Source organism: Acomys russatus, chromosome 25, assembly GCF_903995435.1.
Source record: "Acomys russatus chromosome 25, mAcoRus1.1, whole genome shotgun sequence".
In the NCBI taxonomy this organism is placed as follows: Eukaryota; Metazoa; Chordata; class Mammalia; order Rodentia; family Muridae; genus Acomys; species Acomys russatus.
Genome location: NC_067161.1, coordinates 39,342,286 through 39,414,070, shown reverse-complemented (window position 1 = coordinate 39,414,070; position 71,785 = coordinate 39,342,286). Strand labels below are relative to the sequence as shown.

The window sequence follows — 71,785 nt, the reverse complement described above, 5'->3', positions numbered from 1 at the left end:
TCTTTCTACCAGCTACCTGTAGGCTTCATCTCTGCTCTTCAGTTTAGAATATTTGAAGTAATTTACTTTCTTGTATCTTTGCTTTCTCTTGGTAAGCCTCTACTTAGGTGGAATTTTATATGGAATAGCTAGTCCTAATTTTAAGAACAGTTGTTCTCCAGTTTCCTAGTTTTTGCATCTCATATTTATAGGCTGTATCTGTGCTTGTTCTGTTGCGAGTGTGTTACACCAGGCTGTAGTTTGGGTTAATAATTATAAATCCACCTTGTAGATGAAATCAGACTATAAACGTGGTATTATTTCCACTTCCTTCCTAAGAGAACTGCCCTTTCCCCATTTATCAAATATTTCTGTGGCTAAAGATAGAAAGTAGAAGCCAAATTCATGGCAAGTCAAAATTCTACAATTATTGTTGACCTATCGAAATCATGTATGTCACAATCAGGAAAACAGTGTTTTTAAAATGATGTACTCTTCCTTTGTAATGCTCCCTAGCTGAAGTTCCAGTCACTGCCTCAAAGCTGTTTCTCATAGCCAACCTCATTTCTGAAGGATAACTACATGTCTAGAACCAGCCACTGCCACTCAGTTCTTATATTTAACTATTTCATCTTCCAGTATCTTCTGCAAATTCCTTCTGCAAAAACTTGAAATTTTCATCATACAACTCTTTAACTGGCTTGGTCAGAGTGACGCCAAGATATTCTATCAGGGTGTTGTTTCCCTGATTTCTTTCTCAGCCCGTTTATTGTTTATATATAAGTGGGGAGGACTACTGAATTTTTGACTTAGTGCTGTATCCGGCCACTTCACTGACTGTGTTTCTCAGATGTCAGAGTTCCCGGGTAGAATTTTTGGGGTTATTTATGTATATTACCATATCAACAGCAAATAGCAATACTTTGACGCCTTCCTTTTCCAATTGTATCCTTTTGATCTCCTTCAGTAGTCTTTTTTTTTTTTTTTTTTTTTTTTTTTTGGTTTTTTGAGACAGGGTTTCTCTGTGTAGCCTTGGCCATCCTGGACTCACTTTGTAGACCAGGCTGGCCTCGAACTCACAGCGATCCGCCTGCCTCTGCCTCCCGAGTGCTGGGATTAAAGGCGTGCGCCACCACGCCCGGCTCTTCAGTAGTCTTACTTCTTTAACTAGAACTTCAAGTACTGTATTGAATAGATATGGAAAGAGTACACAGCATTGTCTTGTCCCCGATTTTAGTGGAATTGCTTCTAGTTTTTCTCCATTTAGTTTGACATAAGCTATAGGCTTGCAATAAATTGCCTTTATTATGTCAAAGTATGTCTCTTTAATCTCTAGTCTTTCCAATACTTTTTTTCATGAAGGCGTGTGTGTAGTTCTCGACTTGATTCAGTCAATATGCTAAGGGTACCCATTATTTCATTTAATTTTGGGGTAGGGGGAGGGCAAGATGGCACAGGCTTCAGGGTTACTTGCAAGTGGGGGAAGTGTTTACAACGTAAAGTCTGAACACAAGCTTCAGAGTCTACTTCTATGAAAGATAACATGTCACAAAAGCTACAGGAAAGTTATATGAACACACACACACATGGATAAAAAGAGAATTCTCTACAGTGAACAAGGTCCTGGACATCCAGTAACTGACTCATGTTGGACCAGATTGTTACTTATGATGGCGATGTGCAGGCTATTGTGAATACTGACTATGATTTCCCATTTTAACAAAACTGAGCAGTAAATCAGGCTGTGGTTGCGCTTTCTGTCAGCATCCCTGGCTCCCTTGGTTACACTCTTCTTTAAAGTCCCAGAGGGAAACTATTAGCCAAATCTGTATCCAGGGATGAGCAGAGTCCAGTCAGGGATGACGTCACTTGCCTCCTGCTCCTTGTGCACTTAACCAGCTTGTCCCTTGTCCCATGTGGCCCAGGCTGCATCTGCATCTGATGGTAAATAGGACCTGACAGGAGAGTCTGCGGGGCACAGGGTGGTCAGAAGATGGTCGGTGCTTTCTCTATGGGGCCTGTTTTGTCCTTTATTGTGTGATTTTCATGTGGAGAAAAGAAATTGGTATCATCATCATCATCATCCTTCTCCTCTTCCTTCTTCTTCTTCGTTCGTTTGTTCGGGTTGGGTTTTGAGACAGGGTACTCTGTGTAGCCCTGGCTGTTCTGGAACTCATTTTGTAGACTCAGAGATTTACTGGACTCTACCTCCTGAGTGTTAAAGGTAACAACATGTGCCACCCTACCTCTCTTCTCCCTAAAGCTTCCTTTTAGTATTTTCTTATTGAGATTTTTTTTCCTAACTAATGAATGAAGCAATATGTGTTCCAACCTTCACTGATATATTTTTGGTGGTTTTGAAACAAGGTCTCTTACCTATTAGTCTTCTACACACACACACACACACACACACACACACACACACACACACACACACACACACACCGGACTTGCTTTGATTTCATTGGTGAAAGCAGTGCCTGCCTCAGTTTCACCAGTTCCAGGATTGTGGTAGGCATCTGCCACCGTATTCACTCTTCCTTGTATATTTTTAAGTGTTCATAGGACAATGCAAAATTATGTCTTATCATATGAAGCAAAAAGTGGGTATTCTAAATTCAAACATTCAAAAATATATGTTGCAGGAGATGTGGTGTTTCTCATAGAACCCAGGCAGGTCCCCCTCTGCCTACACACAAGTTAAGCACTGATACTGTCAGTTTTTGTGTGATGTGAGGCAGATGCCCTGAGACCCTGAGCTTCTCCTCTGTGAAAGAAGAATACATGGTGACGCCTATGGAAGGACCACGGTGGCTCAGGGATGCTGCTGGCTTGGGATGATGCTCTGTCCTTTCTCTACCTTCACTGTTAGTGATACAAAGTGTTAACAATGCACCAAGCTGCTCCCATGAAATCTGATAGCACAGCATGGGTAAGGGCGAGCTGGCTGCTAGTCCCATGCCTTGTGCAGACACCACGTTCCTGGTCTCACTGCTGCCCGGGGACATTCATGCTGTAGGCCCTCATTTAATAGAGTGCATTGCCCTTTCCAGCACCCCTCCTGCCCCTCACCTGCCTCCAGGCTTCCACTCCCCCAACCAACAGTATTCAGAGCATCTTATAGACTGTGGCTCCCTCTCCAGTCTTTATTCTCTGTGTGCTCCCCGAACTGGGTCAGTAGACAAATATAAGGCCAACTTTGAAGAACTTACACTTTTAAATACATGTAAGTTTTCTTTCATGAATAAGTCTTTTAAAATGTAAATGTATCCCATTTCTTCCTCTCAATCTATTTCCTGTCCATATCTCTGCCCATCTGCTCCTGTAGGTCTCAGATTTGTCTTGCTTTTACAGGAAAGTATCATGAAAACTGCCGTGCTCTCTGCCCCATCAGCAGCCCTATAAGGACTTCAGGTTCAGATTTCTTTTTGCAAGTTTCTTTTTAGAATCTTGACATAGATATGAAATGTGGCTGACACTTGAGATCACTGTCTCAACAGCCTCTCCATTGTAATTCTTGCTAACATCTCAGAAACAGGAGATTTCAAATCCTTCCTATTGCTCAGGTCTTTCAAATTGTAATATCCACTAGTTCAGAAATTTTTTAAGAAGTCGTTTCTCTTTAAAAGTATGTGTAGAAAAGACATTCCCTGAGCCTCATCAGAAAGGTCGGATACATTCTGTCTATTGCTATTTCTTACTATGTTGTTCCTACGTAAACCTCCGCACGTAATTCACATTTATGAACTAGTTTCTCAGCATATACAGACATGACCCTTGTTTAATGCAATCAAGGTTAATGTGTCCCTGGTTTCCTGTCAGCATCTATCGCAGAGGCAGGCTGTGAGCATGGAGTGAACATCTCAGGGCTGTGTTCTCTCTGCTTCTCAGACTCCATGAAGAAGTGGCTGGCAGGCCACGGAGACGCTGCTGCCACAGCCTGGCCTGGCAGCCGGCAGAGACTGTTGACTCCTCTGCTCCCTGCTTAGCATGAGAGCTAAGTGTGGACCCTGTGAAAAGAGGAACTTGGAGAAGTGACATGGGAATAGGGTGAGGCATCCCACTAACTCTGTCCAACCCGCGTTAGATGAGTAAACACATTATATGTATTTTTCTATCTACATTTTCACATGAACATGTTCATATGAATGTATATTTAAAGAGCATCTATCTATCAAGACAAACACGTATAGGACACTTCAAAGTCACTGGACTGTGTGCATTGCTCAACTAAGATCTTTTACCATCTTATTTTAAAAACCAGATTCTTCAATGAATCTCAAACTGGAGCATTCATCTCATGCTGTGTTAATATTAGAAGCAGGCTCTACAATGGTCGTGGAGAGTAACTTGTGTGTCCATCAGTTCTCTAAATAATGTGTTTGCTTGTTTTCTTGTTTGCATTTCACTTTCTTTGGGTTTTGTAGGTTTGTTTTGGTCAGTAATTCACTATTTCTGTTAGTAGCAAAAAAAAATTATCTTGCAAATTGGAAGAACTTGTTATTAGAGGACACGATTTGTCATCAGAAAAGGTTACAAACATGGAGTGTAGAGCTCTAATCTGAGGTGTTGTGGCTCTACACACAGATGTGACTTCTTACTTTTTAAAAATTTGTTAAATTATAGGTATTTTATTATTCTCAGATCTACAGACCCAGAGAGCATTCTCAGCACAGTAGGCTTGTACACATATCAGTAAACGTTCACTAACCCCAAAGCTTCTTGGTTGCCTAGGAAACACCCATGGACATCAACCCCTAAATGAGCAACTACACTGGCCTGTCAGATTTCACCCTGGTGGGATTCTTCAGTCAAGCCAAACACCCTGCCCTGCTTGCTGTGGTCATATTTGTGGTTTTCCTGATGGCCTTGTCAGGAAACACCCTCCTGGTCCTTCTGATAGTCTCTGACACACACCTCCACACTCCCATGTACTTTTTCATCAGCCAGCTGTCCCTCATGGACATGATGTACATTTCTGTCACTGTGCCCAAGATGCTCATGGACCAGGTCCTAGGGAGCCACACGATCTCAGCTGCTGCCTGTGGGATGCAGATGTTCCTCTACCTGACACTAGGAGGTTCAGAATTTTTCCTTCTGTCTGCCATGTCTTATGACCGCTATGTGGCCATCTGTCACCCACTCCGTTATCCGGTCCTCATGAACCGTAGAGTGTGTCTCCTCCTGACATCTGTCTGCTGGTTCCTGGGATCCTTGGATGGCTTCATGCTGACCCCTGTCACCATGACCTTCCCATTCTGTGGGTCCCGGGAGATCCACCACTTCTTCTGTGAGGTCCCCGCTGTGACAAAGCTGTCCTGTTCAGACACCTGGCTCTCTGAGACCCTCATGTACCTGTGCTGTGTGCTCATGATTTTCATCCCTGTGACGGTCATCTCCAGCTCCTATTCGTCCATCCTCCTCACTGTCCTCAGGATGAACTCGGCAGAGGGCAGGAAGAAGGCCTTTGCCACCTGCTCCTCCCACATGACTGTGGTCATCCTGTTCTATGGCGCTGCTGTCTACACCTACATGCTCCCTGCCTCCTTCCACACCCCTGAGAAGGACATGGTGGTGTCTGTGTTTTACACAATACTCACCCCTTTGTTGAACCCACTAATCTATAGCCTTAGGAATAAAAATGTAAAAGATGCTATGAAGAAATTGTTGGGTGGGAAATTCTCTTTCAAGAAGCAATAAAAATAATTTGGAAGGGAAGGTTTCTTTTCTTTATCTCTACATATCTGTTGTTCCAGGTCTCTTGCTGTTGTCTTATTTCATGTTTTATTTCATATTCATCCAATTTTGAAGAATTCGTTATCTGTTCTGAAAATTTCTCCATTAATATACTTCTTGTCCATTCAAACTCTACATATATTCTGTCAACATTACATTTTATGAAGTTGATAATGGCTATTCAATTTTGTGTGTCAATAGTCTTATTGTTCAAAATGAGTGTCATATTGAGTAATAAATGACCATGAGGTGTTCAACTGATAAAAGATAGAGTGAGTTGAAAGAAAAGTGGTTATCAAAGTTAATAAGAGGTGAAGTGAGATAAATATTGAAATAATCCTGTGTATTTCTTGATAATTTATGTAAATTTGAAATCAGATAAAAGTAAAGACCTAGATCCAGATCTTCCTCTCTTCAGCTCCTGTCTTATAATATAGTAAAGATAAGGGTTACAGTGTATTTAAATCTGGATAGTACAAGTGGCACAGAGGGCTTCAAATTGTCTGTGTGGCTCTATTTGCATATAAATGTATCCCCCCCAAAACAAACACTGCTCTCATTTCACAAGAAATAAGGCATAGTTCATTTTAAGCCAAAAGCAAGTGACCATGGACCAGGAACTCATGTTTCCCCCAATGACATGTTCAAGTTTCATGGAAAGTTACAAAGTACAATCAAGTCGCATGTCATAACTCCAGGTATTTTTCAAATACACTTGTGGAACCATCAGTATGCATGTTATAGCAAAGTGACAAAAACTCTGCCATGGTTCTCAGATGCTGTCTGGTGACATGAAACACTTTCAGTGTGGGGTAAACTAGCATTCTCATAAGCCAATACAATCTAAATGGTTTCACCTGATGGTCACTGGGATGCTGGCTCAGAAACCAAAGTGGGCAATGAACAGCTTCTAAGGATGCTATAGACAGGCTGGGGTGAGTCTGCCTTGAGTCTGTAATGTTCTCATGCTCCATGTTCACAGAGGGTCTATCAGTGCTCCATGTTCACAGGGGGTCTATCAGTGCTCCATGTTCACAGAGGGTCTATCAGTGCTCCATGTTCACAGGGTAGTCAGAGTGGACAGCTCCTAAGGACACTATAGACAGGCTGGGGTAAGTCGGCCTTGAGTCTGTAATGCTCTCATGCTCCATGTTCAAAGAGGGTCTATCAGGGCTCCATGTTCACAGGGCTCTATCAGGGCTCTATGTTCACCATGTTCATCAGTGGCCAGCTGCAGACTTTTTACCATGTGTAGGTCTTTGTCTCTGAGACTTCAGTGCAGGGACTCCCACTGACCATCTCTCAGGCTCAGTGCATGAGGAGGCCAGCTGCTGTTTGAGGACCTGTGGTGAGGGAGCTCACTCTGAGGAGTGAGGAGAACCAGGACAGCAATCTTTAGGAGAAGGAACTAGTGCAGCCATCCTGATCTGGGTCTGATTTGTTTCCACTCTCTGTATGTCACACAGCATTTACATGTAACGTGTTACAGGAATGCTATCCCAGAAGTTGAGTTGACAAGAATGTGGTGAAGCCAAAGGAATTAAAAGGAACAAATGGGAGAGACAAGTTTCTTAATTGACCCCAACTAGAATCATCTTTCAACCAGTTACCTGTATGCCATGTTCTCCTGGCATCCTCAATCACTTTGGGTCCCATGATTCCTCCTCCTTCTCTTTCATAGGGTTCCTTGAGCTCTGAGGTGAGAGACACAATGCACACCTCTAATTTGGTCTCCCTCTCTCTCTCTATGCCTAATGTTTGGCTGTGGGTCTCTGCCTCTGCTCCCAACCTCTGTGATGCTGACTGGACTAGGCACCAATCGATGAATATAGCAGTACATTGTTAGGAATCATTTCATTGATTTGGGGGGGGGCATCATGTTTGGTTCTACCCAAGGTCTCTGGGTTATCCAGCTTCTGCTTCCTGGTAGTCCAGGCAGTGGCAGTGTCGGGCATAGACTCCCTTTTGTGGCATGGGCCTCTAATTAAACCAGTCAATGGTTGGCCACTCTCACAAGTTCTAGAAGTCCTCACTAGAGATGCCTTCATAGGTTCTAGTAAGTTTCCACTGTAGTGGGGTTCCACATTGACCCCCAAATGCCCTTCAACCTCAGCTGTCTCTCCCCCATACTCTTTTTCTTCACACCCCAAGTGATCCTTCCTCTTCCCACCGAAAATCTGTTCTATTTCCCCTTCGCAGGGAGAGCCATGCATCCCCCTAGAACCTCCCTTGTTACTTAACCTTGCCGAGCCTGTGGATCACAGCATGATTATCATTTATGTAACAACTACTGTGCACTTATAAGTGAGTACATATCTTGTTTATCTTCCAGGTCTGGATTACCTCACTCAGGATGATTTTTTTTCTAGTTTCCTCCATTTGCCTGCAAATTTCATGATGCCATTTTTTTCCTAACAGCCAAGTAATTCTCCATTGTGTAAATGTACCATTTTTTAAAATCTACTCATCATGACATCCTCTCATATGGCATAAGTAAAACCTGGTATCACCGTTTGGTTATACAGTTCAGACTGACTTATAAAGACAGATGCCTTTCATCTGCTCAGATAAAGAGCAAAGAATCATTTTCAACAAAGGCAGATGCCTTTCACCTGGTCAAAAAAAAATCATTTTCAGTTTAATTGTGCACACTGCACATTCCATACATATGTTTATACAAATGTGTATATTACCTGTGAAAGTTTATGCGTTTGCAGGACAAAAGGACCAGACGCCAATGAATTTTAAAACAGCCCTGACAGGATTCATCCCAAAGGATGCTAAGATGCTGACATGTTTGTTCTAGCATCCTGCTTGATCCAACTTCAGACTGCCTCATTCGAAGCTTGTTTCCAGAACAGCCTTTCAAACTGTTGAACCAATCAGGACTTCATTTAAGCCTGATTTTTTACAGCATTTAGAACCTGGAAAACAAATGTTACAATTAGTTTTCTTACAACCTGACCATTTTCCAATTTTCTTGGGCCACCAAAAAGAAAGTGCCATCCCCAAACAGCAGGAAACAATTTTAAGAGAACACGATGCCTTCTTTTCTGAGAGATGGGGTGGGTGGTTTTTGGCTGTGTGATAAGGTGATGTTTATAAATGTTTGTCATTGTTAAAAGGGGTTTGATTACAAAGTGTTACAGTTTTAGTCAGGGAAAAAATGAGGCAAAAGACATTAAACTCAGGGATTTCTCTTTCTTCTTTTCTCCTTTTCTTATGTAGAGTGAGAAGAGTTGAAAAGAAAGAAATGGGGGAAGAAAAATGTAAATAATAAAAGAATAATAGGAAAAAGGATAGATTGTTGAATCTACTCTTAAACTATAGAGCTATTACTAATATCAAATATTTTACATTGATATGTATTATTGTATACAAATACAGGTTTAAGGTTTAAATTGTTATATATTGATGCAAATTTAAGGTTTACTTGGATTACTGTATATTGATAAAATTTTAAAGGTATTTGATACACAACATGTATATATATTTTAATTCTTTTATAAGGTATTATGCCTATACAACTCATTTTAAAATGCAAGGTAAAGTTCTAGTCTTTTTTAAAAAGATATTACCAAGTGGATAATTAGGAAATACAAATTAACAATCAGACAATCAAACTCATGGTCGTGTCAGATACCAGTCTAGTTTATTACAGAAATATTTCCTAGGTTAAACAGATAGTAAATAGCTAGAAATGAACAATATTTGCCTATTCAGATGTACTATAAATAAATAGATGTTCTTCAAAAACCTCAGAGACCTACAGAATATGACATTTTAAAATGTTTTTTATTATTTTAGGGATTATTTTGACAATGAGACATGTCAGCTCCTACCTCAAAGAAGATGATGAGCATCAAAGAATCTCCTTATGGAGTTTGCTTCAATGTGTCAGACTGCCATTGAGCAAGAAACTGCCCCTGATTCAACTGCTGATAGTATGCTATCCAAAATGGGCTAACTAGACACAGGGAAATCAACTGCCAAGCTTTACAAGAACAAAGTAGGCAACCCTTCATATTTCCTGCTTCACCAAAAAGTGTGTCAGATATTCTGGGCCAGAAGGCTGAAGACAATGCTCCAACAGTTGCTAAGAAACTTGGGTGACTCTCCAGGTAACCAGCTGCCTCTGTTATTTCTATTTTGGAAGCTGCTTGTTCTGCACTTTCTACAGACTCAGGTAATATTTATTCCTTCTCACGTCTCTGATGGGGTTGAAGATGAGAAAGTTATAGTCTCACAACTAACCTTAAGCTGTTTAGTATAAAAAATGTTTTAAAAAAAGATATTTTTAGGTCTAAGTAGAATTTTTAGGTTGTTAAATACAAGCGTTGATAGAAAATTGTTTGGGTATAGTACTCTGAATTCACCATGAGCACTTTCTCCTAAGTTGCCAAATACAAACGGACTGGACATTATAGATGAAATTATTATGTGATGGTTTTCTTAATTGTTTTAAACTTGTCCTTATTGCATGTAGTTTATTATTTGAAGAGAAGGAGCCTTTCTATTTAGACAGAAAGGGAGAACTGTTGGGGGTTGGTCTGGTGCTATGTATACAAGTGATCATTTCTGGGCCCCAAGATCTGGCTACAGTCCAGATGAGAACATTCTCATGCACACTGAAGAATTGTTGTATAAACTTTGCTCCCCAATTATCTCTGATTGATTAATAAAGTTACTGACAGGCAATTAGTAAGCAGAATAGAAGCAGGTGGAAGTTCCATTCCTGGGCTTGGGCTCTGATGTTGGGACCATGAGGCTTGGAGTGGGGTGGGGGGAGGGGGAAGGAGGGAGAAAAAAATGGAGAAAGAGGATGTGGCCTGATGGAGCTTATCCAGCCCAGACAGGACAATTTGGGGAATGCAGATGGGAGATAGCCAGATTATTCTAGAAAATTAGTTTAAATCATATCTACCCAGTTATTATGTATAAGGCTTGTTTAAATAAACCAATAGGTCTCTGTCTCAATTATTGGGGAACAGCCAGGTCATAGAAAAGCCCTTTAGAATTTAATAAATATTCAACAACAGTGTTGGATTGCTTTTTGTTTTTTGGTCTTGGTTTTGGTTTTTAGGTTTTTCTAGACAGGGTTTCTCGGTGTATCCTTGGCTGTCCTGGACTTATTTTGTAGACCAGGGTGACCTCGAACTCAGTGATCCACCTGCCTCTGTCTCCCAAGTGCTGGAATTAAAGGCGTGTGCCACCACACCCAGCAGCAGTGTTGGATTTTTGTCAAAGATTTTTATGGGTTCTAATGATGTCATCATGTGGGGTTTTTTTTCCCTTTCAGTTTGTTCATATAATGGATCACATTGATGAATTTTCTAATGTTGAATCATCTTCATCTCTAAGATGAAGCCTACTTGTTCATGGTGGATGATCTTTTTGATGTGTTCTGAGATTCAGTTTTGCCAGCATTTTATTGAGCATTTTTGCATTTATGTTTATAAGGGAAATTGGTCAGTAGTTTTCTTTCTTTGTTGAATTTTTGTACTGTTTGGTTATCAAGGTGATTGTGGCCTTGTTAAATAAATTTGGAATGTTTCTGCTGTTTCTACTTTGATGGATAATTTTAAAAGTATTGCTGTTAGCTCTTTGAAAGACTAGTAAAATTCTGTAGTAAAATCATTTGACCCTGGGCTGATTTTGGTTGAGAGACTTTCAATGACTTCTTCTATTCCTTAGGTTTATAGATATATTGATGACCTGTTTTTGACTTAACTTTGGTAAGTGGTATCAATTAAGATTTTCCAATAATGTAGAGTACCTAATGATTCTTGAGATTTCCTCAGGGCCTGTTGTTATGTCCCCCTTTTCATTTCTAATATTGTTAGTTTGGATATTTCACTCCATCTTTTCATTAGTTTGAAAACTTTTTCATATAATTTGTATATTTTGTTGATTTGTCAAAGAACCAACTCTTTGTTTCATTGGTTGTATGGTTCTCTTTGTTTCTGTTTTATTTGTTAATTTCAGCCCTGAGTTTGATTATTTCTTGCTGTCTACTTCTCTTGGGTGTATACAGTTCTTCTTCTTCTTCTTCTTCTTCTTCTTCTTCTTCTTCTTCTTCTTCTTCTTCTTCTTCTTCTTCTTCTGCGTAGAGGTGTGGTGTTAAGTTTCTAGTATAGGATCTCCCAATTTTTCTATAGGTAAGCATTTAGTGATATTATCTTTTCTCTTAGCTTTCAGTGTGCTCCACAACTTTCTTGTGTGTTCATTTTCATTGACTTCTGGAAATTCTTTAATTTTGTCCTTTATTTCTGTCTTGACCCAGTTTGCTTTCAGTTGGGAATTGTTAAGTTTCTATGAGTTTGTAGGTTTCTATTATTGCTATTGTTGTTAAAAATCAGCTTTAATCCATAGTGGTCTGATAGGAAGTAGAATTTTTTTTTCCATTTTCTTGTATCCATTTAATACTTTGTGACTGAGTATGTGGTCAGTTTTGGAGAAAATTCTGTGAGGTGTTGAGAAGAACTTATATTCTTTTGAGTTTGGGTAAACTTTTCTGTAGATATCTGTTACATTTTATTTATAATGGCTATTAGCTCCAGTATGTCTCGGTTTAGTTTTTCTGGATGACCTGTCCATTGTAAGACTGGGATACTGAAGTCTCCTACCATCAATGTATGATGGTCAATGTATGAATTAAGCTTTAATAATGTTTCTCTTTCAAAGGTGGGTGTCCTTGCATTTGGAGCACAGATGTTAAGAACTGAAAGATTATCTTGGTGGATTTTTCCCTTGATGAATATGAAGTGTCCTTCCCACTGGTATTGAGAGATATCCATGACCAATGATTGTTAATTCCTGTTTGGTGGTGGTGGTGGTGTGTGTGTGTGTGTGTGTGTGTGTGTGTGTGTGTGTGTGTGTGTGTGTTCCCCTTGTTTTGTTTTTCTGCTGTGAGAATGTTTATTTCTTGTGCTTTCACGGGTGTAAGTAACTTTCTTGTGTTGGAGTTTTCCTATAGTACCTTCTGTAGGGCTGGATTTGTGGGTAGATATTGTTTAAATTTGACTTTACCATGGAATATCTTGTTTTCTCCATCTATGGTGATTGAAAGTTTTGCTGGGCAAAGAAGTCTGGGCTGACATCTCTGGTCTCTTAGAGTCCACAGGACATCTGTCCAGGCCCTTCTGGATCCTTGATTAAGTAAATCTAATAGGTCTGCCTTTATATGCTACTTGCTCTTTTTCCCTTGAAGCTTTTAATATTATTTCATCTTCCTAATATTTAGTGATTTGATTATTATCTTTTCTTTTCTGGTCCAATCTACTTGGTATTCTATAAGCTTCTTGTACTTTTATAGACATCTCCTTATTTAAGTTAATACAATTTTCTTCTATAATCTTTATGAAAATATTTTTTGCTCTTTGAACTGGAATTCATCTCCTTCTATTCCTATTATACTTAGGTTTGGTCTTTCTTAGATGTTTTGTGTCAAGATTTAACATTTTCTTTGACTGATGAATCTATTTCTTTTCTCTTATCCTCACCACCAGAGATTCAATCCTCCATCTCTTGTATCCTGTTGGTGATACTTGTGTCTGTAGTTCCCTTTTCCTAACCTAGAGTTTCCATTTCCACATTTCCTTCTGCTTGTGTTTTCCTTATTGCTTCTATTTCCATTTTCAGGCCTTTGTTTATTCAACTTTTGTTTTCTTGGCCTTCTTGGATTTCTTTAAGGGATGTATTTATTTGCTCTTCATGGGCCTCTAATCATCTTCACATAAGGTCTTTTTCTTGAGCTTCAGCTGTGTTGGAATATTCAGGGCTTGCAATAGTTGGATAGCTGAGCTCTTGTGGTATATACTGCCTTAGCTGTTGTTGGTTGTGTTCTTCTGGCATCTAAGTATCTGAGTTTAGGGTGATTATAGGTTTGGGTGCAGCTTGTCTTTGTTGGATGGGTATTTTGTTCCTTGGCTTTCTTTTCCTCTCTGGACTTCTGGCCAGTGCGGCCTGTGGTTGAGTAGGGTGTCTTCACCCAGGTTGGGGGCTGAACTTCTGGTGGTCATGGTGGAGTCTGGAGGAGCAGAGACAAAAGGCCGGTGTACACTTTGCTCTTTAGAGTTTAGACTATCCTGTGAAAAGCCCAGGTTACCAGGACTGTGTTTTAGGTTCTTTTCCCTTATCACAAGCTTGTTATTTCTCCTCTGTCACTCTAGGACCCCGGGCCATCCTCGTTCAGACAGGATCACTGCCACAGGACACGCTGACGGATCGATCATCATTTCAGAGTCTTTTGCTTCTTTCCCCTGCACCGCTGTTTCCTTCCCACCTCCCCTGAGACAGTGCAAATCCAAATGCCAAGTTACAAACAAACAGCACAGAATGCTGGACAGTGAGGTTCTCACCAGAGGCTTCTAGGTCTACGACTAATTGAAGTCAGGGGACGGACTCCCACAAGACTTCCCAAAGGTTCCCCAGTTCCCCTGGCACACAGAAGAGTTAGCAGCTCTTGATCTGGCCAGAACCCAGCAGTGAGCCATCACATTGCTCTTAACCTGAACCAGGTGTGGAGCAGAAATGTAGCTATAAGGTCAAAGGTCAGGCTTCTCAAGACCAGAACTGATTGATATAATGCAAAGTGTTATGGGACAGAGCAAGAAAGGTGATGTGGGCTACCTAAGGCTCACACTGCAGCGCAAAACAGGAGAGTAAAGATGGGGAGGAAAAACACTGTCTCCATGGAGGAAGTTAACTCTGGCCAGTGACATGTACTAGATTCATAGAGCCAGGGTAGAAACGCTGCAAAGCAAGAACAGGCAAGTTTGGATCTGAGAAAAGACAGAATGTTCTTCACGTTGAAGTCAGCATCATGTGAAACGCACTTCTTCAACAAGAGGCAGAGGTAGGAGGTAAAACAACAAAAATAAGGCCCCAATGCTATACATCAGTGAGTGACTTGACTATAGAGGTCAAAGCCCATCCTGACCCAGTGAGGATCCTGGGTCCTTCTGTCACACCAGCCAACAGCTAAGGAACGGCAGTGCTGCCTCCCTGCCTTGTTCAGTGACTCCAGGTTTTACACAGACCTGGTGGGGTAGCATGCAAAAAAGGACCATGCCGGCTTGTAAGTGTTCATTGCTGTGAATATTGTCAGTGGGGAAAGACAGCATCGCCCTCCAGAGGTCCCCCTTTGGGAACTGTTGCACTTTGGGCTGGGAGAAGCATTACTTGAATACTGCTCTTCCCCTTGTGAGGCAGGGGGATGGGGTGCAGAGTGCTGTGCACAGGGCTGCAAGTTAGTGTACAGAAGCAATCTACATACAGAAAGATGGCAACCCCCTCTTACTAGGGCACAGGATCACTGTGCTTCTGACCTTACTCCCAGCTCAGACTCACTCCCTCCCTTAGAAGAAAGTATATGCTGTCTGAACAAACTGCTCGTCTCCTCTACTACTACTGTCCATGCACCCCTGTCTGATTTCATGGTCCAAGATGCAAGAGGGAGCCCAGTGTTCCCTAAAGTCCCTGACAGCACTTGGATGTTTCCTTAGATGGCCTAAGAAAGCAATTTGTGTGCTGCGTGGGGAACAGGGAGAGCTTTTACAGGTGCAGTGTGTCCACACACTTCGTGTAGCATCCGCTTTTGTCGTTTACAGAAAAGCATTGTGCAGACTCTCTTTGATTATTGATCACTCAGACAAGATTTATTCTACAGGGAAAGCTGACTATGTTGTGTGGTTGACAAGAAATGTGACTTACAAGAAAGAAGGAAGGGGATGGGGGGGGGCCTTTCACACCAGGAGGTCCCAGGGGTCATGCTTCCTTCTTCTTCTTCTTTTTCTTCTTCTTCTTCTTCTTCTTCTTCTTCTTCTTCTTCTTCTTCTTCTTCTTCTTCTTCTTCTTCTTCTTCTTCTTCCTTTCTAGGTGAACCCAGGTCATCAGTGTTAACCTCCTGAAGACTAAGCCGTGAGTGCTGGTGGAACACTTTTTGCAACTGCTTTGCTAATCCACTCTTTGTGTATCCTTTAGTCGCAGTCACTTACCTGGTCACATAATACATCACTGAACTACACTTTGCTGTGCTAAAAGTAAGTATAGAACCCTTCCTTCCACAGTCACTGACTTAGTATGTTATTTATTGCCTGACAGTTAGCTTCAGGTCAGCTAACAGCTGCCTGCCGTTAATACTTCTTGAACCTTTCAGACCTGAACAGGCTGTTTCGTTAGTGGGTTGTTGTTTTTTTTTTAACTAGCCACAGTGACCTGCAACTTGGCATTTTCCATCATAGCTCCTGATGCCCACCTCCCTCCCAGTTGCCTATTTCTGTGTCTGACCCCAACAGCTCTCTTGTGGAAACCTGCCCCAGAGGACAGAGCAGAGGCACTGACCAAGAGACCAAAATTATTTCAGCCAAATGCTTTCTCTGTGATGCTTTTTACTTTACCATTGCAGATTTTCAGTTGTCGTAAGAAATTTTGAATGAAAATATGGACCCAAAGAATAAAACTACAGCTGATTTCATCCTGCTGGGACTCTTTCCCAGCTGCAGGTACCCAAACCTTCTCATCTTCCTTATCCTCCTCATCTATGCTCTGGCCTCTACTGGAAATTCTCTCCTGATCTTCCTCATCTGGCTGGACCCCCATCTCCACACCCCCATGTACTTCCTGCTCAGTCAGCTGTCTCTCATTGACCTGGCTTACATCTCCTGCACAGTGCCCAAAGCAGCCACCAACTACTTTACCGGAAGGCAGAGCATCTCCTTCTTTGCCTGTGCCACTCAAATGTTTTCCTTCCTCACCCTTGGCCTTGCTGAGTGCATCTTACTGACACTGATGGCCTATGACCGCTATGTGGCTGTCTGTAATCCTCTGAGGTACACCATTCTTATGAGCCCCAAGGTCTGTCTGAAGATGGCCACCTCCACCTGGATCGGAGCAGTTGTTGCCGCCCTCGTTCATACCGTCTACCCCATGAACTTTCCCATCTGTGGCTCCAGGGAGATCAGTCATTACTTCTGCGAGATGCCCGCCATACTGAGAATGTCTTGTGTGGATACATCGGTCTACGAGATGGTGAAGTTTGTGTCGACCATTATCTTTCTCCTGGCCCCATTCGCTCTGATCCTGACCTCCTACACCCTCATCTTCCTCACCGTCCTCAGGATGAACTCTCCCAAGGGGAGGAATAAAGCTCTGGCCACCTGCTCCTCCCACCTGACTGTGGTGAGTCTCTATTTTGGTCAGGCCATCTTCATCTACATGACGCCCACTTCTTCCCACACGCCTGACCAAGACCAGGTAGGAGCAGTGCTGGGCACCATAGTGACCCCCATGCTCAACCCTCTTATCTACAGCCTGAGAAACAAAGAGGTGATAGGAGCCCTGCACAAGTGCACCGGCAGATGCTGCAACCGGGACAGTGCCGGGTCCCTCCAGTGCTGCTCTCAGAAATGTCCTATTCTTCACCTTAAACGTGAATTTAAGTCAACTTAAATCAAACTGGAAATAGAGCTCTGTGAGAAAGGAACATATAAGAGTCATATAAACTGGAATTTGTTAGAATGTTGTTGTTCTTAGTTCCATAGTGGTGGCTTCAGTAAACCCTTAGTAAGTATTACTTATTTGTAAAATCACAGGATTGTGACAATAACATCTGGGCAATGACAAAGGGTTTTCCTCATTGGTTGAGTCACAAATCAAGAACCTACTTGCTATCCTACCATTTCCACTTTGATTGGCATTGCTAATTTAAATATCATCCTGTCGCTGTTTCCTTCTCACTTAATCCCTTGAAATAATTTTATGCAATCAAATTCTTCTTTCTTCTAACTGGACACATCACTGACTACATTTAGCAGGAAGAGACATAAATCGCCCTTCCTTGCTACACTTGAAACCCTTTTGAGAGTCGTCAGTGCCGTAGCATTTATATTTATCGAACTAATGAGTGAGCTTATTTCCAGTTAGTGACGATATTCAGTGTGTTTTCTGAGGCTGTGGTGCATGGGATTTTCACACAATCCAGCCGTCTGTAAGTGAAACAAGCAATAATGAAGCCCCATACCACACACCAGAGACTGAGAATCGCAGGTCCCCCTCCCTCACAGGCACAACCTCTTAAAAATAAATATGGTAAAATAAAAGTTAGATGGCATTTAACTACAGATATAAAAATAGAGAAAATCAATTGTGTTACAGTTGTGAAACCATGAACAACATTTCAGGCTTAGAAAGTAATCACAACGTGTGCACGTGACCAGGGACCCTCCCTAAGCATTTCCTCCCTCGTTCTTTCCGCTGAGACCATTTATGGGTGTGTGTCACGGTTGAGTTTGCTTTATGTCACAAAATGTACGTTGACAGCCCTTCACCTTCCGGAGGATGATCGCAAGGTGATGTGGGATTTACTGTATGGGGATTTTCATTTTAATTGTGTTTTTTTTTTTAATAAAGGACTTCAAAGTTATGAGGAAGTTAAAACTATGAATTAGGAAATTCTCACTTTAGAAGCACAGGCACTCGCGCTGTTTTACACCCAAGTCTGAACAGACATCACAGTGACTTCACATCTCTAAACTCTGTTGCGAGGGTGTATAAGGACCTTTAAAAGAAGCTGAATATAATGAGCAGCTTGGCCAACATGTGGGCCCCCTAGAAAGGGGAGAGGGGCCTGTCTTTGACATGGACTCTGTTGCCTGCTTTTTGATAACTTCTCCCAGGAGGGGCTGCCTCACCAGGCCACAGAGGAAGAAGATGCACTAAGTCCTGATGTGATTTGATGTGCAGTAGTGAGTTTGTATGGAAGAACCCTCCCCCCACTTTATCTGAGGACGGGGGGGGGGGGGGGGGTAGGGGATGGGGGAAGAGAGAGGGAGGATGGGAGCAGGAGGAAGGGAGGGAGGGAGGGCCTATGATTGGGACATGAAGTGAAGAAGGAAGGAGCTAAATAACTCAGCATTTCAGATATGATAGCTTTCTGTTAAAACACACTTGTGATTTCCCTTCACAGAACCCCACATTGATGAGATTCTCTGTTTTCTATATATCTTCCATTCCTTTGAAGAAACTAATCTTTGATATCTTTAAGTTCTTCTCAAAAATTTTTTCCAGCTCTGCTAAGGTAGGCATGAAGAAGTAACTGCGTATATTTACCATGTAAAGTTAGGGTTGATACAAATACACTCTGTGTGGCAATTCCAGCATTGAAGCATGTAACAGCCTTCATCCCCGCACCCACCCCCAGCGCCATACTTAAGGCCGGTTTAATGTATGACTACTATCCTCCCGATCAAGTAGCTCTTATTAGCTTTACACAGCCTGCTTTTCCTTGCCTCCTAACCTGGCATCCATGTGTAGTAATTAGCAACTGGATACCAGGGATTACGTGTAGAAAGTGAGAGTGGCTCCAAATAGCTTCACTCTCCTTCAAAAAAGACTCCACTTTTTTTTTCTGATGACTATAGGCTTCAAATGACCAACTCTACTTTATGAGTCCACATGACAATATACCTAGCCAGCTGCTGCTACAGGCACTGGTATACACTGGTATATATTCACTAAGTCACTAAAGACAAACCAGTGTGTGAGTGTGTGAGTAGTTATAGCAAATTTATTTATTTGTGATCACTAAAAGCCAGAAACAACCAATATGACTTTCAACCACTGCACTGCTATCTATTTAAACTAATCTGCAGTAATAATTTTTTCTTAACAAAGAAAATTAATGAGCACCAAGAAAAACTTTTGTATTTTTCTGAGTTTAAAAAAAAAAAAAAAAGCAAGCCTCAAAAAGTCTACACATTCTGTGATGCCATGAACAGGACTTTTGGGGGAAAGAACTTCTGGGTACAGAAGAGCAGTAGTTTGCAGGCAGTTATGAGGGTAGCGGGAGAAGAGGGTGCTTGCCGCACAGGAGGTGGAGAGTGTTGGGTGATGGTATATAGGCGCTGTGCTGGCCACTCTCTAGAAGGTCTGCGTATGTTTTGATCTTTCCCAGATAATTTCCCCCAAACAATGCAGGTGTACAGAGACCACCAGGCCTCCCACAGCCGCCACAAAAATGCATAGCTGACTTGCATACCTCTGGTCCTATACACACAAATACATTCATCCTATACTCTGAAATTGGTGGTCAGATAATTATAATAGTTGCCACTGTCCAAAGGGGTGAAAATAGGAGACATGGACATGGTGGCACATACCTGCAATCCCAAAGCTTGGGGAGGTCCAGTCAGGAAAAACATGAAGCCCAAGTCATCCTTGGCTACATAGCAAGTTCAAAGCTCCCCAGGGCTACATGAGACAATGTTTCCATAATAATAAGACCATAATCAAGTCAAGCAGCAGTAAAACTGTCCACAGCATTTTAAAATGTGTTTTCCTTGGAAGACTGCCATGGGGAGGATACTTTATCATATTCAAATACTGCAAGAGACGGGGCCTGTCGGAGCATGGAGACCCATCTGAGGAAGAACCTGAGTTAGTCAGGAGGCAGAAGTTGTAGGCCAAGAATGCAAACAGCAAACATTTGTGCCTTCTGTGGGAGTGAGGTAGATTTAGGACTGGAGAAATCCCAGCAGCTCCAAGGACATGTTGGCTGCCTTTAATTTCCGTATTTGAACCTAGGACGAACAGGGCATCCACATAGTCGCTTGTGTGAGATAGCCCAGTAAAGATGGTGAGTGGGAAGATGGGTTCTGGACAGGTAGATTGCAAATGATACCTGAGTTTATAGGAGAAGCTGTTCACTGACCCTTCACGTGTTACCTCACCCTGGCCACCAACAGAGCCTAGATGCCAACTGTGGTGGTTTGAATAGGTTGCCCCGCCCCCCCCCCATAGATTCATGTGTTTGAATGCTTGCCCATAGGAAGTGTCACTATTAGGAGGTGTGGCCTTGTTGGAGAAGGCGCCTCACTGTGTAGGTGGGCTTTGAGGTCTCTTATGTTCAGGCTCTGCCCAGTGCGGAAGATAGTCTCCTCCCACTCTGCCTGCAGGGACCGGGGAGGGAGGGAGGACAGTCTCCTTCTGTTGCCTGTGGGTCAAGATGTAGAACTCTCGGCTCCTCCAGCACCATGTCTGCCTGCACGCTGCCATGCTTCCCGCCATGATGATAATGGACTAAACCTCTGAAACTGTAGGTCAGCCCGAATTAAATGTTTCCCTTTAGAAGAGTTGCCTTGGTCATGGTGTCTCTTCACCTCAATAAAACCCTAAGATACAAACATACAGTGAGATGGACAAGACAGTCACAAGTAGCAAGTACTAAAATCCTGCCATCTAAGGAGCACATTGCCCCAGATTGTTTAGTAAGGTGTGGGACACTCCAGAAATAATCCTCTATGTCTCCAGGCTCATTGTGCTAAACTCTGGGGTCAGACACTCCAGCTCTTCCTCTCTTACCTAAACATTTGATTTACATATAGGTGACCTCCTCCTCCTCTTCTTCCCCCTCCTCCATCTGTCTCTTGCCCGTATGTGCTGTTCTGCAAAGGCCTCACTTCATTCAGTCCTGTCTGTGAATGTTGATACGTGCTGGAGATACTTCCATCATTAAGAATTTCTTTCAGGTACATTGTTAAATCTATCCAAGTCAATCCCTTCTTTCCCTTTGACCTCCTGAGAAGATACTGTGAGAAATTCCCTTGAGTCTTTGAACTCCATCAGCAAAGAAGATATGCAAAGAAAGCCCTGGTGTCTTTAGAAGGCTTCTGTCTTATTTCTGTATCTAAGCACATATTTCTTTTTTTTTTCTTTTTGTTTGTTTGTTTGTTTTGTTTTGAGACAGAGTTTCTCTGTGTAGCCTTGACTATCCTGGACTTGCTTTGTAGACCAGGCTGGCCTTGAACTCACAGCAATCCACCTGCCTCTGCTCCCAAGTGCTGAGATTAAAGTCATGCACCACCACTGCCCGGCACATATTTCTTTCTTTTTTGCAAGATTTACTGAGAAGGTGTGTTGCTCAGACCTTGAATGAGTGAGAGCTGTTCCAACTCTCTCTACTAACACCCCAGGATGAAATGGTGCAAATGCCCAGTAAAATTAACCTGGGGCTAAACTGCACCACAGGTGACACATCAGGACACTATGGTCACTAAAACAGTCCTTACATGAAATCATAAGAGTTGTTCTCCCAACACAGGCACAAATCCAACATAGAATCAAAGAAAAACTATGTTTCTCCCAAAAGTTAACAATTCCGATTCCAACACTATTCAAGTAGGTGAAATAGCAAAGGACTCAAAAGAATGCTAAGACCCTAGACCTAGATGATACCTGCCACCCACCTACTTAGAAATAAAAAATTAATAAATAATCAAAGAAGCGGACTATGAAACCAGCATGCACTCCTTGAGAAAGAGATAAGGAAACCAATTCTAGTCACAAAAATGTTGCTGAGGCATAAGTTCAACCAGCAAAGTTGAGGGTCTCAATACAGGGAGCATGAAGACACTGAAGAAAGAAATAGCAAAAAGCCCTCAAAGCTCAGTGACTTATGAGGGTGGGGAAACAAAAATATTTCCCGTTCCCATACCTGTGGCCAATGGCAGCATTTTGCCTTAGACTACAACTCAAGTATAAGCCCTCACATCTCTCAATCTAGGCAGTGGCTACCAGGAGAACTCTTCAAGCTACCCGTGTGGAGAAGGGCAGAAAAGCAAAAAAGAGGCAGGGTTGGTGGTACATAGCAACAGTGCCAACACTTAGGACGCTTTCGATCTCTCCTTCCATCTCCTGCCTCACTGTCGGCAGTGTTTAGTTCACCCACGCGTTGGTGACAGGTTTCTAGGTGTGGTTTGTTTTAGACAATTGAGTATGAGGCAAAGGAAAAGGGTCTTTCTGACCTCGGGCCTACAAGCTGAGCCTGTCAACGGGAATTTGTAAGGCTCCACCCCTCCTTGAGGAGCCATAGACAGACAATGGGGAGGGAGGAAGCCATATTCCTCAATGGTGAAGCCACTACTAAGTTCCTTAAGCAAATAACAACCCAAACATGGGTGCAGGCGACCTCAATTAAATGCTGTAGACCACATACAAACAGAAAACAAAGGGACATGAAACTAGCAGGGAGGCTCGTGGGGAAGAAGTAGGGGTTTGGTGAAAAGGAAAGATGGTAATAGAGGCTAATAGGGGAGAATATAACCATATATATATATATAAAATTTCAAAGAGTCACAGAACCCAAATGTGGAAGGTTCAAAAGTAGCCATGATGTCAGCTTTTATAGTCGATGTGTCCATGTCTGTCTAGGAGACTCTCTCTCCAGTGAAGGCTTCCAAGGAGCATTCCTGACCTCTGTCACCTCACATACCAAACTAAGACCTAAGCATCACTTGTATTCCTGACCTCTGTCACCTTAGAGGCCACACTAAGACCTGAGCATCACTCTCTAAAGTCCCTCCCTCTTAATGAGACAGTGATCTTGAAATCCTGAAGGAACACCAGTAGCTATCAGAGGACACAACTAATTGATGTCTGGGGGCCGGATTCCCAGAGGACAATGGCAATGGTGTGGGGGCGGGGAGGGGTGTCCCAGAAGTGTTTATGTAATGTAATGAAGGCATTGGTTTCATCAGGCGGCTCCTGTCTCAGATGCAGCCTCCCATTTATTCCTCTTCCTGCGATGTCAGAGCCCTGTAGCTGTGTGGTGTGCATTGAGCAAGCTGTCTTCTCCTCTGCGCATCTCAACCCAATCAACCGTCTGAGTGGGTTTTCCAGAGAAGCCAGACTCCACTCACAGAGGCCACATTTTTCTGAGGTCTTTACTCACTAGATATGGACGGCTTCATAATCTGGTCCTTGCTGAGATGAAGTGAGACACGGTCCCAGGTAAGTCCTTTCAAGGTAGAGTCATTTGTGCCCTGCAGTGACCAATGAGTTTCAGTCACAAAGCCTGAGATGTACAGCTGTGAGTAGGGACAGTGACTTTACCTGGAGTAGGAGACAGCAGGGGCCAGGCAGGGAGTCAGAGGAAGAAAGGCCACCCAGTGATGTGCTTTCCCGATGGCTGCACTTCCTGTCCCTCAGCAACGTCCCAGATGCTCCGTTCCTGAATTGGTTCTCAGTCAAGATCAAGGCGGTGGGAGCAGTGCTGTGGAGGTGACTAGTTTAAATGTACTGGGGCCTGAGAGGGTGATCTTGGGCAACCATGGTGGTTTATGTTTGAAGTACAACCAGTCAACTTAAGAGTGCGATGAGAGTAATCCGCGAAGTGCTTTTTAGAGGACCCCTCGTGCTCAGCATGGCAAGCCATGGCCTCTGCTTCAATGGCAATCATCTTTCTTCAGGTTGACATGTCTTCCCTTCCAGAAATGTATTTGAATTTCATAATTCTCTTTAATATCTTTCTGTAACCCTGATCGTATCTGATTGTTCCTCAAGACTAACTTGGCTCAAGAAGAAAGCTAGACAGAGCTTGGCCTGCAACATCCAAGCCTGGTGAGCCAGCCATCAAGGAGAAGACAGCAAACGCTGGCTGTGTGATGCTGACTTAGGACCTGATCACCCAGTGATGAGACAGCACACAGGATGATCCAAAAGGGTAGAATAATGTTTCCATAGGTGACAGCCACGTTTAACCAGTAGCATCACAAAGGCCATTCACACAGGTAAGTGCTTAAAATGACATCCAAGGGACTCCCAGGTTTGTCTCTCGAGGCTCATGGCGCTCTTCCTGCACACTTTCCTTCCTCCTATCTTTGTGTCTCTTGGTAATAGATGGTTTTATGCACCAGTCACTATGTGACAGCACTGAGATACACAGACCTGATCAAGTCAGGCTTCTCCCAGGCAGGCACATACACAACCGGAAGTGTCTGACATCTGGTACAGCGAGCCAAGCCAGGGCCTGGTGGATGAAGAAGCCAAGCCCCATTCAGTCACTTGACTGCCTAGTCACCTCAAAGCCCATCATTACCTGGCAGTGCCTCTCTAAGATCAAAGCTAACTTGTCATGGTCTTTAAAACAGCCTGTGTATGCCTTTAATCCCAACACTTGGGAGGCAGAGGCAGGGGAATCTCTGTGAGTTCCATGACAGCCAAGGCTACACAGAGAAACCCTGTCTAGAAGAAACAAAAAAACAAAACAAAACAAAAACCCCACACACTATGTAGTGTGAACTCTAGTGGTTCGGAGACAACGATAATGACAGTAGTTCAGTGGTAACCATGTATCTTTCTAGTAAGGCCACTAGGGTAGGTAGTTGGGTTGTGACAATGTATCTCTCTCTAGTGAGGTGGCCAAGACTGTGCATCTGAGAGCTCTTCAAGAGTATGTGAAAATCTCCAAACCTTCCCAATCCCCTTCCCTCCTTAGCATTTAACGTGCTTTGGAGACAAAAGAGATCTTTAGAATTGCCTTATCCACTCTCTGGAGACAGAGGGAGGATTGTCCCATCCAGGCCCTAAGGGGACAGAAGCAGGGCGTGAGTGAGGGTCTGCCGGGACAGCACTGTCCAAGGGGGCTGGGAGCATACTACAACTGATGCTGTCAGGAGGTGGCCTGCGACACTGAGCAAAGAGTACCAAGGCCCCAAAGAGCAGCCTCCTGAATCACTCATCCTATTACTCCAAATTTTAGAAAGGGCGTCCAAAGTTAAGCATTGAATGTCATTTTAGATTAGTTCTAGGACATCCCATGATTACAATCAGGGTGGTGGCGAGCAAGCTCGCACTGAGCCAGACGGTGCTGTACCTAGGTAAGCAGGTGGGTAGCCGCATCGTATGGATGACATTACCCAGAGCCACCAACTGCATGTGTTATTTCTCTAACTGGATGCCCTAAAACATGTCTCCATCAGGCACACTTAAACTAACAACAACAACAAAGTGACCCAGCTAGACACAAATTAATAAGATCACCAGCAGAGGCTGAGGCAAATGGTGAGTTTTCTGTACATGATGCTAACGACTGAACCCAGGGCCTGGAACACGCAAAGCAAGCACTGTGATACACTCCTGGCTCTCGGATATCTCGGTAAGCATGCCACCTTGTGGTCGTATAAATGAATCATTGAGCTGCCAAAGCACAGCATTCAAACGGAACCTGTTACTAGAAAATTTGTTCTGTTTTTTTTTTTCTAACGATATCTGAATAAGAATGTCAGAAAAGATGAGAAAGGAGCAAGAACTGCTCATTAATATTTACCGTGACTTCAAAAACAGTATCTCTGAAATGCAAAGTTCAAGTTCTTGAGGAACAAATTAATTCACACCGGCTAATTTATTTGGTTGGTTGGTTGTTTTGATTTTTTTCAAGATAGGGTTTCTCTTGTAGTCCTGGCTGTCTTACTGGCCTCAAACTCACAGAGACTTGCCTGCCTCTGCCTCTGCCTCTGCCTCCCGAGTACTGAGGTGAAAGATGTGTGCCCCTACGGCCAGCTCTACACCTGCTACTCTAATTGACCCACCATGTCGTTCTCTTCTGCATGAGGCAGGTGACGGCTGAGCTCAGATCACGCCCATCCTCTTGGGTGGAATGCATTTGTCAGAAATGTAGAAGAAATCCCTAGCATCCTCCAGAACTCTGCATGGCCCTTGAAGACAGTAACCCAGAAGGGGACAAAGTATCTCTAGCTCCAAATCATGGCTCTCTGGCATCATCTACTGTGTGGTCCATGTATGCATTTCTCTTCTGCCCTGTGACATCTCATGCCAGCCGCCTCACCCTGATCTCTTGCTCCTGAGGTGGAGGCTCCCAATACAAGGCTACATACACAGCCAAGTGTTCAAATCTCAAGAACATTGAGAAGTATTTACAAACCACCAAATATAACATGAGTAATTGTGTTCTTGTTCTTAAACAATTTAAACACTTAATCATGGTAATTCCTCACCAGGCATTTTTCACCAAAGAATCCAACTGTGTGTGTGTGTGTGTGTGTGTGTGTGTGTGTGTGTGTGTGTATTTGCAGATGATCAGGAGACCAGAAAAGGGCATCAGATCCTCTAGATTGGGGCAGGGAGGCGGGGCTTTTAGCAGTTGCAGGCTAGCTGCTATACGTGGTGAGCTCAGGTCCTATGGAAGATCAGAAAGCACTCTTAACCCCTGAGCCTTCTCTTCTCTTCAGCCAACTCTCAATGGTACCTCTCTGGTCTTTCCATGCTTGCTCTGTCTCACATCAGTATTAATGTCACTTATAAAACATTTAACTAACCCTGTCCTCAGTCTTTCATACCCAAATGTATTTTCACAAAACTGAGTTTTACTCTACAAATAAAAGTCTGGTCCCAGCTGTCAACTTGGGTTTTCTTTGATTTGGTAATGATTCTCAAAGAATGAACTTCTGATCACATTTCTAGTATCTTCTGTGCACTGCGTAGCTCAATGCTGGGAGTCCGGAATATGAACAGAGGGAACGGGACCTCAGCTGACTTCATTCTCCTGGGGCTTTTCCCAGAGCTGCACTATCTGGGCATCCTCATCATCTCCATTCTCCTGATCTACGTCATCGCGTTCACAGGGAATGCCATCCTGGTGCTCTTGATCTGGGCAGACTCTCGCCTCCACACCCCAATGTACATACTACTCAGCCACCTCTCTCTTATTGACTTGGCCTTAATTTCTACCACTGTCCCAAAGATGGTCATCAACTTTTTCTCCGGAAAGAAAACCATCTCCAAAGTTGCCTGTGGAACCCAAATTTTCTTTTTCTTTGCCCTTGGGGGCAGTGAGTGTCTCCTTCTGACCCTCATGGCTTATGACCGTTATGTGGCTGTCTGCAATCCCTTGAGATATTCAATTATCATGAACCCAAGAGTCTGTCTGTGGATGGCCCTAGTGTCCTGGGGTGGAGGCGCCCTGAATTCTCTCATCAACACCATCTACACCATGACCTTCCCCTTCTGTGGCCCCAGGGAAATCCACCACTTCTTCTGTGAGATGCCTGCTGTCCTGAAGCTCTCTTGTGAGGACACTTCCTTGTATGAAACAGTGGTGTCCGTCATTTGCATCGTGTTTGTTCTCCTCCCCCTGGGACTCATCATGTCCTCCTATCTGCTTATCTTCCTCGCCGTTCTCCGCATGAATTCTCCAGAGGGCAGGAGGAAAGCGCTGGCCACGTGTTCCTCGCACCTGGCAGTGGTGAGCCTCTACTACGGGCCAGCTATGATCATCTACATGACCCCCCACACTTTCCACACTTCGGAACAGGACGAAATACTCTCCGTGATTAACACCATCTTCACCCCCATGCTCAACCCTCTCATCTACAGCCTGAGGAACAAGGAGGTGCTTGCTGCCCTGAGGAAAGTAGTGAGTCGGCGATTCGTTTTAAAGTAGAGCCAGGTATAGTGGTGCATCCCTCGATCTCAGCCCTTTGGAGACAGAGGGAGGTGGATCTCTGAGAGACTAGGGCACCCTGGTCTACACAGTGAGTTCCCAAAGTTACATGATAGAATTCCTTATACCCCCAGAGATGTGTAGCTCTCGTCCCTCGTCAAAGAAGCTCCTTCTCTGTGGCAAATGGAGACCATTATAGAAAACCACAACTGGTTAAAATGCAGAGAACAGCTGTTGGTGGGGTGCCCAGTTCCATCTACAGCATAGGTCCCACATCTAAGGCTCAGGGAATGTTGCTCTGGAATTATAAGAGCATATACCCTACAACACCGTCCATGGTCAATTCATTAATAGATGTTTAATGAGAATGTGCTCTGTAGCTAATGCTGCCATATTCTCAGGGAGCTCATAGGAGCAACCTCTTATTTTTCTATAATAGAAATGTAGTGGGAGAATGCCTCTGGGGTATGAAGAGGGGTGTATTGTGGGAAATCAATGATGCAGATGGAAGCTGGCAGTGGATAGTGTTTGGGTGCAATTCGGTGTTGTCTTTCAAGGAGGACTGGCTCCTCAGGAAATGGTCATGTAGTGGATGGTGAATCAGAGAAACTGTGACCACAGCTGGCCAGGCTCGTTAATTTAAATACAGTAAGTGTGAAAAAATGTTGAACTCCTGGCTCCATACCATGTAGCCCCAAACCAAAAAAGCATGGACCAGCTTTGTTTTCATATGATAACTTTCCCAGCTCAACATGTTTAATGAAAGCTAATATGATCTACTATTGTAGGGTCCCCACAAGGAAAATTCCTCAAGTTCTTCCTCCTTATTTCTGACTTTTTTCCCACCAGTGTTCTCCACAAAGGAATGGTTAACAAGTATTACTGACCCAACACATGATGTGAAAAATGGTCTCATTGCTCAGAGTAAGCTCAAGAGGGAGCTTGCCCTGGGCTAGCCTTACCTCTAAGGGTAACGCATTACCTTGATGGAGAGACGTGCTCTCCTCTCCAATATTTCAGGGCTTCACAGTGCAGGGGCAAAAGCCCAAAGCCACTGACCTGCTGAGATCATGCCTCACTCGTGAGGAGCTCCTCACTCATTGCAGAAGAAGAATCAGAGTAGAGGGACCTTTCCCTGCCCTTCCTGGGCTGCAGCTGCAGCTGCTGACACCCTGAACAAGGTCTCTCAAACAGGAGGGTGAGATCGCAGGCGGAGTTACACTTCCCTAATAGACTGGTTCACAGTGTGCAGAAGGTTAGTGTCTCAATGTGGACCACACGAAGTCCAGGGCTAAACAACCAAACCCGCTGGTCAGACTGCAGGGCGTCTGCAAAGCTACTGTTTAAGCACCAGGACCAAAGATGTCCCAAGCCTTAGATGCTGTGTTAGTGACTTTTTTTTTCTCTTGCTGTGACCAAGTATCTGGCAAGATGCAACTTAAGAAAGGACAAGTTTGTTTTAGCTCACTGTCTAAGGGCACAGACCATCATGGAAGAGAAAGCATGGTGCCTGAGAGGAGATGGAGCTGCTTGCTCACATCTGGGTGGGTAGGAAAAAAGAGAAAGGGGGAATTCAATGCTTACTCAGCTTTCTCTCTTTGTTTTTAGTCAGTCCAGGACCTCGTCTCATCATTGGGATGATGTCCAATGTGGCAGGTCCACTTCTAATCTTCTGAAAATGCTTGGAGACACACACAATGGTACAAAGATGTCCCTTAATAATGCCCCTTAGAAGTCCTAGCCCAATCAAGTTGACAATGAAGATTAACCATCATATACACCATGTTTGAAAAGTTGCAGGCCAATAGATTTCCAAGCTTGACGATCTGAGTTTGAGTCCTGGGACCCACGTGGTAGAAGGCGAGCACTGACTGCCACAAAGTGTCCCCTCACCTCCTCATGTGCTGAGAGAGGGAGAGAGAGGGAGGGGAGCAGAGGCAAGTAGGGAGACAGAGACGGAGAGACAGAATAAAGAAATGCTTTAAAGAGTCATTAAAGAGCACAGAACCTCAGTTAAGAGAAATAAAGGGTTTTTTTTCCCACTTGGGATGTATTATAACACAATCTAGTAAATACAGCAAATTATTATTACATATTTCAATTTACTAAGAGTAAATTTTAAACATTCTCATTGGATGTGGTATTTGGGTTGATAGATAATGATAATTATCTTGATTAAATCATTTGATATTGTTACATTCCAAAACCATAGAATACTTTTTACCACATAAACATAGCAACTGTAATTTGATCCATTTTTTAATTAAATTTTTTAAATAAAAGATTTTTTTTACATGTCAAATGCATTGAGTTTTTATTTTTTAAGTTGTTCAAGAGTAACAATAGAAAAAAAAAGAGGTATGAGTGTCGCGTGGCCGCTTTGAGGCAGAACACGCCACTGAGAAGCAGATGGCCAGAAATAAAGCCTTCCAAAGAAAGAACAGGGGGTTGTGTGAGGGCTGAAGTGGAAGGCTGAGGTATGAGATTGAGGTGGGAGGCAGAGGTGGGAGGAATGGGGTGTGAAGGCTGAGGTGTGAGGGATGGGGTGTGAAGCTGAGATGTGAAGGCTAAGGTGTGCAGGCTGAGGTGAGAGGTTGAGGTGGGAGGTTGAGGTGAAAGACTGAGGTGGGAGGTATGATGCTGGAGGGATGAGATGGGAGGGTTGTTGTGGAAAAACAAAGGTGTGAGAGCTGAGGTGGGAAATCTGAGGTAAAAAAAACAGGTATGAGGGCTGAGGTGTGAGAGCTGAGGTGTGAGGGCTGAGGTGTGAAGGCTGAGGTGTGAGGGCTGAGGTGTGAGGGCTGAGGTGTGAAGGTTGAGGTGGGAAGGCATGTTGTCTGTGAAAGATCACTTAATTATCCACATGCAAAAGTCAACACGTTGGAAGTTTTCTAATTGTGAAGAGTCCCCATGAGGCCTGGATCTTTCCCCTGGGTGTCCCTCAGGCCCCTGATGGTATGGGTCCCTAAGAGCTCATCAACAGAGTGTTTATGAAAAGGTTGTGGTGCTCTGAATGTGTGCTGCGGACTGTCACTGTTTACAGAGCTGCCCACCAGGCATCACTCCACACCCCAAACAGGGAGTGTCAGGAGAGTGATGGGGCCTCTGGAGAAGCGTCCTGAACTATCATGGTGGCTCTTTACTCGGCTGGGATTTGGTCCTCCCCATCCTTAATTCACCTCTAGAGAATGACTTCCTACCAATAAACAAAAATAATTATCTCCACTGTTGCCAGTCAACATAGGGGAGTACCAAAGCTCGCTACAATGTCTCAGTTCCTTAGAGGTAATGTAAAGCAAACACATTTTCTGGTAAATTACAGTCGTGGATAACGCTGACTAAACACTCTGACATTTTAAATTTCACTTATAACTGACTGAGTGAAAATAGTCAGTTTAATATCACTCCATATATTATTATAGCATATAGCATGGTAATTGTATTAAGGAAAAAAGTAAAAATACTATTGCTGACCATCTCAGAGTTCAGATTTCCTCTATGTTCCATCTGTGGAAAACACAGTTTTTACCTGTAATTATAATAAGGGTCAACATTATGCACTGCATTTTCTTCATCCTTATATTTCACCACATAATGTAAACATTTTTAAGGTCATTTTTAAGGTTAACGGTGCTCTGTGGGGTAGACCCAAGAACATGCACATATCAGCTTCTCCATAGCTTGGCAGTGCTTGCTTTTTCCACCTTCTACCGTGATAGTCTAAGCATAATGGCAGCTATGCGCGTGTAACTTTGTCACCCTCGCTCATAACTGCTTTAACATCCGTTCATGGAAATGAAACTATAGGATAAAGTGTTTTCTAAAGGTTTCATTAATCTGTGTTGCTACAAAGTTTAAATATGCACATAAAACTTCCGTGTGTACAATCTGGGATTTCAGAGTCCATGAAAACCAAACCCTGGAGGTGACGCTTCTGTGAACTTATTGGAGTGATCAGCACACTCGGCTCTCTATAATCTACTAAGGGGTGGGCTGGATGGATCTGTCCAGATCAGCGCTAAACTACGAAGCCGGAGCCAGGGAATTCCAAATGCCAGTCCATTTTCATGGATGAAAAACACTGTATGTTCCCTGTTATTTGTGGTTCCTAGATTCCATACAGACATAGCAAATCATGTACTTGTATGTGACACAAAAGCGGAAGAGAGACTCTATAGGGGACAGCCAGGACTCATGGAAAAGGGAGGGACAGAGTAGGAACGTGCCCAGTGTGCAATGCATGTTGTGTAAATGTGTCCTTACACAACACGGCACTGTGTGCAGTAAGTACACACAATAACATTTTTCAAAAACATCTTCATTGATGTGAAGTTAGATCCACAAATCACTACGACACTGGATTTTCACATTTCAAAGCCTATCCCTAAAGCAAGCTGTGGGGCATGCTATTCCTTGCTTTAAATCCTAGCTCAGCCCCTTGGCTCCAAGAAAGTCAGGTGACTCTCCCTGCCGCCTGGAAGCCCACAGATGTGATGATTCGTGTTCCATGGTACTGATATGAAGATGGAAATCCTACATCCGAGCCCAACATATCAAGACTATGACGAGTGGGAGATACTTATATTGCTGTGCTGGATAATAATAATAGAAGACTTAAAACACTAATTTTAAAATATCACATTCTGGCCAGGCTGTGGTGGGGCGCACCTTTAATCACAGCACTCTGGAGGCAGAGGCAGGCAGATGGCTGTGAGTTCGAGGCCAGCCTGGTCTACAAAGCGAGTCCAGGACAGCCAAGGCCACACAAAGAAACCCTGTCTCAAAAAACCAAAATAATAATAATAATAATAGTAATAATAATAACAACAACAACAACAACACATTTCTTCTCTTGTGTATGTGAGTAGTACATGTACATATGCATGTATGCATCATGTGTGTGTCCTTATGTATACATTATACACATTTGCACATGCATATGAAGATCAAAGGTCAACTTCAGATAGCATCCCTAAGGTTCTATCCTCTGTTTTGTGAGTCAGGGTTCCTCACTGGCCTAAAGCCTGGGCTGTTTGGTCAGGGAGCCCTAAGGAGCCCCTGCCTCCACCACTTCAATGTTAGGACTAAGCACACACCAACAAGATCAGCTCCGTCACGTAAATTCTAGGAGCCACGCTCAGTCCTCCGTGCTTGCAAGATAAGCCTTTTTTACCAGCTGAGCCACCTCCCCAGCTCTAAAATAGCATGTTAACAAAAATAGTTTGGTCTGTAACAATATTTAGTTGCTCACTTGTGGAAAAACAGTCCAGCGGAGGGTTAATAGAGGATGGTGGACACAGATCTAGAAACCAGGTGGCCCCAAACTGCAATGAGTCCCGTTTTAAGCAAATGGTACCAATAATTCGGGACCTACAGCTCTCACCACCTAAACAATCGCATTGTGCCGTGGAATGCTCAGGGAATCAAAACAACAGAAACTGTAGTTTAAGAGCCTACAGGTGACCACCACAGCCGCATGGCCACAACATGCATAAAACATAAAGGACTTAGAACGTAGTGAGGAGAGGAGCTGATCAAAGAAGACAGGGCTGATGGAGGACAGCCTTGCAAAGACGACATTTAAACTGTGTGAGTGTTCACTGGCAGGAGACAGGAGCTGTCTGGTGACTCTGCCCTATGGAGAGAATACAAACTACGTGAAAGCAAGTCAAGCTGGGCTGCCAGCCATTCATTCCCACCAGTTCAGTGAGCCTGGAGTGCATCGCAGAGCACTCTGCCACGGGAGCTCCGGGAGCTGGGTCACATGACCTCGTGGCAAGTTTCATCTGATGCTTACAGACTAGCGTGGCCTTATGGGTAGGCCATGCTTGCCTGGTGCAGCCCAACCTCGCAGGTCCTTTATAAGTGCAAGACCCTGGCTTCAACCCTCAGTGCTACATAAAACTGGCGTTCATGGGGAATGCCTACAGTCTTAACACTTAGGAGGTGGAGACCGGAGGAGCTGGAGTCAGGGTCAACTCTGGGTATGCAGAAAATGTCAAGGTCAGCCTGGACTACGTGAGGTTCAGAGATGGGAGAGGGGACAGCGAGGGAGAACAGCTCCAACCGCACTGTGGGTGTCTGTGTACCTGCGACGAATAAGTGCCAAGGATAAACAGAGGGTTGCTGGGGTACACACTGGCCATGCAGAAGACCAGGAAGCGAATGGGCTCTGTGCCGACGGCCAACCTGTGCCCACATCTTCTAGATCTTCTGGTGGTTGTGCAGGTGACTTGGGCCCTCAACTAGTAAACCCTGCCTGTGTTTTCATGTTTAAAAGCAATGGCTGATCTCCCCCTCCGTCACGTTGTTGTTTAAGTAGATGGAAGTTGTATGAGCCTCACACAAAATAAGATGTAAAGAAATATTAGCTCACTTCGCATCCTAATTTCTTTCAAGTTGAGAAATAAAACATATTAGAATAAGACACTTTTATTTTAACTGAAGCTGGGCGTGGTTGGAGCATGCCTTTAATCCCAGTACTTGGGAGACAGAGGCAGGTGGATCTCTGAGTTCGAGGTCAGCCTGATCTACAAAGTGAGTTCCAGGACAGCCAAGGTTACACAGAGAAACCCTGTCTCATACACTCAAAATTCATACATACATACATACATACATACATACATACATACATACATACATACACACACACGCATATTATAGCTGAAACCAACTCTAGTTACTATAAGGAAAGGATGGGAGAGGGGAAGAGGGAGGGCCGGGGAAGAAAGGAGGACTTGCAAGTCTCTAATTGCTCACTGGTGAGCTCTATTCCCCAGACACTAAGCTGATGCTCTGTTGATCTGTTCTCATGCACCCAAGATTTCCTAAGCACTTTATGAATATATATGTGATTTATAACAATAGCCTGGGGGCCCTGGTGCCCTGAAGGTCCTTCACTACAGCTGTGTGTGTGTGTGTGTGTGTGTGTGTGTGTGTGTGTGTGTGTGCTTTCTTGGAGTAGTCTTCACTTCTCTAGAACCAAAGAGCTCTATGGCAGATCTCGAGATGAGCACCTGTTTCCAACTCCTCACTACCTAGCTTGTTTCCTTTGTAGGACCATTCAGTTTCCTGCTCAGAAAACATCAGGGAACTCGGGATGCAGAAGGGAGGATCTCTAGCTTTCAGATTTGGAAGACTCCCCCCACCCTGCGACAGGCCTCAGATCTGTGCACAGGTGAGGAACATCTAACCCTCAGCACTGGCTGAGGGAGGTTAAAGAGCTCAGTTCTTCCTTCATCTGCTGTTCTAAAACAAACAGCCCTCTCTGCTGTGGGGTTCTGCTTCCGGGATACCCAGCTGTCGCTGTTCATTGGCCCTGAGCCTCTCTCTGTTCAGGTACTGGTTTTCATGGTCCTGCTCCTTTCTGTGTCTCTAGATAGATAGATAGATAGATAGATAGATAGATAGATAGATAGATAGATAGATATTCCATCTAGTATTTCCACCTAGGTTTAGCTTGATCAGTGTCTATAAGTTATATGTCATGGAATGAAGCTAGTCTGTTCACTGGTGTCCCTTAAATGATCATCAGATAGGCTGTCACACACTAATTTTGGAGCTGTGAGGTTTTGGAGAGCAACTGTGAGAACAAGACCTGGCTTTTGGCCAGAACGCACTAGAACGCACCACTCTGCCGTCTCAGAGTCCCAGCTGTCTAGAGCTGTGAAAGGCTCTGACTGTGATGCTGCTCACAGAAGGCAGAAAAGGAGAGCTAGTGCAGCCATCAGCATCCAGGCAGCATGGATCCGAGGAATCCTGGTGTCACTGTGAGCTGTGGGGCGTGAAGGAAGCAACCTCTCCTCCCTAGACCTGACCTCCGGCAAGTGACAAAATGTCTCATCATGGCCTTGACAGTCTTCAGAACTGTAGACATACTGTCTGCAAGCCAAGCATCTGCCTGAGCAGTAGTCAGGGACCCTCTAGCAGCTGTGGCTTTCTGGTAGAGGCTGACCTTGAACCCAGAGGAGCCTAGCAAACCTCTGTGGCTCTGCAGGTTGAAAGGTTCCGCCTGTTTGGTGTGCGTCTCTCATACCCGAATAGTCATCAGTCCAGTTATATCTGTTCACTTGCTCAGAGTTGACTGTGTTAATATCCCCCAGAAGCCTAGGGTGAGGATGTCTGGATGCTACACACGATGAGAAATGGCATTGTTTAGAAAGTTTCTCCTGGGCTCGGGAGATAGCTCAGTCAGTAAAAATACTTGTCTTGCAAGTTTGAGACCCTGAGTTTGATCCCCAGAACCCACATAAGCACCCAGGCATGGTGGTGTGCTTTTATCCAAGGGGAAGAGGAGATAGGAGGACCCCAGCCTGGGTAGTAGGCAGCCAACCGAGCCTATGTAATGAGCGCCAGGACACTGAGAGACCCTGACTCAGAAAACATGTTAATAGGATTTATTTTTTGACGCCCACGGTTGTCCTCTGATCTCCACATACATGATCACACGCATGCACATGTGCCCGTACACACTCACCCTACACATGAACATGGACACAGCTCTTGCGGCTGACTCTTCACCTTTGCTCCTCTGATAATCTGTGGTGGCCACGCCCATCCACACTAGCCCTTTACACAGTAATTCAGCTCCCACGCAGGAAAGGGAATAGAAACACCCTCACACACGTTTGGGCAGATCAAGCTCACTGCAGACCAGGGCAGAGAAGGAGCGGGCTTACTCTGAACTGTGGGGATGACTGGCTGGCTGACCATCTGTGGTGAGAGCCTGTCCTGTACATGGAGATTGTCAGACACCATACCTGGCTTCTCCCCACTTGATGTCTGCAGCACCCCACTGCTTCATCATGACCACCAAATAGGTCTTCAGACATGGGCCAAGGTCCCCTAGGGACAAGTAACCCCTGGTTGTAAGCATCTGGCTAGAGCAATGGTGCTTACCTGCCTGTCATTAGCTTACTTGGAAGAGGGTTGAGACAGACTTCTGAGATCCGCCCAGTTTCCCACTTGTCAGGTGTGAGTTGGAACAAACACGTGATGGGTGGTGCTTATTGGGGCCCGTGCCCTGGTCTACCCCTGTGGCTACTGGCAGTGGGAGTACTCATCACTCCTGTCCAGGAAATCCCTAATTCAATAGGTTTGTTTGTGCTCAGAAAAATTTTTTAAGCCTTCCAAAGATCAAGTTATGCCCTAAGGCCAGTGGAACGGCTGCTTTTAGGAAGGACGCACAGGCCTCGAGAGTGGTGGGGCTGTGAAGGCCACTTCACCATGATGACCGACAGAGACTCCTAAGTCCCTTTACTTCCTCTCTGATTCTCAGACTTGGCACAAGGCAGCTCACAGGCTCTCGGTAGGCTTGTCATGTAAGCCTGAATTGCACAGGAAAATGATGTGCACTGCACAGGCTGTGTGACTGACGTCCTGAAAGTGGGGAGTCAGGGTAGCCCAGTCAGGAAAGCTTTTCAATGGTGGCACTCTGGAGTGCGCGCGTGTGCTAGCCACAGCCACCATACTGTTCTTGCAGCAAAGGCCAGTAGGATATACTGTGCATGAAAGGGACTCTAAAGGACATGAGAATTCCTAAGATGTACCCAAGTGAGGGGGACAAGTTTCACCCTGGGCTTTCGTGTCTCTCCATTCAGACTTCCCAAGAGAGGCACTGTGGTCTCTGACCCTCAGCCTGCAACTCCGAGAGAACATGGCAGAAGGCGAGACATCAGGGGAAAAGGGGGGCTCCTGATGGACAGTGCAGACTGGGACGGTGTGAGGTGAGCTGCAGAGGGAAATCAGTTCTCTTCTGTCTCCCAGAAAAACGATGGGAGTCAAAACAACCAAAGCAAACCTCAGGCTAGATATAGCCTGTAGCAGCGCACATATGGGTCACACCCATAAACCCCTTTATTCATTCTAGCCACTCTGCAGTCTCTGGTGTCTACTAGTTCTGCTCTCCACATGCTGGAAGAGACAAGAACAGAAAACCTCATTGCTCCTGGCACAGTATGAAAGAAAAAGAATGCCTTTGAGAAAGTGTTCACATGCACACACACACACACACACACACACACACACACACACACACACACACACTCATACAGATACGCATGTAATGAACACAAAGGGAGGAACCTGTTATATACATTGAAGTTCCCGTGCATACATCAACTCTAAAAACCCACCAAGGGAAGAAAACCCCATGTTGGAACAAAGAAGGAAGCATTGCTGGGTCAAGCAGGAGTATCCAGTTCCCAAAGGGGATGCTGACCTCATGTGACCATGACACGGAGTAGAAACAGAACTGCCGGAGCCTCTGTGAGTAAACCTGTTTTCCCATCTACTCCACACATCTTCCCATGGTCCCCTAGCATTAACCCAAATTCTATGGAGAAATATAATAAAAAGGCATAGTCCTCACATCAGATAATCTTCAATGTGTGGGGGGAGGGGGCATGTCCACCATACTGCACCTTGTTTCAAAGGACAAAACACAAAGACAGGACCTGCCCATGGGAGGGGCTACAAAGCCCTTTGCAGAGGACTATTCGGTTGTGATGCAAAATTAAGTTGCTTGTGTAAAAAGAGTCCCCTCCATACCTGTTCTGGAAAAGGCACACCCTCCTTGTTTCCCTGACTCTGTACACTCACAGCAACCCTGGGAAGTAATCACGGGGATCCCCACCCCAGAAAGACGTATGTGTCATCAGCTGTGCACGTGGCAACAAGATCCATGCCAGCAGCAGCTGATGCTCAGAGGGGTCAGGCCTCCCACAGACTGTCGCAGATGAGGGACCTGGAGCCAGTTGAGTATCCTGCACAAGCTACATAGGTGCGAATCCGAGGGGCTTGGTCAGGAAGCTAGCAACTTGTCAACATACCTAACCACAATGCTTCACACTGGAGAAAACCTGAAAAGGACGTTCAGCCAGGTCAGAGTACAAATACTGCAGTGTGCGGGCTCCTAGGATTTTAATTTGCCTCAGTGGAGAGGAGGGAAGGGAAAGTACAGCTTCCAGGTAGAGGTTCCTTGGGGTGACTACACCTGCAGGAAGCATTCCTTGATGACTTGAGGGCCTTGGGGCTGTCACCAGTAGATAGGATTGCAACTGGCATCTAGAGGGCATGTAAGGCATGGCGCTCAGTGTTCTGTAACACACGGGGCATCACTAACTGCAAAGGGTTATCCAGGCATAAAGGCCAAGGATGCTGAAGCTGAGAAAACACACTTTAGCATAGCTGTGAAGATTCCAGCTTCAGCTGAAAGGCCAAGTTTATTGCCCATGGTTTTGTTTTTTTTTGTTTTTTTTTCAGAGTGTTTAGTGTCTCTTTTTTTAAATTTTATTTTTTCATTTTATTTTATTAATTTATTCATATTACATCTCAATGATTATCCCTTCCCTTGTATCCTCCCATTCCTCCCTCCCTCCCATTTTCCCCTTACTCCCTTCCCCTATGGCTGTTCCTGAGGGGGACCTCCTCCCCCTGTATATGCTCATAGGGTATCAAGTCTCTTCTTGGTAGCCTGCTATCCTTCCTCTGAGTGCCACCAGGTCTCCCCATCCAGAGGACATGGTCAAATATGAGGCACCAGAGTACGTGAGAAAGTCAGACCCCACTCACCACTCAACTGTGGAGAATGTCCTGTCCATTGGCTAGATCTGGGTAGGGGTTTGAAGTTTACTGCACATATTGTCCTTGGCTGGTGCCATAGTTTGAGCGGGACCCCTGGGCCCAGATCTGCCTATCATAATGTTCTTCTTGTAGGTTTCTAGGACCCTCTGGATCCTTCTACTTTGCCATTCTCCATGCTTCTCTCACCTAGAGTAATTTGCTCAACCATGTTCATAGCAGCCTTATTCATAATAGCCAGAACATGGAAACAGCCTACATGTCCCTCAGTAGAAGAATGGATAAAGAAACGGTATTACATTTACACTATGGAATACTACTCAGATATTAAAAACAAGGAATTCCCGAAATTTGTGGACAAATGGATTGAGCTAGAAATGATCATAATGAGTGAGTTCACCCAGAAGCAGAAAGAGTCACATGGTGTATACTCACTTATATCTGCACACCAGTTGCTCATGTTTCATACTGCTCACCAATAAGATGACAATAGCAAACCAGGTTCCTTCCGGATATAAAATCTGAGATGTCTGAGACATAAAACAAGTGATGCTTACAAAATGCCAAAACTTCTCATTCCCTTTATGGGAAAGTCTTAAATGCATCTGAAACTTTATTTTTATTTTAGTACAAGGTCAGCAGATCAGGAGACCACTGACAAGATGGTTTAATACTCACAGTTCCCAAGAGGAGGGAACATACCATACCACAGGGTGGGGGATGGGGGGTGGGGGGTGGGGGGGGGCATATCGGGAAGTACCATGGTCCATCAGGAATTAGAGGGAGGGAGCAGAAAGTATAGGCAAACTCTTCCTGGCTTGTTATTTTTGGTTTGATACAAGCTCTCCTGTATCCCAGGCTGGCCTCAGACAAAGATGATCTTGAACTTCTGATCCTCCTGCCTGCCAGTTGCTGGGAATGCGGGTATTACGGTTATGTCTGGTTTATGCACACGGCTGCGCGGCAAACTCAGGACTCGTGCATGCCAGGCAAGCGCTCCACCAACTGCACTCCAGCCTCCAGCCCCATTGACTTTCACTGGGTTTTGTTTGTCTGTTTGTTTTCCTTTAAGAATGAATGAGAGTGACGGGTAGGCAGTGGTGTGGGCGTGGTTCAAGTGATTTGGGCTGGCTCTAGGGACAGGCATCCTTTCTCGTTGCCCAGAATCTCATCCTAGGATCATCTAAGCTAAGAAGCTACATATCCCAGACTATAAGCCTTGATACTAGAAAACTGTGAGCTGTATAATCTAGAATGGATGGTTTGCATATTGACGGCAGGCAGGCAGGCAAACTGTTAGGAATTAGCCCTGAAAGACATCACTCACTTTGGCCTCCTGCTGTTTACAACTGTTGGTCCTAACAATGCTCTTCCGCGCTCTACTCCTGAGACAGGCTTTAGAGCCAGCCCTGGGACCCTGGGACCGTAGAACAGTCGAGCTCTGAACTTGTTTGAATTTGATCTGAGATGCTGGGTGCCCAGCATGGGCAGCCTGGGAAGGGTGAGGTTGAAGCCCTTAGACAGGGCCCCTTGGCAGAGCTGTAAGAGCAGAAAGCAGCACCACGGAGAGCTGCTTCCTGGCCCTGCTCCTGTCTCCCTGAGGGACCTCTGAGTCCTGGCTCCACCATCAGTAGCGAGAATGCTGAGATTCGGGCTGGGGCCTGGCGAGTGGATCTCAACCCAGATGACCCATCAAAGCTCCTATGAGAATCACTAGCAGGGATGAGACAAGATTCATTTATGAAACTGTTGGATAACAGAAAACAACAGTATGAAGGATGGACACATATTGTCAAAACCCCATAAAAACCAATCAGTGTGCTGTGGCTGGTCTTTGCTACTTTGTGGGTTCTTCTTTTTCTCCCCCCTTTATCCTCCCAGTTTCACCCCCTAACACTAGATAGAAGACAAACAAGAATTAAAAAGGAAAGGAAAGAGATCCCTGAATAAATTCAGGGGTCAGAAGGGGGATAACGTTATCATAGACTACTTCCTGCCGGCTAGGGGCACCAAGTCCCATGGAGTGAGTTTGATCCTCGTTGTCAGGGCATCTAATTATTTCTCCTCCTCCCCCTCCTCCTCCTCCCCCTCCTCCTCCTCCCCCTCCTCCTCCTCCTCCTTGTTTCTTCTTTGCACATGGCTACTTAGCAAACCACAACCAACAATCTACCAACAACCCACACCTCTCTCGGGGCCCTAGAATTTATATCCTCTGAAAAGTCCCCAGAATTCCAAACGTCACACAATCACAGAAGCTATCTGCAGCTGGAAAAATCATGCTGCCACCCAAGCACAGAGAAAAAAAATCATAGTCAACTACTCCAAATCAGTCCCATATACCCACACCTGAGATTAAAGCAAAAACATATTCCTACAATCTTTCTGTGTTGCTTTTTTTAAAGAAACCAAAACCCCAAAATTCTCACTACAATGCACCAGAGCACAAAAGCCCAAATGTGAGTCTCCTAGTGGCCAGGGCCACAAGAAAAATAAGGGGTGGGGCAGGCAGCTTTGGCAGATGACAAAAATGTCCCGTCTCAGCTACATCCACAGCTCTCACCTGTAAGAAAAAATGGATCACACACAGACGCTTGCATCAGCAAGAATGCTGAACCATATAATTCATACGCATGTGGGTCTAGCCCTCAGGTCAGGCAGAAGTTTGTATAATGCTTTCCTGTGTGCGTTTGATCGTTTAGAACTGAAAATATCAATAGTTATGTAAACTTCATAAATGAAGGGGGCAGGTTGCGATGTGCTGGGCCTTTCCGTGGCATTCTTGTTTTCTCTGTAGGATGGGAAGTTAAACTTTTAGTCTTTAGGCTTCCTTCTTTCAGAGCGCACGGCTGGAGTGGTGTGCTTCCCTCTAACACTGTTTTCACTACAAGCCATGTTCTTAATAGTCATTTTCCTACGAAACAGTGACCCTAGAAATACCGGCAAGTACATGAATGACAAAGTGTATCTGCTGTCCCTCCGGCTCCAGGGTGGCCCCTCCAGTTCCCTGAGTGTTTTCTTCTTGCCTCGACCCTTTTCCCTCTCTCTCTGCCACTGACGAACTGCCTCCTTCTCCCCACAGCGCAGTTCAGCAGGAAATGAGCACTCAGCACTGGAACTATTCCACCACCGGCTTTGTCCTGACAAGCCTTTTTAACAACAGCCAGACACACCTGTTCCTGTTCAGCATGGTGGTGTTGGTCTACATCCTGGCCATGGCTGGCAACACGGCCATGGTCCTTCTGATTTGGATGGACGCCCGACTCCACACACCCATGTATTTCCTCCTCAGCCAGCTGTCCTTTCTGGACATCTTCTTTACGTCAGTCACTGTCCCCAAGATGATAGTAGGCTTTCTCTTTGGTTGGACAAGCATCTCCTTTGGGGGCTGTGGGGCACAAATGTTTTTCTTCATGTTCCTGGGAGCTGCAGAGTGCCTCCTGCTGGCCCTCATGGCTTATGACCGCTATGTGGCCATCTGCAACCCTCTGCGCTACCCAGTGCTCATGAGCCGCCGGGTGTGCCTGCTCATGGTTGTGGCCTCCTGGCTGGGAGGATCCCTTAATGCCTCCATTCAGACTTCCCTGACCCTTCAGTTTCCCTACTGCGGCTCTCGGACGATTTCCCACTTCTTCTGTGAGGTGCCGTCGCTGCTGATGCTGGCCTGTGCAGACACCGAAGCTTACGAACAGGTACTATTTGTGACAGGCGTGGTGGTCCTCCTGGTGCCCATTACCTTCATCACCACCTCCTATGCCCTCATCTTGGCTGCTGTGCTCCGGATGCGCTCTGTGGAGGGGCGTCAGAAGGCCCTGGCCACATGCTCCTCCCATCTGACAGTCGTCAACCTCTTCTATGGGCCCCTGGTCTACACCTACATGTTACCTGCTTCCTACCACTCCCCGGGCCAAGATGATGTCGTATCTGTCTTTTACACCGTTCTCACGCCCATGCTTAACCCCGTCATCTACAGCCTCAGGAACAAGGAAGTAACAGGGGCAATGAAGAAAGCTGTGGGAAGGTGTGGGGCTGGTAGGAATGCATGAGGTCTGAGAGAGGACAGAGAGGCGAGTACCTCAGCTCTGAGCATCCTCATAGGCATTGGATGCTAAGACAAGGGGATACAGCTACTCCTTCATCCCCAGCTACTTCCTCGGTCTTCTCTAGCCGCATCCTGTCGCCAAGCATGCTGTCCTGGCCGAGCATCCTCAGCACGGTCCCCAACAGGGTCCTCCACAGCCGGAACCGCACCTGACATTTTCAGATCGCTTCTCCCCTTGCCTTGAAACCACTTAAAGCATCAGAGATATCTGCATCTCTTATCCCATCCACAACGGCTTCCTAGTCTCACCCCACCATCTTCCCCCTCGTCCTCTTTGTGGATTCGAGGTTTCTTTTTCCCCCATTAAGCTGTGTAGACCCAGATGGCAGAGGCCTCGCTTCTTTAATGTCACATTGTCAGCTTCTAGGAGGGAGGCCGGAATGTGTGATCAAAAATAAATCCTGGATACATAGAAAACTGCAAAGAACACTTCCTTACCTGATCTCGTGAGCGCTGGTCCAGCTTCTTGGAATTTGTTCCTGCCTTGGAGATGACTCTATGTCCCTGACTCTTAACCCTTCTGGACTTCCTTCTCATTAGGTGATAAACGGTTTTAAAGCCTAGACCCTTCTCTTCCCACACCGCGCTCCCCACTGAAGGCCAGGGCTTTAGTGATCCCCTGGCTCCAAACACAGTTAACCATACATATTTACAGGTTAGCCGGACTTGGCCCAACTCTCTCCCTCAGCACACCCCCGCTCTACCTCCACACACCCACAGAGCTAGGGTCTGGCGGTGACGTACCTGCACACGCACACAAAAAAACACCCCGGCCTTCCAAAACGGTTAGCATCAGAAAATGCCCAGAAATGAAGAATTGCTGCTCTCCGTGAATCGCCCAACGGAAGGCATTGGGAGTGAGGAATAGGTGTCAGTTAAAAGTGCATAGGTACTTCTCCTCAGAGGGTCTTCACGACAGTAGGGAAGCAGCCAGCCACAGTAAGACATCTTTAATGGGTAGGGTCGGGTGCGGAAAACAGAAGCCCCAATTCTCCAGGCTTCTCATTTCTCAGAACTGCTGAAATCTCCTGCCAAGATCACTAAGGAGCTTCAGGCATTGGTATCTCATTGGCCAAAGCTGCAAGAAGGCGGGAAAAGTGTAAGGTGTAGACCAATGAGAACAGGGTGACAAACCTGTCCACACGCATGCGCAATGCAGTTTGACCTACTTTTAAGACCAGCTCCTCGGATCCCAGCACTCGGTATTGGTTCTTGGTTTTTACCCTGGCCACCCAACCTTCCCATTTCATCCAGAGAACATGGACTCCTCTTAAACTAACCCCCACCCACCGATTTCAGTTTAGCCATGTGAAAAGGAGGAAAAATAGGCCAGCGTTCCCTTCAGGCCGTACAAGTCTGGGTGGTGTTTCAGAGTCGCAGGTGCCACCCAGAGCAAGGCTGTCAGCATGGCCCGCAGAGCTGCCAAGCCCACGCACTTGCTCTCTACACACAGTTTAGGACACTTAAAGCCCTTGTTCCAGTTGTGAGGCGCTTCGGACTGGGAGGCAGAGTTGCCCACATGGAGAAGGGGTGACCCGGCCGCGTTGCTTTGTGTGACTTCCACCTGATCATGCTCTTTTCACAGAGAGAAGACCTAAGAGCCTGGGCCATGCACCCTGCCGCCCGGAGCAGGCTTCTCTTGGCCTGTAGTCTCGTCTTCATGCGGTTCTCTGCAGGTGAGGATGGGATGGAGCCGTCCTGCACCCCAGGCCCATCCTAGCTAGCATTTCTATATCCTCCGCACCCCTCCCCCGGAATTCTCTTGTGCACTCTCTATCCCACTTGAGCTGATATTCCCACATCTCCACCTCCCTCGCCATTCCCAACAGCCGGGTCCTCCACAGTCTGAAACATTGCCCCTTCAATGTCACCTTCCTTTGCACCATGCTCTGGCTGGCACCTACAGTGAACCAGCACACGTGGTTTCTGCCCGCAGATCGGGTGCAATCTACTCGGCAGTGCTGTGGACTGGACAGAGTCCTGCGTGTCCCCTCCTAACTACCTGGCTTGGGGAAACAGCTGAGCCTGTCTGCATCCTGTGTCCCTCTTCTAGAGTTAGAGATGTGATTTCAGTCCCTTGGGATTGTGGGGGAATGCATGGGCTTGGACTAACAGAATGCCGCCGACTCACAAAGGTCTCCGAGCTTTTCAGGGGTTTCCTAGAAGGGATTTCATGTTGATAGAAGGTCAAGTGTTCAGCGGTATGAGGGGTAGGGTCTCTGGGGATGTACTTCTGCCTCTTTCCTGTTTTCCCTGAGAGCTGAGTGCCCTGTATAAGCAGCGGCTACTGTTGTCCAAGCACAGAGCTTGGCTTTGATTGGCAGAGATTTGGCTTTGAGACCTGGTCATGTGGTTAGTGCAGCATGGTCATCTGTGTTGTTGTTGTGGTTGTTGTTGTTGTTGAGACAGGGTCTCCTTCTGTAACTCAGACAAGTCTCAGTCCTAGAGAAATCCCCCTGCCTCAGCCTCCCAACATACCGGAATCACAGATACTAGCCGTATTTATTTTTAAAGCGCTCTCTCTCTCTCTCTCTCTCTCTCTCTCTCTCTCTCTCTCTCTCTCTCTCTCTCTCTCTCTCTCTCTCTCTCAACAACCGCTGAGCCACCCCTAACTCCTCGTGAGGAACTGAGGAAGCCTTGAGTGGCAGTGTTAAGAGTAGATGATGTCCTGGGTGCATGTGTGTTGTTGACGTGGCCATAGCCATGTCAAAGACCAGCGCCTCAGACCCATGGGAGACTGGCAAACCCTTCTATCCTCATCCCGCCTGGTCAGGCTTAGAGGGAAGGCACTGGCTTCATTGCAAATATTGACAGTGTGTACAAAACTAGTAACCGTAGCATCTTCCTCCCAGATGTTCGCCCCCTAAGACTGCTTCCCCTACAGAGAAACATGCACTGTATACATCATATTTCTGTGCTATATAAGGACATTTTCATACATGCATACATTATATTTGGGGTGTGTTTTCCCACAGCTCCTCTCCGGTCACTCCTCTTTATTCCTCTAGACAGTTTCAATTCTCTTACATCATAAGTACAAATTTTATGTATCTATATAAGATCCAGGAGGGCACTGGAGAGATGGCTCAGAGGTTAGGAGCCTTGGCTGCACTTTCAAATGCCCTGAGTTCAATCTCCAGCACCCACATGGTGGCTCACAACCATCTGTAATGAGATCTGCTGCCCTCTTCTGGATGCAGGTGTACATGCAGGCAGAGCATTGTATACATAATTTTTTTTTTTTTTTTTTTTAAAGATACAGGAACCACATACAAGAGAAACATGGCATTTCTCTTTCTGAGACTGCCTTAATTCCTTTCATCTGACTACTTCACCTACATCCATTTTTCTACAAATAATGTAACTTCTTTATGGCTGAAAGCATCCACGTTTTTTAAACCCATTCTGTTGTTGAACACCTCGGTTGAGCTCATAATATAAGCTGCTGTGAATAATGTTCATCTCTTTCTCTTTTTTTCTTTTTTATTTCCTCCCTCTTTATTTTTTAAATTTGTTATTATAATTTATTCAGATTGCATCTCATTTGTATCTTCCCTCTCTTCTGCCCTATTCCCCTCGCCTAGACCTCTGACAGAAGGGGACCTCCTCCCCCACCATCTAACCACAGCCTATCAGGTCTCATCCAGATAACCTACTTCCCCTTCCTCTGTGTGCCGCAGGGCCTCCCCACCAAGGGGAAGTGGTCAAATCAAATCAGGGGCACCAGAGTTCATGTCAGAGGCAGCCCCTGCTCTCCCCACAACCGTGGAGCATGAGCTGTCCATTGGCCACATCTGAACAGGGGTCTAGGTTTACTGCACGCATTGGCCTTCGTTGGCACAGCCGTGCATTGCTCTCTTAATCTTTCTCCTGCCCCACCCCCACCGCTGCTTCCAATGAACAGGTTGTTCATTTTCAAGGGAAGAAAAGCCCTAGGAGATAAAATGTGCAGATTTTTATTCTGGTGCACCTTCAAATCCTGTTTTCCTTTCCCACTCTGTCATGGCTTGCCTCACCCATGGCCCAAAGTCATCCTCACTGAGAGTTTCCAAACAAAACCCCTCTTCACAAAAGGAACAAAGAACCTTGTCCCTTTTGTACAAAGAGCCCAGAGTGGTGCCTGTGTGCTCAGCACCTTAACAGAGCTCAAAGGAAAACCTGGCCCTCCTCTCTTAAGAAGTGTCCCCAGCGAACCCACCAGAGCTAGACCCCGCTGCCTGCTCTTGTTCACTACAGTATTAACGCTGCTGGTCTCTGCACTCCGCAGGGCCTGGGGCACACAGTGTAGCTGTGATGCCTGCAGCATCCCCTGGAGGCATGCTTTTGTTAGATTTGATCTTGATTTTAATCAAACTAGCCACATTAGATGTGGCAGGGTGGGAGTGAGCGTTCACAGGAGAAAGAGGGAAGAGACATTTCCATATTTTAGAAGTCTAGGAAGTCTCTTTAATGTTAGTGCTTGGCATTCTTTTTTAGATGTTTTTCTCAGATTTTTTAAGCCTTTGAGTAGTAAGCTTTTTGTGTTTTTATAAATAATTTCTCTCGTGTGTGTGTGTGTGTGTGTGTGTGTGTGTGTGTGTGTGTGTTGGATTTTGTTTGTTTGTCTGTTTGTTTGTTTATTTGTTTAATGCTTTGGACTGAGCTCCCTCCACACTGGAGGTAGACAAGGCTAGGCTCACCCTGGGCGTCTGAGGGTTTGTGTCCCTAGGGAAGCATTCAGGCATCTAAGGTCCCCGCTGCATCAGCTCCTGCTTCTACTTAAAGTGGAGAAGTACCAACCCTATCACTAGCTGGGCAGAGCAATGTGGGACAGTAGCCGAAAAGCACATGCTAGGCCAAAAATTATGAAAATATTTTGCCTCCTATATACACAAATATCCTTCAGAGAAATACAAAAGCCCTGGGTTCTTTAACCCCTCCATAGTTCTAGGGAACAAAGCTCTGAGGTATTCTCCTCTGCTGCCCACCCCATGTCCTCTCCTTGTGTGGCCCTCAGGGCCAACCTGCCCATTTCTCTGTGAGCTGTGTGGTCGGCCCTCATCCTTTCTAAACATGAAACTCCAGGACTCTTAGCCCACACACAAAGCTAGGAGAGGGTGTGGAGGCTCCAGTGAGCACATCCCTTGTGGTTTTCATGCCTCAGCTCACGGGGTAGCAGAGCATGGGGAGCCAGCACTCCTGAGGAGGGTGGCTGAGAGCAGTTTCTGCAGACAGCACTGGCTTTCCCTCCTTCTCCTTACCCTCCCTTCGCGCAGCCTCTGACCCTCCATTCATGGCTCCCACCACTCTCTGCTCTGCCCAGAACATCTCTCTCCAGAGTAGCCGAGCCCTTTCATAATCCGTGACCACAGTGGAGACACATGGATGGACACAGATCTGCTGTCTTACAATCGAGACGACATGATGGATCCCCAGAGGCAAAGGATGCCAGAAGAACAGGCTCTGCCTTGTTGCTCAGGGCCCATTCTGAGGCACCCCCTGCTTCCAAAGCCAAATCCCTTCTGCAAATGTTTGGAACTAACTAAACTTCCCCGGGACTCCACCCAAAATATCACCCTTTCATTGCAGGCTTCTATTAGCCCTGTGTGTGGCAGCCTCTCCCTGACCTATGTATTTCCCTCACATATTAACTTTGCTCTGTAGCATTTATTATCCCTGCAGACACCCTGTCTTCCCCATCGGAGAGCATGTGCCTTGGAGGCTGGGAATCATGCAGTGACTCTAGGATGACCTGGGGGAGTTAGAGCAAGTCACATGAGGATTGCCAAGGGCAGAGTAGAGGGGGAGGCTGAGTGGGAAGCACAGTCCAAGAGGCTGGGGCTCTTTGGGCATCTGTATTCCTCTTGCCTGTGACCAATGGCCAGCCAGCTTTCTCTCTTGTCCCCTTACCCCCTAACAGACTCCTGGGAAATTACAATGAGTGACCTGGAGGAGAAGGACGTGGATGAATTCAGCTCCAGCGGTCTCCAGTGCCCCACATGTTTCTCGGTGAGAGGGAGAAAGTGTAATCCAGAGCTCAAGTGGTGCTCCACAGATAAGATCAGCTGCGTGGACTTCTCCGGCATCATAAACACAGGTGCTCTGCTTGGCTGAGACACTGGCATTAGGTGGGAAGTACTCTCCCATAAGCCTGCGGGGTGTAGCCTTCTGGATCTCCTCACAATCCTAAAACACAATGCCTAGCTGCAGCACAACTCATAGCAGCAGCAGCAGCAGCAGCAGCAGCAGCAGCAGCAGCAGCAACAGACAGGATATTACCAGAGCAGCACAGGTGTCTCACCACCGTTGTCACCTAATGTCAGTCAAAAAAAAAAAAAACTGCCAGTACCTCAGTTCTAGCTGGTTATGATAGGATAGAAAGGGTTCCCGTTCAGTGATGTTTAGAAGATGCACCAATACTTGATTGGCATGGGTGTGGGTGGAGTAATTTAGGGATTGGAAAACTCTGTGCTTGGAGAAAAACGTACCAACCCACTGCCTGTCTCAGATCCAGAGAGCAGCGTGTGAGGGCCCCGTGAGAACGCAGCTAGCTGGTCTGCCTCCTTCTGTAGAGCATCCTGTGTGGGTCAGAGTGGGCCTGAAAGCCAGGGAGGGACGTCTCACGTGTGTTCTCCCACAGGTATCAGCAGCGTAGCCATTGAACTGAAGAAGTGCATAACCACGGACCTATGCAAAGACACAGTGACGGCTTATATGGGTTTTCCAGTCACTAACAAGAGTGTAATTTGTAAAGCGGCCATCAGAAACGGGGCCCGAGCCACAGCCCCGACCCCCATTTTCCTTGTTCTCTTCCTGAAGAGACTGCTTCAATGAGCACCCACAGAGGCCCAGCCCACTATCACTGAAGAATTAAAGTTGTAGCTTTTGTTTGCTTATCACACTCATTGTCAGTCTCGCCACAAACAGATGCAATTATCCACTTACAGGTGCAGCAAAGTTTAGTGTAAACCCGGCCGCATAGGGAATGGAACACAGCCTGTCATGTAACTTCCTGGGGCATGATGAGCAAACGGCTGTTCATTCACCCCCAAATGGGCCACCAATGGCAAACCAAAGGAAACAACCCCACCCAAGACTAGCTTAGTGAATCAGTGAGGTTGGGGGGGGGGGTGCTGTTTCCAGGAGCATGGGGGAGACCAGTGATGTTAGCTGCTACCCCCAGCATGGGTAGCAACTCAGGAAGCCTGCATCCCAAGAGCTCCCTGCACAACCCACTTACAGCCCCATGGGCCCCCTCCTCCCCAGAGGCTGCGGAAACTTTAGGGGCCTTCTGAATCTTGTAACAAGCCTCCTCCCTCCCTTCTTGTGGGGGGTGGGACGCTTTAGAACAGGGGTTCTCAACCTGTGGGTAGCAACTACCCCAAGTTCAGGATGGATTGCTCTGAAGTAAGCCTGGCTCGGCCAATACCACCATCTCTCTTTTTTTTATTTCTGCTTGCTTTAATCAGCTAGGTGATCCTGCATTTTTTAAAAGTAATGGGACTGTGAGAAGTTCCAAATGACACTGACTGTTTGGAAGCTTAGAAGCTCTGGCTGGGTGGCTTTAGGTTTTTTTTTTTATCAACACAAACTAGAGTCGCCTAGGAAGAGGAAACCTCCACTGAGGCCTGTGGGCAAGCCTGCAGGGCATTTTCTTGATTACTGGTTAATATGAGAGGGCCTAGCTCACTGTGGGTGGTGCCGACCCCAGGCTGCTGGTCCTGAGCAGTATAAAAAAGCTGAGGCAGCCATGGGAGCAAGCCAGGAAGCAGCATTCCTTCATGGATCTGCTTCCGTTCCTGGCCCCAAGGTCCCACCTTGAGTGTCTGCCCTGACCTTCCTCAAGGATAGACTGTAAGCGGTAAGCTAAAATAAACCTTTTCTCGCCAAGTCGCTCTCCGCAAGAGTCCCAGCAGCAACAGAGATGCAAACTAGGACATTGGTCCCCAGCTTCAGATGAGTCAGTCACACTGAACACAGGATAATGCTTTTCTCGGGTCTTCTAAAATGTATAAATAAATGTCAACTCATGACCCAAAACAGCCCAGCTCTTGGTCTAGAGCCTGTTCATTCTTGTTAATTGCCAGCGGGGTGGGGGGTGGATTGGCAAAATGTGATTAGTTTTGTCTTGCCATGTAATAATTTGCAGCACTGTTGCTACAAACATAAGCTGAACTTCAACCTTAAAAAAAAGTTCAACTAGGCCAGGCATGCCTGTAATCCCAGCACTCGGGGGGGGGGGGGGGGGGGGGGAGAGGGGAGGGTCTTTGTGAGTTCAAGGCCAGCCTGATCCACAAAGCAAGTCCAGGACAGCCAAGGCTACACAAAGAAACCCTGTCTCAAAAAAACCAACGCTCAGCCAGACATGGTGGCACATACCTTTAGTTCCAGCACTTGGGAGGTAAAGGAGAGCAGATCTCTGTGAGCTTAAGACCAACCTGGTCTACATAGTGAGTTCTAGGGCAGCCAGTGCTGTGTAGGGAGATGCTGTCTCAGAAAAAAAAAAAATGTAGATAATCTTTTAAATCTCACTCCTGACAGCGAGCAGGATGCAGCATGGCAGAACTGTCAGTACAGCCCACCTACAAGGAACCACTAAGGTCGCCAGGCCACACACCACAAAGGAGCAATTACCGTTAAACCATGTCACAGAAGGAGCTGCCACTACCCTATGAAGTGGCAGCAAACTACAGAGGAGTTCTGAGGCCGCGCTTTTCCCAGGACCCTCGAGACACTGACCTACTTGGTACGGAAGTCTCCAGCGCTGGGTATATGACAGCAGACCCGAGCCTCAGCGTACCTAAGTCACTGCAAAGGGCTAGGCTACGTCCCCAGGTTCCTTCAGGTGCCTCCGGACTGTGCAGGATCATGACCCCGTACTTGGCTTTCTGCTACTACACAAACTCTATGCCTCAGGAACCCCTGAGCCCCAGCACCATCTGCTGATCCCATTGTTATCATCTGTCCCCCACAAACCTGTGTTTCAGGCTTCTGAGTCAGCGGGGGCCATGAGGCTCACCTGCAGGCACAGCGTCCCCTGTTTAGAGGAAAAGGAATCAGGAAAACCTCATTAGCTTGCATCCTAAGACTTGAGCAGGCCTCTCGCCACTGAGGACATTCACTGAGGACTTCCGGGTCCCTGAGGCATCACCCACACCAACCTCGAGTGACAGAGCTGCACGGAGGTGCCATGGAGCCCAAAGGCAGCATGGTTAGAGCTGATAGAATGAAGGGAGGGAAAATGAAAACCTGAACTGGCTAAATTAGCTGTTATGCCACTAGTGGCCACTAGATGGAAATGTTCCTCAATAAAGACCAGGCTGGCCTCCAACTCATGGAGCTCCTGCCTCCATGCAGCCTCCCCTTTGCCTTGGGTTTCTCTAAGGTAATTTTCTTGTCTCCTTCCTCCCCCCCCCCCGCCCGTGTGTGTGTGTGTGTGTGTGTGTGTGTGTGTGTGTGTGTGTGTGTGTGTGTGTGTGTGTGTGTGTGTGTGTGTGTGTGTGTGTCTGTGTGTCTGTGTGTGTCTGTGTGTGTCTGTGTGTGTGTGTCTGTGTGTGTCTGTGTATGTTATTTTCCTTTTTGTATATTGTGTCATGTTATGTAGATTTGAATACACTTTACTGAGAACCTTGTATATAATACATTTTGATCAAACCCACCCCCTATTCTGCCCCCTCCAGTCCCTCTACTAGTCTCACCACTTTCCCTCCCTTTGTATGCTCTATTTTATTTTTAAACCACTGACTCCTCTTAGTGCTGCCCGTATATGAATGGGCATGAGGCTGTCTCCTGGAGCAGGGGTAGCCTCTCAGAAGCCATATCCCTGAAGGATATTCACTCTCCCTCCCTAGCAGCCTTCAGTTACCAGTATTGCCTCAGGGAGGGATAGAACATAAGGATCCCCTCCCCCAACCAGGCTGGGATTTTGGCTGGCTTGATACTGTGTGACAATCAAGCCCAGGAAGATGGCTCATTGGATAAAAGGACTTGCTGTGCAAGCCTGGGGACCTGAGTTCAAATCCCCCAGAAAACCTGGATATGGCCACCCTGGAACAGGCACCCATGCCTGTTATCCAAGTGGCTGGAGTGGGATGGGCCTTCGGATTCAAGGAAGGAAAGAAGGAAGAAAGGAGGGAAGGAAGGAGGGAGGGAAGGAAGGAAGGAAGGAAGGAAGGAAGTCCTCTTCCCTCTCCAGCACCCCTAGAAACCAGCTGCCATTGGATCCTCATGACCTTTTCTTATTTCCCACACCAGTCCTGTTTTCATGGTGAGGCAGTGGCTGCCTCACCCCATCCTGCTGTGATGCGTTCTCTCTGACTCCTGGGGTGTCTGTCATCTGACGTTGCTTGTCATAGAGAGGATAAAGTACAGAGGAAGATCAGCGAACCTGGGAGATAACAGTGTGGACCTAAAAAGAAACATGATGAAAAAGACAGAGAGAAAGAGGAGAAGGCAGTGGATCAAGAGGAAAAGAAAGGAAAGGAAAATAGCATATTTGATGACTGTGTTATGGTCATCTGAGTTGTGCCGATTGCAACAGCTGGAATGTATCTTCTGTAAACTTGTGCTCAGTACAAACATTTATTACGGGCTCAGTGAAATCCCCCAAATTTGAGAACAATTATTGTCTAAGAGTGCTGTGGCAAGAGAGCATTCTAGTTTGCTTTCTGCTGCTGTGATAAACACTATGACCCAAAGCAACTTGGGGACTAATGTCTTTATTTCATCTTATCATGGAGGGAAGCCAGGGCAGGAACCTGGAGGCAGGAACTCAAAGCAGGAACCTGAGGCAGGAACAGTGTCATGGAGGAGCTCTGCTTACTGGCCGGCTTCCTCAGGCTTATGTTTATATTTCTTTCCTACACCCTGGACCATTGCCTGGGGATGGTACTACCCACAGTGAGCTGGGCTCCACATCAACCATCAATCAGGAGAATGCTCCACAAATTAGTCTATACACCAGTGTGATGGAGGCATTTTTCAAGGTGGAGGTTCTCTCTTCCCTTAGAAAGTGTCCTGCCTTTTCAAAATGCATTTCTTGTTTTCTAGTCTCATTAAAGAGTAAGTGCAGGTGCTCCTTCCTTTTCCAAATGAGGCAAAAGAATTGGTATTTGTGGCACTGTAGATCTATAAATTCTATGGTGGAAAAAAAAATCAGTGAAAAAATCAAACACATCCCCAACAGTGTTCATGCAGCCCTGAGGGTAGAGGCTAAAAGAAGCTTTCCTTCCTTACCTAGGCCAGAACCCATGTGACTGAGTTTTCCCTAGACGTCTTCTGCCTGTCCAAGCTAACACAAATCTCAACATCAAGAGAAAGAGTAAAAGTAATCCACGCACCTCAGGAGACAGCTTGAGACTGGCTGCTTATATTGGAAAGACTGTACAGTCCTTTTGGCTGGTCTCTGCTCTTGGGTCTGTGTTCCTCTTATTGAAATTAAGATGGGTTAATCAATCAAGCTATACATATAGCTCAAATCCTTCATATTCCAGTAGATTAGTTCAGTAAGATTTTCCCCCTACATGGTGGTCATATAATGGACATTCCTAGTTTGGACAGTATTTTGGTGAAGCTCCTTCAAGTAGCCGGTCTTTGTACCTACTGAGACTTGGCCCCAATGTGGGACATAAATCTACTCCGCCCAGTCTTAGGTGCATGAAGGTAGTGAAAGGACTCTGTATGCAGGCCTGGAAAAGAGTGCACCTGCATCACACAGCACTGTAGAGGGGCTGAGAGACACAGAGATGGTGAAGCTTTGTCGCAAGAAGAAAGAGGAAGCCAGGTGTCCAGAGATCCAGGGTGAGCCCCGGCAGGAGCAGAGAGCTAACCCCCACTTAAGAAATAGCTACCAGGGCGCTCTTGTCACTCATGAGATTTTTCAGAGATAAGCTGGGCCTAGCAAGAAAGTGAACCGAAAGAACCAAGGGATCTAGATGGGCAGGGTCGCGATGGCGCGGCGTCAGCATCAGATGGACACCGTACACATTTGGATTGTGTGAAGACTTCTCTCCTCAACCCAAACCGCTTCACAGGCATCACAGGAAGTGTGAGCAGAGGCTGCTGTGAGGTGGGAAGAAGCATTCTTGGGCCTTGATTCAAACACCATCATCCTTTAAACTTAGCATTGGTAACAGCCTTCGACAGCCCCAACCCGGATCCTGGAGCCCAACTCTCCCAAGACACAGAGCTACCCAGAGTGCATGGCAAAGACCGCACACGTGTGGTTCAGAGGTGAGGGGGGGCTCAGTGTTATCTGACACCTCATTTTTTTTATTTTAATGTGTATTGTGGGGAGGTCAGTGTGTGTCTTAGCCCACGCTGTGGGGCCACAGCTCCCGTTCCTCGTGCGCTGTCTACCATTTTTGTTGTTGTATTTGAAACAGGGACCTCCACTGGCCTGGAGCTCACCAGGTATGTTTGTCTGGCTAGTCTTCAGCCCCTGGAGATCTGCTTATGTCCATGTTCTCAGTTCTGGGATTACTTCTGTGTCAGATTGCTTTGACTTGGGTTCTAGGAATCAAACTCAGATCTTTGTATTTACAAAATAGACACTTTACCAGCACTATTTTTTTTTGTTGTTGTTGTTGTGTTGCGTTCAATCTTGGTTTTGTCTGTTTGTTTGTTGTTTTTGTTTTTGGTTTGAGACAGGGTCTCTCTGCGTAGCTTTAGCTGTCCTGGACTCGCTTTGCAGACCAGGCTGACCTTGAATTTAGAGATCTGCCTGCCTCTGCCTCCCGAGTGCTGGGATGATGAGCATTGTGGGGTTTTGTTTTTTTGTTTTTCGTTTTTGTTTTTGTTTGTTTGTGTTTTGTTGTTGTTGTTGTTGTTGTTGAGGCAGCATCTTGCCATGTTTGCAGCCTTGGCTGGCCTGAAACTCATCCCTATAGCCCATGCTGACCATAAACACTCAGCAGCTGTCCTCTTGCCTTGGCTTCCTAAGTGGTGGAATTGCAAAGAGTTAATAAACTTCAGAAAATGATTCTCCCAGGCTCTGAACTGCTCGTTCAAAATCTTTTTTTCAAGGCCAGGCAGGTCTGGTGGTGTGATGCCTTTGCTCCTAGCTCCCATTCCCACAAGGCAGAGATAGGCAGATCTACTCATTCAAGGCCAGCTTTATCTGCATAGTGAATTACAGCCTAGCCTGAGCTACATAGTGAGATCCGTCCATAAATAAATAAATAAATAAATAAATAAATAAATAAATCTTTTCATTAGCAATGGACAGTTACAAATTAGGGGTGTAAATTGATAATATTGTAAATGGTTGCGTCCAGTGGGGTGTGTAGCTCCAGGTGTGGGTAGGAGCAAGAAAGAGAGAACAGTCTTGTGAAATGTATTGCCGGGAGTACAGAAAGAAGGAACCAAGAGTTTTCTATCTAAAGTACACTCACTGTTTTTGCTTGTTGTTTATTTGTTTTATTTTGTTTTTTGTTGATGTTTTGGCTTTCTCCCTTGTTGGGTAAAGGAGTCATGAAAGATTGCTGATGTCTTTAAAGAGAAGGAGCATGGATCCCTAAACGATCAGAGCAAGGCACTGATTAGGAAAAGACCACTCAGAAGAGATGAGGCGAACCTGAGTGGAGGGCTCCCACTGACACAGGAAACAAAGATTTTCGCAGTTTCCAGAACAGTCATACTCAAATTGCAGGCAGTTTCAGTCCCACAGCCCATTCCTTGTATAGGGTAGAAACCGTCATCCCTCACATCTGTTCGTGGAAAGACACAGGAGTTATTCTCTTTCTTTTCATCTCCCCTTCTTACCCAAATCCTTTGAAAGGAAACTGTGCTCAGAACGGTCCAGAAGCCACAACTCCCACCTCTGCACAAGAAAATGAGCACACTTCATCCATGTAGAGCCTGGCCTTCTTGTCCTCTGGCCTCACTCTTCCATATAAAAGGAACCATAAAAGGACCCTCTCATCTCAGACACAAGACTAACAATGAGACCCCTGAGTACCCACCCAGTGGGAAAGATGGGCTTGATGCAGGCGAGGAGGAAGACCAGATGCAGGGTCTCAGTTGTTAGCTAAAACCCTTCTAGTGTGCCTGTCTACCTACTCTGCCCTTTCTCTTCTTCTCTACCTGGGGGAAAAATACTGTGGATCCGTCACAAACTGACAGCCTTCTTCTAAGGGCTCTGAGTTCCCTTTGAGGATAACTATAAAATGGTAAACTGAGGTAGAAGTCTGTCCCACTGTGGATAACTTTAATCCTTCCTGGTACTTTGTGGCACCCCAGTTTCTTCACTCATCTCAACTCATCCAGACGAAGGACCCTTCCCTTGCTCGCCTCAGAACCTTGGTCTGTCAAAATTCTTTCCAAGTGAAAGCATGCCTTGCCTCCAGACCCATTGACCTCTCACCCCACCACTGAATCGGCTCTTATAACACCACTGATTCCATGGTTCCATAAAGCTTTCCATACAGTGTTCAGGAAAGAGTTGCCAGCTCCTCCCTCTGTCTGTGCATTCCAGAAAGAAAAACCCTACGGTTGTGTTCTCCCAGGTCCTGTCTCAACGGTATAGGCCCTTCATAACAAATGCATAATTTCTCTTAATAAGAAAGCATATATCCCAAGGTCCCATTCCAGGACATCACAGCAACACAGTTGCTCAAATTGGACACTTCTGTGGGAAGACATAACATTCCTTCATCCCCATCTCTTTCCTTCCATCCTTAACTCTTGCTTCCCAACAAATGGCTCCTTCCAAACCTTAAGGGCACGTGGCCCCATAGGACCACTTTCTCCATGTGGAGACAGTTTTCAAAGACACTCCACACAGCCTCTTCCATCTCCTGGCAGCTCTCACCCATGTCCAGTCAGGGTTGGGCTAAACTACCAACAGTCTACAGGAGGAAATACAGTGTCACTTCTGAAATTGGAGCATTAAATCCACCACTCCCCTTCTCTGTCTGTGCTTCTGCTTTATCGTTTGTTCTGAGCAAAGCCGGCAGTTAACCATGAGAACACTACGGTAGACTTTGAAGAGACCATCAGAAAAGGAATCAAAACTCACCAGAAACACGAGGGAGCTGGGAAACAGATGCTGACAAATGAACACAGCACCCATGAGACACCCCGAGCCAGGACATGCACCTGGCTAGTCTCAGACTACAGATCTACACCTACTCAGAGGTAATATATGTTCACTGTTTTCAGTTGCTACGTTTGGCGTAATTTACCACAAAGTGATGAATGATCTGTGGTGTCCTTAACAAGACATTCGAGGGAATACACATACCTATGCCAGTGAACCAAACACACTTCGTCTCTACCCCTGTGCACTTTAGGAGGACTGGGTTACACGTGTCATTGTCAGTGTAGCAGGAAAAACATTCAACACCATTGGGCCGTGATGATGATGGAGGCACTGAATGGAGAGAGAAACGTTTTCATTTGGGGGAAAAGGCAGAAGAAATAGCTGGGAACATTTCTATCCACTGCTCATCTAACAAAAGTGGTTTCCCCTCCCCATGGTTCTACCAAAAAACACTGCAGCTGGGATGAGCTGGGAGGAGGCACAGGAGAAAGGCACCAGTGTGGGAATATAATGAAGGATCTCCTAGAAATTCGGTGCTGTCCTCGCCTTTGCTCGTTTGTTTGTTTGTTTTTCGAGACAGGGTTTCTCTGTGTAGCCTTGGCTGTCCTGGACTCACTTTGTAGACCAGGCTGGCCTCGAACTCACAGTGATCTGCCTGCCTCTGCCTCCCGAGTGCTGGGATAAAAGACGTGCGCCACCACAGTTCCTCTGCTCTTTACCCTGAAGAACCAGTCCTAAATGGTGGGAGGGAAAATAAACTGTTTTCTACAAAAGACACTATTCATAGGGTGAGGAATGAGCCAGGAATGGCACGCGCGTGCGCGCACACACACACACACCTGTGCTCCCAGCTATTCCAACTTTGGAGGTTGAGGCAGGAGGATTGCTCGAACTTAGACGTTCAAGACAAGCTTTGGAAACACGATGAGATTACTTCTCAACAAAACAAAAAGTCTCCTGTGACTACCACACAGGAGAAGGGCCTATGTCTAATTGAAACCACGCCCGAGGGGCACTATACTCAAAGGGAAGACACGCATCAGTGCTATGTCCCCCAGCACAGAGAGATGAGCTTGGAGAGGCAGAGCAGACATGGAGTAGATAGCGGAGGAGCAGAGACCATTGCACTCACGTTGCATGGGCTCTTTGTTGCACTGCTGGCTGTAGCAGCATTGACGGGCATATCGAAACCCTTGATTGCTTCCCAGCGTTGCTGAGAACGTCAGTTCAGTACACACATCTTCAGAACAGCCTTTCTTCTCAATTTTTATCCTTGGTTTTTGACCTGCTGAGAAGCAAAACCCCAAGAAATGTTATTTTCTGAGACACAGAGATCAAAGCACACATTAACAAGAGGTCTGTGCCCTCACTCCCTCCATCTTCACATTTCCTTGACTCCAAGAGGGCCTGTTTCAAAGAACAAACCAACAGAGGGATAATTGGTTGCAATGAGGACAGGGCCCAGTGGTACATTATTTTCTTAGTGCGCACGGTGCCATGACTTTGATCCCTAGCGTGGAAAAAAAAAAGTGTGGGTTCATTCTCTAGTGGCCCTGTGAGGTTGATTTGAGAAACAGAACCAGGGCCTCTCAGCTCTGTCCCTAGAGACTACATCCTAGAGACTACATCTGCCCTTTAGCCGAGCACATGGCTTCACCACTTCCAAAGCCACCATTTAACAAAGAGCTGGCCCCCACCAACACCAGGTGTCACAACCACACCCTGGAGCTGCTTACCAAGAAGTACTTCTGATCTCCTGAGCCTGAGAAGGAGCAAAAACCCAGTGTTCTCACCTGGAGACAGGAGGAACACGCATGCCCAAGGTCGAGGACAGGCTCTCTCTGTCCTCGCTGACGCTGACTTTTATAACCCAGCGGTCATTCTCTCACAAGTTAAAACACTGCACTGATCTCCCAGAGAGAAACACCAGATCAGCCCTTCCTGCGCTTACGGTTAGACAAGGAAGGAAGGAGAGGCTGTTTCAAGGGCTCTGGGCCTCCATGAGCTGTGCAGGTGTCCTCTGTGTTCAAAAGTTATGGAACGGAGCCTGGCCTGCTGTGTGTGGCTAGCATTTCCTCAAGAGAAAACCTAGCATTGCTTCACTGAGGTGCCGTCCCTTCCTTCCTTCCTCTGGGACATGTGTGTATCTCTGCAGGTGAGGGACTGAGTGTGTTTCTCTACATTTCCTTACTCTTTTTTTAAAATATATTTTATTTTATAAATTTATTCATATTACATCTCAATTGTTATTCCATCCCTTGTATCCTCCCATTCCTCCCTCCCTCCCATTTTCCCCTTACTCCCTTCCCCTATGACTGTGACTGAGGGGGACTTCCTCCCCCTGTATATGCTCATAGGGTATCAAGTCTCTACTTGGTCATTTTCTTACTCTTGCTGCCTATTTTTATGCTTTTTTTTTTTTTTTTTTTTTTTTTTGCTAAATTCTTGTTAGGGCACAAGTGCTACATTTATTTGTAATGAAGAAAGAATACATGCTGAAGGGACTCACTCGTCCTCTGCCTTCCTGCAGCCATCCAGATTTTGATCACATCCTCTCAAAATCCAGGACCGTATGCTGGGTGTGAGGGCAGTGAGGACCATCCTGAGAATGCAATATGCTGAGTGTGGAAGAACACGGGGACTGTAGGGAAAGAGCCTCGGGATGTCCAGATGCCTCAGAAGTTGGTTCGTAGAAGTATAGGAAAAGGGTTGCCTTGCTAGGGCTAGAGGTCAGCAGAGCCTCAACAGCGAGCTCTACAAAGCCCTGGAATGCTGACAAGGGAAAGGGTCCTGTTGCCCACACTAAGTTGACTAGAATTTCAGTGGACACAGAAGCATGTTCTTGGGGAAGATATGTCACACTCTACATGTGTCAGGTGAAGAAGACCATGGATGCTGGTGAGGAATCTGTGCTCCACTCCAAAGAGTGCTGGTTACAGAGCAACCTATTGTCAGAGCCTGTGTGACTGAGCAGACCCTGGCGCTCTGTCCAGTCTCATATCACCAGGGCCAGCCTAGGAAGGGATCCCAACTCCCTACCTTGTAGAGACTCATGAGTTCCCCCAATTCAACCCAGCCCCAAGCCACTTGCCCTCACATCTCTCCAGGATTCTCAGTCAATGTCTAAGGCTGTACATGTCATTCTCTCTTACCTGCTCAGATAATTAAGCCTTGTAGTCCTGGACCACGGATTCCTGATCCGCTGAGGAGGTTGGAGATAGGGAAGGCTCCTGCAAAGATGTGAAGTCAAGAAGCCAGACTTACAGCAGAGCCTGCAATGAGACTTGGATTAACCTAAGCTGGGCTTTTATCTACTGCCAATGGCCTCAATTCTACACAGCAGGCCAGTCAGAAATGAGCTAGCTCTGTCACCATAAACAGCAGCCTGTTGTCACTGTCACTTGTCAGTGGCGAACAAAGCATGGCACCCCACTGGCCAGGAACCACCCAATTCTGTGCCAACTTCCTGCTCCTGGGGCAAAGACTCAGTGAAACTTCCATGGTGACAACCAATCAAGTATGTGCTAATCTGTGGTTACTGTGTAGAAGCTGACAGACCCAGTTGCAAGAACAGCCACTTGTGTGTGATCAAAGAAGATGGGGTGTGGCACTTCCTAGGGATCTAGAGGATTCATGCCTTCGTTTTCTATCCCATGCACACCAGGCTAAGAATGGTCCTGCAGACCTCCTCCAGGACTCTCCATGCCATGCCCATTCTTGGGACCAGAAACATCATCCTTCAGATGGACAACAGGGCGTCAACAGAGACCCAGATGCACAGAGATGAAAATCTTTCTCATTAGCCATGCTGTGGCGTCATCCCCTGTGACCTGAGTTGCAGGGGAGCCTTTATCCAATACGAGTCCTGAGGAGTCCTATCCTGGGAAGGGGTCCTTCTCCACTCCATGGGTCACCTATGATTAAAGGAATCTGATACCTGGGCCTAGTGTCCATAAGAGAAGAGGGCTATGCCTCATCTTAGGAGATAATCTGACTTCCAGGACACCAGAGCCAAGCCTGTTGAGAGGCAGGGTATAAAGGAAGAGTTATTAAAGACCAGAGCTTGGGCCTGACAGATTTAATCAACCAGGTCTGACACCTACTAATAAAGCCAACTAAACAAGCAATAATGAAGAACATATCCAGGCGCAGTGGCTCACGCCTACAATCCCAGCACTCGGGAGGCAGAGGCAGGCGGATCACTGTGAGTTCGAGGCCAGCCTGGTCTACAAAGTGAGTCCAGGATAGCCAAGGCTAGACAGAGAAACCTTGTCTTGTGAAAAAAATTCCATAAATAAGAGATTTATTCAACGTGGCCACACTGGGAAGAAGGACACAATAGGTTGGTGACCTACCGCCCCGCCAAGTCTATCTTTAGAATCCTGTGCTTACGTACAGAGCCAGTTACATGCCTAGAGAAGTCTGTGCTAATGTACAGAGCCAGTGACAGGCCTAGAGAAGCAGTCCTCACCAAAGCATGGCCCTACTTGTTGCTGTCTAGGTTCCAGTCTCTCCAGTGAGGCAGTTTAGCAAGTGAAAAATCATTCTAGGAGACAAGAGTCGCCTCTGCCTAAGGCCTTCTCCTTCCCTCATCATCAGGTTCCTGGGGGTCTTTCATTGCCTTGAGGTGCCTTATTGGGAAGGAGGGACTCAGGTGTCTCCTTAGAACGTCCTCCTCCTTCCTCCTCAGCCGGCCGGTTACACTGGTGTGTGTGTGTGTGTGTGTGTGTGTGTGTGTGTGTGTCTAGAGGCTGCTGCCACACTCACTCAACCAAGGCTTCTCTCTTCCTAATGGGCAGTGTGGATCCCCAGGGAATGAGGAGAGAAGGCAAAAGAGAGAGCAGGGTGCTGGGGATACAGCCCAGTCAGAGTGAGCAGCAAAAACAGCAAAGCCTTCTCTTGGGTTCAGTGCCTGTGGCCCAGGAGGAAATGCTAAGGGCGGGTGAGGACAAAAGCAGCAGAAAAGTAGGGCTTCTGGGAAGTCAGGTACAAGCGGATGAAGTAGGTGGAGAGGTGATAGGTCCAAATGAGAGTAAAATAACCCAGCTACAGACTCTGTGATTTCTTCACCCCTTTTCTGTCTTGACCACATTTAGATATCTCAGAAAGCTGCTGGCCACAGTAAGCAAACTCCAGAGAAGAGCCCCCAGGCCTACCTAGTTGAAATCACTCAAGCCTTGGAGGAAGGAAAGTGTTATGGGCTTGCTTCTCTGAGGGCAGTTTAGTCCCCCCAGAGCTCTATGTGAACTTTTGGGTACATGGCACCCCGTATGACATCACTCCATACTTGGAAGGCCATCACTGTCTCATCAGGATGAGACACAGGCTTAGGCCTAGAGTGGTACCCAGCCTCGATGTTCCTCCTCTTTTCTGCAGCCTTCACTCTTGCTTTTGGGAGAGTTTGTCCAAGCCGACCCAAGGTCCCTGATGAAGCTCATTGACCTGAGAGGGTCCCAGCTGTAAACAGGATATCGATTCAGGTGTGGCTGGGAAAGCAAACAAACAAGCTAAGGATGACCAAGTGTATTGTGCTCCTGGGTCCAGAAACAACAAGGGTGTGCTTTGCCACATGGGGACACATAAGAAGGCAACACAGGCTGTATGGGAAGCAAAGAATTGGTGAGTTGGACTAACCTCCATGGACTTCAAGCTGTAGAGCGGTCCTGGTGACCTGCTACCTACCTGACTGGTAAGGATTAAGGCTGAGAAGCACCTCCTCTCTGGATGCATAGGCCAATCAAAGAAAGGGCTGCTGTGCTAGCCTGCCTATCACAGATGGCTTTTAATACAAAGATAACTCTTTGCTATCTCTAAGAACTAGTTAGCTCTGAGAGGGCCAGGGTCTCCCCAGGTAAAATGATAACCTGTTTTGTTTCATTTTTAATGTCAAAGCATAATTATATATGAAATTATGTATGTACACACGCATGCACACACACACACACACATGCACGCACACACGCACGCACACACCAAGCCAAGTCTCATCTGTTAATGCAAACATACATTTGAAAATCTCCTCATCAGTGTCAGGAGAACGTGAAATAGCTCTGAAACAGGCTTAAGACTGCAGAACAGAATGGAAACGCCTCACAGCACACAGATAAAGAATTTGGAGAGTACTGTAGCACACAGAGCCTCACTCACTAAGTCCGTGGCCAAAAGACGAAGAAGGGGAAGGATGCGGGCAACTTGGTGTCAACAGACATTTTGAAATAGGGAAAACTAATGAAAAAAATTTTAAAGTGATGAAATATGAAATAAGAAGTAAGATCTTAAATATATATATACATACATATATATATATATATATATATATATATATATATATATATATATATGGAAGACTTGTAATGTTCTTACCACAAAGAAATGACCAATATTTGAGGAGATAGATATTATTATTATTATCAAGATTTAAACATAAAACAATGTATGCTTGTATTGAAATACATCATACTCCACAAATATATGTAATATTTCTTTGTCAAAACATATACATTGGGCTAGAGAGATGGCTCAGAGGTTAAGAGCACTGCTTGCTCTTCCAATGGTCCTTAGTTCAAGTCCCAGCAACTACATGGTAACTCACAACCATCTGTAATAAGATCTGGTACCCATACATGCAGAAAAAGTACTGTGTACATAATAAATAAATAAATCTTTTTTAAAAGCATATACATTATATATATACACATATATATTATGAAAAATATTGATAAAGAGTGTGAGGGCAGAGGAGATAGCAAAGGCATAAAGATCACCAGATGTGTCCAGACAGTATTTTCAGTCTACAGCAGCCACCCTATGAACAAGGTGACCAAAAAAAAGGGGGGGGGGAGGTTTGCCGGGGTGGAGGTACGTTGGTGCAATGCTTGTGTAGTGTGCATTTGGTTTGATTCTCAGCACTTCATAAACCTGGGCATGGTGACATACATCCAAAATCCAAGCACTCAGGAAGACCACAAGTCCAAGGTCATCCTCAGATACCCAGCAAGTTTTATACCGGGTTGGATTACATAGGGCAGAGTGGGTAGAAGATTCTTGACTTTAAACGAGAGCTATTTTCACCAAGGCTTAGAATTTAAACATCAAACAATAGCTGAACAGTTTGAAAAGCTACAAAGTTGATCTGCAAGAATATGTCCTGAGGCACCCAAGGTTGTTGTAATGAGGGACTTGCGGGAGGAGGAGGTGTCCTGTCTGCCCTCTGATGCTTGGGAAAACATCTATCATGTTCCATGGGTCTGGAATTTCTGATCTACACAATCATGCAAACCCTCTACAGCTGGATGTGCAGTTCCATAGTCTTGTACACCGTGGACAAGAGAAAAAAAAATAGAGATACAGAGGCGGGACCCAAACACACAGGAGCAATGGAGACAACCATAAGGTGTCACCTCCACCCCAGTGGCATCAGCTGAAGACACAGGTAACAGAAGGTCATGTTCTCCAGGCATTTACATGTCTGAGACCACTGGGCCATCCAATATACAGTTCAGCACCACAGCCTGGACTGCTGGCCCCTCTTCAGTAAACTTCGAAGCTCAAAACTGTTACAGTAACTTCAGCCTAAATACCTGGCTGAGCTCAGTTTAACCCCATGCACATTAGCGAGGCTGTGTCCCTTCACAGTTTGGTCCACAGACTCTTCACCCTACATCAAACCCAATCAATCATCAAAAAGGCAGATCAGCATCCGGGCTCCTCTTCCACCACCCTGCTCATTAGCTCATGGCCCAGGCTACAGCCACTAGCTCATCCTTTGGAAGCACACAGCCTTCTGACTACAAATCAACATAGCATTCAGAACGTTTCAGCAGGGCTTTCAAAAGAAAAATACTGCGAGGCAAACTTGAGCTCCCGTAAACGAACTACTTTTTCCATTAGTTCCGCGGCAGCCCTTCATAGTACTCAACATGCAGTTGGAATAGCTACCAGGGCCCCCAAAGTATTGAGGGAATGACCCACAGCCAACTCAAGTTCTTGGTTTCAGCTAAGTCCACTGGGATGAGACGACAATGCAACATCAGCCACCCTCCCTTTTCCCACAAACACTGGGTCATCAACCTCCACTAACATCTCTTGTCCTGACTTAAGAGCCTGCCTCTACTCATTGACACTGAGCCCACTCTAGGCAACAGGCAAAAAAAAAACCAAAAAAAACCAAACAAACAAAAAAAACACCTCTCCAATTCTTCCTCTATTTCAGATTCTGAGCAGAAGGTGGTTCCCCCTATCTTGAACTCTCAAACCTTCTGACTGTTTCTAATGGCTATGGACCGAGTATATTTGCCAGTCCATGGCCCAATATCCTAACATGTGAGTAGACTAGAAGCCGGGAGGATACGCATTATTGGTTATTAGGGACAGAGTATGTCCCCCACATTTGTTCTTAAAGACCCAAGCATCCACATATTAGAATGTAACTGTGTTTCAGGGCACTGCCTTCCCACAAATAAATCAAAACAAGGCCACCTGTGTGGCCTCATCCAACACAGCAAGAAGCAAGAGGTTGGGACCTGACACAGGCGGAAGGCAAACCATATGAAGACAAAGGAAGAGGCGGCTGCCTACATTCCTCAGAGAAACAAAAGTGCTGACGGTGGATCTTACACTTCAACTTCCAGGATCACAAGGACAGAGCCCCTCCTGTGAGTGCCATCCCGCTTGTGCACTCAAACTTTGGTAGACCACAAGACTAGAATACTTCAGCTTCACAAAAGCACTGAGCTTGCTTTGAGAGAATTTCAGTAGATTCTCTCTGAATGTGGGATGGTGGGGCGGGGGGGGGGGGGCGGCGGAGGGGAGTAAGGGATAGGGGAGGGGGTGGGAGGGTGACAGGCTAGCTCTCAGGAGACTGTTAAGTTCTTCTTTGGCACCACAAATGTCAGTATTCAAAGACGGTCCATGTTAGCATACGCTAGACCCTTCCAGTCTGACAGGTAAAGCCTTACCAGAGAGACTGTACTGTTTCAAGTGTGAGAGTCACATTCTCATCCCAATGGTGAGGGTGAGCCTGTAGGGTTTTGTGTTTCCACACCTCACTATGCAGACAGCAGAGTTCTAGAGTCTGTTGTTGAGGGTCCCTGGCAACTGTCTGCCTCTACGCAAATGAAGGCAGCAAGCAGCATAAGCTTCAGGTATTTTGAATCACAAAACCCAAAGCGTGCTCTAGATACATATTTAAAGGCTTAGGAAACTGGGCTGGGAGGCTCAGTTGCCCAGTGGAGGAGGTAACTGGGCTCTGCAGTTGCAACATCTGCCCACAGAGCTGCGCAAACCCGCAGTGTAATTCCAAGGGCATCTAGGAGAAACCCGACCAATTACCTGGAGTTTCAGCATGAAGGTTTTAAGTTAATTTTCATGCATGCAAAGTCACAGTGTTTAAGCCAAGGTTCAAGGTACCAGTGGGCCTGGAGAGACTTCCTGAACCTGTGGGATCCTTGGCCATTCCTGAAGATGCGTCCGCTCTGTCAAGCTGTTGTCTTAAACTCACAGACAGCAAGAGTGAGCTACGCTGTCCGTCTGGTGTGCAGGGAATGGGCCCACATTTCAGGAACAGGACGAGCTTTTGAAATCTACTTTAGGCAACATCTTCTCTTTACTACCCTGTATATTTCTACATGCACAGTGTAACGGCTTTTGAAACATTTTTATTGATGTAAATCACACACTGTATAATTCACCTGGAAAAGATGAAAAAGTTTAATCATTTAGAGGTTTCCCCCCCATAAGTTCTGCTGTCATTGTCATGGTTGGAGGAAAGACACCTTCATCCTTAGGTAGAGTCTGTCAGCCACCACTCCAGACCCCAGCTATTACAGGCAGTACTTTCAAAATAGATAGAACACTATGAAAAGACGCAGTCTAAGAATCATGGGTAAAAGAGCCGTGCAGTGGTGGCGCACACCTTTCATCCCAGCACTTGGGAGGCAGAGGCAGGCAAATCTCTGTGAGTTTGAGGCCAGCCTGGTCTACAGAGTGAGTTCCAGGACAGCTAGAGCTGTTACACAGAGAAACCCTGTCTCAAAAACCCAAAAAACAAAACAAAATAAGAATCATGGGTAGAAGAGGAAGAGAATTTCATTCTAAAGACATAGGAAAAAATGTTTAATTTGTTCATTTTTCATCCTGATTGTAGCTGCCTCCCTGGTTGCCTCCCAATCCGGATCCTACCCTCCCTCCCTCATTCCCCCCTCTCCTTCCCTCCCCTAGTCCTCAGAAAGGGGAGCCCTCCTCCCCTATCATCTGATCTCAGCCTCCCAAGTCCTCATCTGGACTGCCTGCATCCTCTTCCTCTGTGGCCTGGCAAGGCCGCCCTGCCAGGGGGAAGTGATCAACCAGTGGGCACCAGAGTCCATGTCAGAAGTAGCCCCTACTCCCCATATTATGGGACCCACAAGGAGACTGAGCTGCCTATCTGGTACTTCTGAGCAGAGGGTCTAGGTCCTCACCATGCATGGTCCTTGGTTGGTGCATCAGTCTCTGTAGCACACACCACCACCACCACCACCACCACCACCACCACCACCACCACCACCACCACCATCACCACCACCACCACCACCACCACCACCACCACCACCACCACGCCCTGATTTGTTGGCTCCATTGTTCTCCTTGTGGAGCTCCTGTCCTCTCCAGGTCCTTCTATTCCCCAACTCTTCCATGAGACTCCCTGCGCTCCACCCCAGAGTCTGCCTGTTGAGTCTCAGCATCTGCTTGGATCCCCTGCTGGGTGGAGTCTTTCCGAGGACCTCTATGGTAAGCTCCATCCTGTTCCTTCTCTTCAACTGCTTCTGGTGTCTATTCTACTTAGAAAATATTTTTTTAAATAATTTTTAATTGACCCTTTGGGAACTTCACATCATGCGCCCCAATGCCTCTCTTTACCCAGTCTTTCCTTATCTGCCCTCCACCCTTGTAGCCTCCTTCTAAAAGTAAACCAAAAATAAAATTAGAAAAGAAAAAAATAATCTCTTCCAACCTGAGCATTCTGTGTGTTTACCATTCTGTTCCTCCATCTTCCACCACCACCCCCACCCCGTCTTCATCACATATTTGTTAGTTGTAGTGGCATGGAAGTTGTGGTGTATCATGCAGTGCATCCTTTTGTCCAAAGAGCCCAAACAAAATATTCATTGATATGAATTGCTAGGCTAGTTTGAGGTCCCTGGCTTCTGCTGCATCAATACTGTGCCCTCATAAAGACTCTCAGACATCCTGCTCTTGCCCTGAGTCATGGGAATCCTACAGCAACAGAGCTGCAGGACCTACCTCTTCACATACTCCAGAAACTCAGAGATGGAGAAGGTGTTGAGGTGGACCAACTCAAAGCCCTGGATCTGGGCCTGGGTGGTAGTTGAGTTGGTCAACTCTTTCCCCCCCCCAAACCCACACCACCAGAGCTGGCTCTCCCACTCTCCCATGCCCACACCATCAAGGCCAGCTCTCCTGCATCCTCACCACCATGGCCAGACAGCTCTCCCATACTTCCCAGGTGAGGGGTGAGGCCAGCTCTTCCAAGTGCATCACCCAGTGTGGGGTGGAGAGAAAATACTTTTTAGTAAAGTCCTATCAGTAAGTTTTCTAACATTGGGGAAATGATAGTTAAGTAAGAGAGGAGTATAAAACATCAAACACTATAAAATTTACAAAATGCTAGAAATCAATGCATGCCTTTCAAAAATTTATCTTAATACCAGTGATCTTAATTCCTCATTTAAAAAAAATAATAACAGGTGCCAGGTGTGGTGGCACATGCCTTTAATCCCAGCACCTGGGAGGCAGAGGCAGGCGGATCGCTGTGAGTTGGTGGTCAGCCTGGTCTACAAAGTGAGTCCAGGACAGCCAAGGCTAAACAAAGAAACCCTGTCTCGAAAAAACAAAAAACAAAAGTCTATCCAGTTGGATTAAAAGACAGGGTTCAAAAGTCAGGCATGGTGGTGCACACTTTTAATGCAAGCACTTGGGAGCACAGAGGCAGGTAGATCTCTGTGAGTTTGAGGCCAGCCTGGTCTACAAAGAGAGTTCCAGGACAGCCCACCCTGCAGGGGATCCAAGCACTCCACACAGAGAAACCCTGTCTCAAAAAAAAAAAAAAAAAAGAAAAAGAAAAAGGAAGGAAAGAAACAGGGTTCATATTTTTGTTACCTCAAAGAACATGCTTCTTGGTGAAAAGACAGGCACTACTTTTAGAGTGAAAGCTTGGAACAGGTGTTCCAAGCAAATGGATCTAGGAACTAGGCAGGTGTCTGTCACTACTTTATTATCTGACAGCAGAGAGGGGACAAGCCAGAGCAGGTGAGGGATTGTCTCCCAAAGATGATGTCTTCACAGATCCAACAGCTGGTAGGTCAGTGGGTGAACTCCAAGGAGCCTGTGGGAGCTGCAGAGAATGGGGGTGGGGCTCTGGTGTCAGGTGTGGGTTGGCTACAGTGGGGCAATAGTTGAAGGCACAAAGGGAGCATCATGACTGAAGTGTCATGTGTCATTTGACAGATTAGAAGGGTGGAGCTGGGGCTTGGACAGTACCAAGCCTTTATTGTAGGAACACACCCAAGTAGGAGCCAGGGTGGTGACAGGGAGCCAGTTGATTGCCACCACCTTGTCTCTCCGTGTGCAGAGAGGAAGAAGTAGCAACTACCAAAGACAACTACAGGCAGAGAAACGCCTTCCCTGGTCCTTAAGCCCCCAGCGCAAATTGTGTCTCACAAACTTCTTGGCATGGTTGGTCTATGGCGCGTCACATGCTGCTCCACTGTCTCACCGGGAGGCAATGGAAGGGGTTTTTTGTTTTTGCCAAACGTGACATGGAACACCAGGCATCACATCCAGATCTCTTGGAAAAACTCCTGCAATGACTCTCAAAGGCCTGCTCTCTAATGTGCTCTGTGCCAGCTGAACCCTCACCCGATGAAGGCCACAGCCCTCAGGGTGTTCCCTACTGCAGGGCCATCTGCAGAACTGCACCCAGTTCCAACCATTCTCATTTGTCAGTTCCTTACAGAATGCTGAGACTTCTTTTTTAACTGATGGGGCGCATGTTCGACCAAATACTGCCGTATAAAAAAGCACACATCTATTCCCTAGACACCATTTATGCCATTATTAAATGGTGGAAGAGACTTGG

At 46.0% G+C, this 71,785-nt stretch overlaps 3 protein-coding genes and 1 pseudogene across 3 annotated transcripts; all 4 read left to right on the top strand.

The window, feature by feature from the left end:
• The first annotated feature begins 4,722 nt into the window (after positions 1-4,722).
• Positions 4,723-5,679, top strand: LOC127208390 (olfactory receptor 2T29-like; annotated as a pseudogene).
• A 10,479-nt stretch (positions 5,680-16,158) lies between these two features.
• Positions 16,159-17,166, top strand: LOC127207920 (olfactory receptor 2T27-like). The gene has a single exon (XM_051167277.1). The coding sequence runs from the start codon at positions 16,159-16,161 to the stop codon at positions 17,164-17,166; it is 1,008 nt and encodes a 335-aa protein (XP_051023234.1).
• A 9,832-nt stretch (positions 17,167-26,998) lies between these two features.
• On the top strand, positions 26,999-27,952 carry LOC127207861 (olfactory receptor 2T2-like). Its single transcript, XM_051167237.1, has one exon. The coding sequence runs from the start codon at positions 26,999-27,001 to the stop codon at positions 27,950-27,952; it is 954 nt and encodes a 317-aa protein (XP_051023194.1).
• A 14,675-nt stretch (positions 27,953-42,627) lies between these two features.
• Positions 42,628-43,575, top strand: LOC127208711 (olfactory receptor 2T1-like). Its single transcript, XM_051168238.1, has one exon. It carries the CDS (start codon positions 42,628-42,630, stop codon positions 43,573-43,575), a length of 948 nt encoding a protein of 315 aa, XP_051024195.1.
• The last annotated feature ends 28,210 nt before the right edge of the window (positions 43,576-71,785 follow it).

Coding starts and splice junctions, on each gene's coding strand:
- LOC127207920 (XM_051167277.1), top strand. CDS start 16,159: ATGGACCCAAAGAATAAAACTACAGCTGATTTCATCCTGCTGGGACTC.
- LOC127207861 (XM_051167237.1), top strand. CDS start 26,999: ATGCTGGGAGTCCGGAATATGAACAGAGGGAACGGGACCTCAGCTGAC.
- LOC127208711 (XM_051168238.1), top strand. CDS start 42,628: ATGAGCACTCAGCACTGGAACTATTCCACCACCGGCTTTGTCCTGACA.